Source organism: Coregonus clupeaformis, unplaced genomic scaffold, assembly GCF_020615455.1.
Source record: "Coregonus clupeaformis isolate EN_2021a unplaced genomic scaffold, ASM2061545v1 scaf0832, whole genome shotgun sequence".
Classification (NCBI taxonomy): Eukaryota; Metazoa; Chordata; class Actinopteri; order Salmoniformes; family Salmonidae; genus Coregonus; species Coregonus clupeaformis.
The window spans coordinates 155,620-227,708 of record NW_025534287.1 but is presented as its reverse complement, the minus strand read 5'-3'; the positions used below and the strand labels follow the sequence as shown (position 1 = coordinate 227,708).

The 72,089-nt window shown below is 47.0% G+C and overlaps 1 protein-coding gene across 2 annotated transcripts; it reads left to right on the top strand.

Annotated features, from left to right (window-relative positions):
• Positions 1-16,911: 16,911 nt before the first annotated feature.
• Positions 16,912-60,227, top strand: hdx (highly divergent homeobox). 2 transcript variants are annotated; one of them, XM_041872901.2, is made up of 10 exons: positions 16,912-17,368; positions 19,635-19,781; positions 46,514-47,773; positions 57,993-58,046; positions 58,201-58,347; positions 58,477-58,675; positions 58,769-58,851; positions 59,141-59,233; positions 59,446-59,568; positions 59,763-60,227. In XM_041872901.2, the coding sequence occupies exons 1-10, from the start codon at positions 17,300-17,302 to the stop codon at positions 60,024-60,026; spliced, it is 2,439 nt and encodes an 812-aa protein (XP_041728835.1). In that variant the 5' UTR covers positions 16,912-17,299; the 3' UTR covers positions 60,027-60,227. The 2 variants fall into 2 exon arrangements, with proteins under 2 accessions (XP_041728835.1, XP_041728836.1); XM_041872902.2 differs by lacking the exon at positions 57,993-58,046.
• The last annotated feature ends 11,862 nt before the right edge of the window (positions 60,228-72,089 follow it).

Sequence of the window (72,089 nt, the reverse complement as noted above, 5' to 3'; positions counted from 1 at the left end):
CCCAGATTGTTCATAGTGTTCTATTGTTTCCAGTACTTGCCTTATATTATCTCCAATGTATCGTCCATGTAAAAAACCTGTCTGATTAGAATGAATAATATCCGACAATACCTTTTGAATTCTATGCGCTATACTGTCAGGTGTTGCTGTAGATTGGTGTGGTGTGGAATCAGGCGCAGGACGCAGAAGTTAAGTCCAACAAAGACCTTTAGTAGAGCACACAAAAATACAAGAAAAGCACACACAGGCGTAAACAAACGAGCGCACAAAACATGTGCGAAAATCCTCTCCTAAAAATAAACAAGGAGGAAAGCTACAAATAGCGCACCGAAACGGGTAGCGCAACAACACGACAACGGGAACAATTACACACAACACCTAAACTCACAACAAGGAACTAAATAGGGTGCTTAATGAGACATAACACAAAACAGGTGTGACAAACAGACAAAACCAATCAAACATGAAACATAGAACGGTGGCAGCTAGTACTCCGGAGACGACGACCGCCGAAACCTGCCCGAACAAGGAGGAGGGGCCGCCTCGGCCGAAACCGTGACAGTACCCCCCTTGACGCGCGGCCCAGCCGTGCGCCGCCCCGGCCTCGGGGACGACCAGGAGGACGCGGAGCAGGGCGCGTAGGATGACCACGATGGAATTCGGTCAGAAGGGACGGGTCCAGAATGTCCCTCCTCGGCACCCAGCACCGCTCCTCCGGGCCGTACCCTCCCACTCCACGAGATATTGGAGACCCCCATCTGGCGTCTCGAATCCAGGATGGTCCGAACAGTGTACGCCGGAGCCCCCTCGATGTCCAACGGGGGCGGAGGAGTCTCTTCTATCTCAAAGTCCTGGAGTGGACCAGCTACCACCGGCCTGAGGAGAGACACATGGAACGAGGGGTTAATATTCTTGTAATCAATGGGCAGTTGTAACCGGTAACACACCTCGTTCAATCTCCTCAGGACTTTAAAAGGCCCCACAAACCGCCGACCCAGCTTCCGGCAGGGCAGGCGGAGGGGCAGGTTTCTGGTTGAGAGCCAGACTCGATCTCCAGGTGCGTACACTGGCCCCTCACTGCGGTGGAGGTCGGCGCTCGTCTTCTGTCGACGGATGGCTCGCTGCAGATGGACGTGTGCAGCGTTCCACGTCTCCTCCGAGCGCCGCACCCACTCATCCACAGCAGGGGCCTCGATCTGGCTCTCATGCCAAGGTGCCAGAACCGGCTGGTACCCTAACACACACTGGAAAGGGGTTAGTTTAGTGGAGGAGTGGCGGAGAGAGTTCTGTGCCATCTCGGCCCAGGGCACATATCTCGCCCACTCCTCCGGCCGGCCCTGACAATATGACCTCAGAAACCTACCCACATCCTGGTTGACTCGTTCGACCTGCCCATTACTCTCCGGGTGGTAACCCGAGGTAAGGCTCACCGAAACCCCAACCGTTCCATAAAGGCTCTCCAGACTCTGGAGGTAAACTGGGGGCCTCGATCAGACACTATATCCTCGGGTACCCGTAATGCCGGAAGACGTGAGTAAATAGAGCCTCAGCGGTCTGTAGGGCAGTAGGAAGACCCGGCATGGGAAGGAGACGACAGGCCTTCGAGAACCGATCCACAACGACCAGGATGGTGGTATTCCCTTGTGAGGAGGGAAGGTCGGTAACAAAATCCACCGAGAGGTGAGACCAGGGTCGTTGTGGAACGGGCAGGGGTTGTAATTTACCCCTGGGCAAGTGTCTGGGCGCCTTACACTGGGCACACACTGAGCAGGAGGAGACATACATCCTCACATCCCTGGCTAACGTTGGCCACCAGTACTTTGTACTAAGGCAGTGCACTGTCCGGCCAATACCTGGATGTCCAGAGGAGGGTGACGTGTGAGCCCAATAAATCAGCCGATCCCGGACCTCGAGCGGGACGTACGTCCGACCCACCGGACACTGTGGAGGGCTAGGGTCGGTGCGTAATGCCCGCTCGATCTCCGCATCGACCTCCCATACCACCGGTGCAACCAGACAAGACTCCGGTAGTATGGGAGTGGGTTCCCACGCACCTCTCCTCCGTGTCGTACCGCCGAGACAGGGCATCTGCCTTCCCGTTCTGGGACCCAGGGATGTAAGTGATCTTGAACACAAACCGGGCGAAACATAGTCCATCGAGCCTGGCGAGATTCAGTCTCCTAGCTGCCCGAATGTATTCCAGGTTACGGTGGTCAGTCAGAATGAGGAAAGGGTGTTGAGCCCCCTCAAGCCAATGCCTCCACACCTTTAGGGCCTGTACTACGGCTAACAGCTCCCTGTCCCCTACGTCATAATTCCGCTCCGCGGACTGAGCTTCTTAGAATAAAAAGCACAGGGGCGGAGTTTAGGTGGTGTGCCGGACCGTTGTGAAAGAACTGCCCCGATACCGGCCTCAGACGCGTCTACCTCTACTTGGAAGGGTAAAGTGGGATCCGGGTGCGCCAGCACTGGAGCCGAGGTAAACAGGTCCTTCAGTCTCCCAAAAGCCCTGTCCGCCTCAGCCGACCACCGCAAGCGCACAGGACCCCCTTCAGAAGAGACGTTATGGGAGCTGCCACCTGTCCAAAACCCCGGATAAACCTCCGGTAGTAATTGCAAAACCCAAGAACCGCTGCACCTCTTTAACCGTAGTTGGGGTTTGCCAATTACGCACGGCGACACACGGTCAACCTCTATTCTCACCCCTGACGCAGACAACTGATAACCCAAAAAGGAGACTGACTCCTGAAAGAACAGACATTTCTCGGCTTTGACATACAGGTCATGCTCCAACAATCTCCTCAATACCCTGCGCACCAGGGCTACATGCTCGGCCCGAGTAGAACTGTATACTAGAATATCATCTATGTACACCACTACTCCCTGCGCCTGCATGTCCCGGAAAATCTCATCTACAAAAGATTGGAAGACTGATGGAGCATTCATTAAACCATATGGCATGACGAGATACTCGTAATGGCCGGAGGTAGTACTAAATGCTGTCTTCCACTCATCGCCCTCCCTAATGCGCACTCAAGTTATATGCGCTCCTGAGGTCCAATTTTGTGAAGAACCGTGCCCCGTGTAAGGACTCCGTCATGGTCGCAATCAGCGGGAGTGGATAACTATATTTCACAGTCACCTGATTGAGACCGCGGTAATCAATACACGGGCACAAACCTCCATCCTTTTTCTTCACAAAAAAGAAGCTCGAGGACGCGGGAGAAGTGGAGGGCCGTATGTATCCCTGTCTCAGAGACTCGGCAATGTATGTCTCCATTGCCCCTTTCTCCTCCTGTGACAAAGGATACACACGGCTCCGCGGGAGCGCAGCTCCTGCCTGGAGGTCTATCGCACAATCCCCCTGTCTATGAGGCGGCAACCGTGCCGCTCTAGTCTTGCTAAACACGAGTGCCAAATCCTCATACTCAGGCGGAATGTGCAGTGCTGGCATCTGGTTCGGACTCTCCACCAAAGTCGCCCCTACGGAAACACCCAGACATAGCCCCTAACACTGAGCAGACCACCCTTTAAGAGCCTTCTCTCGCCACGAAATCGTAGGATCATGGGTAATCAACCAGGGAAGCCCCAGTACCACCGGATACGCAGGAGAGTCGATCAGATAGAGTTGAATCGTCTCCTCATGACCCCCCTGCGTCTTCATCCTAAGTGGCGCCGTGACCTCCCTAATCAACCCAGATCCCAACGGACGACTATCTAGGGCATGTACAGGGAAAGGCTTATCAACCGGAAGGAGGGGAATCCCTAACTCAACACAGAATTTACGATCTACAAAATTCCCAGCTGCGCCTGAATCGACTAGCGCCTTATGCTGGGAACGAGGTGCAACCTGTGGAAAACAAACAGGTATAGTTATGTGTACGACAGAAAGCTCTGGGTAAGTAGGGCGCCTACTCACCTGGGAGGACTCCCCAATGTGTGACCTGCCGTTTCCCTCACCAGGGGACCCTCCCCAGCACCTAGCCGCGGTGTGCCCTCCGCGGCCACAGTTGGTGCAGGAGACCGCCCCCCTCGGGCTCCTTCTTCTCCCCCTCTAGCGCCAGCACCTCCGAGCTCCATCGGGCTCGGCTCGAGGCGCTGGAGGGTGGAATGGGCGACCCCCACCTGGGACGTCCGCGGAGTCGCGAGCAGGGTGTCCAGCCGAATGGCCATGTCCACCAACTGGTCAAATGATAGTGTAGTATCCCTGCACGCTAACTCTCTGCGGACGTCCTCCCGAAGGCTGCATCTAAAGTGGTCTATGAGGGCCCGCTCATTCCACCCTGCATCTGCCGCTAGAGTCCGGAACTCCAGCGCAAACTCTTGAGCGCTCCTCATCCCCTGCCGGAGGTAGAATAGACGCTCCCCCGCCGCCTTCCCTTCTGGTGGATGGTCGAAGACCGCACGGAAGCGGCGGGAGAACTCCGCATAGGTGACAGTGGCGGCGTCTATTCTCCTCCATTCGGCGTTGGCCCACTCCAACGCCTTGCCGGTGAGACAGTAGATGAGGTGGAAACGCTCTCGTGTCCCGAGGGCGCCGGGTGTACGGTGGCAAGGTAGAGTTCCACCTGTAACAGGAACCCCTGACACCCGGCAGCGGTGCCGTCGTACGCCCTCGGGAGCGAGAGCCGAATCCCACTGGGTTCCGGTTGTTGGACGGGCGGGCTGACCGATGGTGATGGTGCGGTAGGTGGAGGTGTGGGTACCTCGCTGGTCTCCCATCGATGGAGAATGTTCATCACCCGGTCCAGGGCGTGCCCGATCTGGTTAATCCGATCGTCTTGACCACGGAGACGCTCCTCCATGATGTCGGTGGGTGCTCCTGCTGATTCCATGCGATGGTGTGTAATTCTGTCAGGTGTTGCTGTAGATTGGTGTGGTGTGGAATCAGGCGCAGGACGCAGAAGTTAAGTCCAACAAAGACCTTTAGTAGAGCACACAAAAATACAATCCAAACAGCCCGGAGGCGAGAAAAGCACACACAGGCGTAAACAAACGAGCGCACAAAACATGTGCGAAAATCCTCTCCTAAAAATAAACAAGGAGGAAAGCTACAAATAGCGCACCGAAACGGGTAGCGCAACAACACGACAATGGGAACAATTACACACAACACCTAAACTCACAACAAGGAACTAAATAGGGTGCTTAATGAGACATAACACAAAACAGGTGTGACAAACAGACAAAACCAATCAAACATGAAACATAGAACGGTGGCAGCTAGTACTCCGGAGACGACGACCGCCGAAACCTGCCCGAACAAGGAGGAGGGGCTGCCTCGGCCGAAACCGTGACAACAACACTGAAGTGTAAGGGGCCTCCAAACTTTATATTTCCCACTTGTATCCTGTTTAAGTAATAATGAAATCAGACCTTCTTCTTGAGTGTCTGATAATCTACCATTTATATAGGAGTGGTTAAAACATGCTAATAACGGTCCTCTGAGTATATCAAAAAAGGTTTGGTATACCTCGACTGGTATGCCATCCAACCCTGGAGTTTTCCCGGACTTACGTATTTAATTGCATCAAGAAGTTCCTCCTCTGTAATTTCACCTTCACATGAGTCTTTCTGTATGGCTGTTAATTTTACATTATCAATACAGAAAAATTCCTACAATTAGCTTCAGTTAGAGGAGATGGAGGAGACTGAAACGAAAACATATGCTTAAAGTACTTTGCTTCCTCCTTCAAAATATAATTTGGTGAATCATGGGTGATTCATGAGTGTAACCAGTTTCAGTAAATTATTTTTAATGCATTTTTCCCCATATTCCATCCAGTTTGCTTTATTTGTATAATATATTACACTTGATCTTTCTTGAATAAGTTTCTCCATTTATTTTTTGTTTTTCCTCTAATGTATTCTAAGCCAGTTTTTATTGCTATCTATCTGTTCTGTTAGACCCTCTATTTCCTTTGTTAGTATGGACTCTTTTGACCTAAATTGCTTTTGTTTTAGAGATGAGTACTGAATTGCATGGCCTCTAAAGGCACATTTAAAAGTGTCCCATACAATAAGGGGATTTGCTGTACCTTTGTTATGTCAGAAAAAAATCTGTTATAGATTCCTCTGTCCTAGTTAAAAACAAGTTATCATCCAATAGGCTTTGATTAAATGTCCAATATCCTCGCCCACGTGGAAATTCAGTAAGAGTAATGTATATGCCAATTATATGATGTTCCGACCGCATTCTGTCCCCTATCAACACTTTTTAAACTTTTGGTGCCAATGAGAATGACATAAGAAAGAAGTCAAGACGACTAGCTTGATTGAGTCTCCGCCATGTATATCTCACTAGATCAGGATATTTAAGCCTCCATATATCTACTAGTTCTAATGTATCCATGAAATTCACGACTTCCTTAAGAGCATGAGGGTGATAGTTTGTAGTGTGATTTCCTTTACGGTCCATTGAGCTATTTAAAACAGTATTATAATCTCCCACCATAATAATAGGGTTAGGGTTAGTCTTGTATTGCTTGCAGGGTTGATATTAATTATATATATTGTCAAAGAAGTGTGGATCATCATTATTTGGTCCGTAAAGGTTAATGAGCCATATTTGTTTATGGTCCAATAACATATTTAAAACCATCCATCTACCTTGCGGATCTGTTTGGACTAAATAATTGAAATTATTGTTAATTAATATCATCAACCCTTTTGAGTTTCTTTGCCCATGGGAGAAGTATATTTTGCCCCCCCCCCAGTCCTTTTTCCACACAACTTAATCTAGAATTGTTGAATGAGTTTCCTGTAAACAATAGATATTATATTCCTTCTCTTGGAGCCATGTAAATATTGTTCTTCTTTTGTTATTATCTGTTAAGCCATTACAATTATAACTGGCTATACTTATTTCACCACTTACCATAATGAGATACAGGTTTCAAATCTATTTATCATGATATGTGTTTGTACATTTACCAATAAAAAATACCATAATGATTGAGTGTCCATATAGCTGTACCATGATATTTGCATTGCTACTAAGTAATCCTCCAATTGTTCTCCACTATTCCCCCCGCTAAAGCCCCTCCCCATCCCAAGTTGAGCCGTCATCCCAGTGATAGGCATCCCACCCCCGTCCCTCCGGATCCCTAAGGCCCCGAGAGGCCAGGACCCATCCTTCGAAAATAACACACAGTGCCACCCACAAAACCGAAGCAGGTCAACCGCCATAAGCATTTCCAATGCTATCACCTCAATATATATATATATATACAGTTGAAGTTGGAAGTTTACATACACCTTAGCCAAATACATTTAAACTCAGTTTTTCACAATTCCTGACATTTAATCCTAGTAAAAATTCCCTGTTTTAGGTCAGTTAGGATCACCACTTTATTTTAAGAATGTGAAATGTCAGAATAATAGTAGAGAGAATTATTTACTTAAGCTTTTATTTCTTCATCACATTCCCAGTGGGTCAGACGTTTACATACACTCAATTAGTATGTGGTAGCATTGCCTTTAAATTGTTTAACTTGGATCAAATGTTTCGGGTAGCCTTCCACAAGCTTCCCACAATAAGTTGGGTGAATTTTGGCCCATTCCTCCTGACAGAGCTGGTGTAACTGAGTCAGGTTTGTAGGCCTCCTTGGTCGCACACCCTTTTTCAGTTCTGCCCACACATTTTCTATAGGATTGAGGTCAGGGCTTTGTGATGGCCACTCCAATACCTTGACTTTGTTGTCCTTAAGGCATTTTGCCACAACTTTGGAAGTATGCTTGGGGTTATTGTCCATTTGGAAGACCCATTTGCAACCAAGCTTTAACTTCCTGACTGATGTCTTGAGATGTTGCTTCAATATATCCACATAATTTTCCTTCCTCATGATGCCATCTATTTTGTGAAGTGGACCAGTCCCTCCTGCAGCAAAGCACCCCCACAGCACGATGCTGCCACCCCCGTGCTTCACGGTTGGGATGGTGTTCTTCGGCTTGCAAGCGACCCCCTTTTTCCTCCAAACATAACGATGGTCATTATGGTCAAACAGTTCTATTTTTGTTTCATCAGACCAGAGGACATTTCTCTAAAAAGAATGATATTTGTCCCAATGTGCAGATGCATACTGTAGTCTGGCTTTTTTATGGCGGTTTTGGAGCAGTGGCTTCTTCCTTGCTGAGCGGCCTTTCAGGTTATGTCGATATTTACTGTGGACGTAGATAGTTTTGTACCTGTTTCCCCCAGCATCTTCACAAGGTCCTTTGCTGTTGTTCTGGGATTGATTTGCACTTTTCGCACCAAAGTACGTTCATCTCTAGGGGACAGAACGCTTCTCCTTTCAGAGCGGTATGATGGCTACGTGATCCCATGGTGTTTATACTTGCGTACTATTGTTTGTACAGATGAATGTGGTACCTTCAGACGTTTGGAAATTGCTCCCAAGGATGAACCAGACTTGTGGAGGTCTATAATTTTTTTTCTGAGGTCTTGGCTGATTTCTTTTGATTTTCCCATGATGTCAAGCAAAGAAGCATTGAGTTTGAAGGTAGGCCTCGAAATACATCCACAGGTACACCTCCAATTGACTCAAATTATGTCAATTAGCCTATCAGAAGCTTCTAAAGCCATGACATCATTTTCTGGAATTTTCCAAGCTGTTTAAAGGCCCAGTCAACTTAGTGTAAGTAAACTTCTGACCCACTGGAATTGTGATACAGTGAATTATAAGTTAAATAATTTGTCTGTAAACAATTGTTGGAAAAATGACTTGTGTCATGCACAAAGTAGATGTCCTAACCGACTTGCCAAAACTATAGTTTGTTAACAAGACATTTGTGGAGTGGTTGAAAAACAAGTTTTAATGACTCCAACCTAAGTGTATTTAAACTTCCGACTTCAACTGTAGCTATTAAAAACACATATCTATTAAAATATCTTGCATATCTTAATTTCCATCATTATCAATTAATATGCGTAATAATGTTGGCAGTTCATGCGAAGGATTGTTACCTATAACCCGGATTGCCATTGTATTACATTACATTTTTGTGAAGCAATTCTTATTTTAGCAAACAATTATTGTGGTTCATCCTATATTCTCCCTAACATCCTTACCCCCTTGCAACAGATGTGGGATAAACACACACACACACACACACACACACACACACGCACACACACACACACACACACACACACACACACGCACACACTCTAACACACTCAACACCTTTCCTCCACAATCAACCATAAACTCAGATGCTCAACGGTTGTTACATCCCAGAGCCCAACTCAAGAAAGGACCTGATTTACGAATGCATATACAGTTATAGCTGTTTCAGAAAGCATGCAAGATTGAGCAAAAATTGACAAAAATTGGAGATTTGATTAACCTATGTCAAGTCCTAGGTGATGGAGATCAGATCCACCCTCTTCTCCTGAGACAAACACTCTGGTCCCCCTTTGTAAACATTTTTGCCAAGCATCTCCGAGCAGTCAGACCTTTGATTCTTTTGATATATCTCATCGATCTAGTCTGTGAGTGGCGCAGTGGTCTAAGGTACTGCATCGCAGTGCTAGCTGTGCCACTAGATCCTAGTTCGAATCCAGGCTCTGTCGTAGCCGGCCGCGACCGGGAGGCCCATGAGGCGGCGCTCAATTGGCCCAGCGTCGTCCAGGGTAGGGGAGGGAATGGCCGGCAGGGGATGTAGCTCAGTTGGTAGAGCATGACGTTTGCAACGCCAGGGTTGTGGGTTTGATTCCCACGGGGGGCCAGTATAGAAAAAAAGAATGTATGCACTCACAAACTGTAAGTCGCTCTGGATAAGAGCGTCTGCTAAATGACTAAAAATGTAAATGTCATGGAAGCCTTCTCCCTTAATGTCCGTTTCTATCTTAGTGACCGTCCCTTTTAGCTTTTTTGTATCTTTCTCCATTATCGTCACTCATTTCAAGACTTACCTTCAACTCTTTTACATCTTTACTGACCAACTCAAACTTGTCGTTATGAAAAAGTATAAACACAAAAACGACAGGTTGCATGACATCAGCAGCCTGGTCGTCCAAAATAGCATAACTGGTGTATTTTAACACCAATAAACCCATCCGTTTAATAATAATAATAATATGCCATTTAGCAGACGCTTTTATCCAAAGCGACTTACAGTCATGCGTGCATACATTTATTTTTTTGTGTATGGGTGGTCCCGGGGATTGAACCCACTACCTTGGCGTTACAAGCGCCGTGCTCTACCAGCTGAGCTACAGAGGACCAAAATGGGTTTAGGATATGTCAATCTAGCAGACCAGGCAACTAAAAGCAACTTTCTAAACAATGTTTTGGTTCATTTCTAGCTCGTTAGCTGGCTAGCCAGTTCAAATAATGACCATATCATAGCTGACAACGCCTTAACTTTAGCTAATTTGTATTAATTATTACAGGAAAATAAACTCACAACAAGATAATTATTTACAAGTTAATGGTGAGCTAATTACAGAAAATAGTTTACGGTTGTGAGTGTGATGAAATAAAAGCAGGGCATTCTACTGGAGAATTGTAGAACTTGGACACTGTCTCGTTGACCTAACGTTATATCCTAATTTGACTTTGGTGCAGGTCATGTTGTTCTTCACATTACCGTCTATGGTAAACATACACTATATCAAATAAAATCAAAGTTTATTTGTCACATGCACAGGATACAGATGGTGTAAACGGTACAGTGAAATGATTACTTGCATAGTGGAGTCATTCACGTAACATTAGCTAGCGAGCCAGTCAGCTAACGTTAGCTAGCTGGCTAACAGTACGCTTTAACTTGCAATGAAAACGACTTTGTGACAAAATTTGAAACATACAATATCTGAAAATGTAGCTAGCTTGACTCTCTTACCCGTATACATGGATGAATGCTTCTCTGTCATGGATGCCATGGTTGCCCATAGTTTAGAGATGTAATCCGGAGACAGGTGTTCTCTTTTCGACTCCCTCCGCATAATATTTGCAATCAAACGCCAGAATTTCTCCATCTCCTTAGCTATCATACTCTGCTTCCACCGGGCATTCCAATAATTTTAAAACTCTGTCAACTTCCACGTTGCAGTTCTTCATGATATCTTTCAAAAAAGCCGCGTGAGAAAGGATTAGCTACACATACCGAGCAGCTCTTGTTATAGACAGAAGCATGATGCATGGCAGACCAATCCGAACTCATCTCTCAGCATGTCTAGCCCAGCCATTATCTCAGCCAATCATGGCTAGCGGGAAGGTTCCTGTCTTTTTCCGTGGCTAAACCAACTAGGCTCGTAAAATAATAAAATAATTTGTAATTAGAGATGGCATACAAGTTTGTTATTAAAGCACATGAAAATTCACATGTTCCAGAAGGCATTTCTGCCAAAAAACGCATTTAAAAAAATGTTTTCATTCAAATGCCTCTCCTGTGAAGTAGTGACGTGCGACATACGCCTTGTTTCCTGAAACATTTACGTCATTTAGCAGACGCTCTTATCCAGAGCGACTTACAGTTAGTGCATACATTATTCTTTTTTATTTTCATCCTGGCCCCCCGTGGGAATCAAACCCACAACCCTGGTGTTGCAAATGCCATGCTCTACCAACTGAGCTACCTCCCTGCCGGCCATTCCCTCCCCTACCCTGGACGACGCTGGGCCAATTGTGCGCCGCCCCATTGGTCTCCCGGTTGCGGCCTGCTACAGCAGAGCCTGGATTCGAACCAGGATCTCTAGTGGCACAGCTAGCACTGCGATGCAGTGCCTTAGACCACTGCGCCACTCGGGAGACTAATGGGGCGGTGCACAATTGGCGCACAAACGAGTCACATTTTAGTGACCTTTTATTGTCCCCAGCACAAGGTGCACCTGTGTAATGATCATGCTCTTTAATCAGCTTCTTGATATGCCACACCTGTCAGGTGGATGGATTATTTTGTCAAAGAGGGATTTCCTCACTAACAGGGATGTAAACAAATGTGGTTTATAAAAGATTGATAAATACGTTTTTTGTGGGTATGGAACATTTCTGGGATCTTTTATTTCAGTTCATGAAACATGGGATCAACACTTCATGTTGCGTTTATATTTTTGTTCAGTATAAATGTTTTCTCTCTCTCTCCTCCCCACAAAGTCACCGCTGGGCGGGACATCACTGGGTTGAATGGCACAGCCCTGATTTCGAGATCTAATTGGCTCCTGTTTGCGAATACGTCACGATCATGATTAGAATTGATGATCGGACGTTTTGATTTCATTGTCTGGCTAGGGGACTGCTGAAGAAATCTGATGAATTCGAGCGGTCGTTTGATTTGACGACAAAAACAGGTACATGCCAAACTGATTTCACACTTCACTGTGCCAGATTTCGACGAGGTCCGGCTTCGGTTCGCTGTAGGCAGGGGTCAGAGAGAGTGACCATGTTAGGACGGGAGAAATCAGAGATTTAAAGGAAAAGTTTATTCGGCTGTAGTGGCCTGGTTATGGCTGACACGGCCTGTCTTTCTAGTATGGCGTGCTGTAGGCATTATTGTTGTGTTGCGGCGCTTTCAGCTGGTTGTTGACTGTCTTTAAACTAGCTGTCGGAAAGTTAGATCATTCTGCTTTCTGTGTGAGAATCCTATCTGCTCCTCTCTCTCTGCCCTTGTGGCGGAATGGGTGGATGTGCGTTTTCTACATCAATTCGCTTTGCAATGTTTCCATTTTTTCATTCAGTGGCCATGCGCAGTGAGCTTGGTAAAATGCTGAAACGGGAGGGGGAAGATGGAAGCCCCTAGACTGGCTAGTTAGCGGCATCATCAAGACAAATAGCTTTTCAACAACGCATCTAGACTATTTTCTCTAACTTTGGGACTGCTTAGCTAGCTAACTAGTAGCTATATACATATATATATATATTTGGGATGCTGACACTTAGCTAGCATTAGCTTGTGTTGATTGAGGTGTGCTAACGTTAGCTATAGCTAGCTAATGACTTGCTAGGGCAAATGTTAGCTAGCTAGCAATCTAGCAAGTTGCGTTATTGCAACCTCCAAGTTATAACGCGTTACAGTAGTTGCATGGCTCCACATAGTCGATACGCTGATTTGGTGGTAGTAACCAGACACATCCTTCAGATCTCACATGCTACCAAAGAAGGATTGGACAGGTCCCACTCAGCTAGCTAGCTCTGATCCAGGTCCCATTCAACTAGCTAGCTCTGATCCAGGTCCCATTCAACTAGCTAGCTCTGATCCAGGTCCCATTCAACTAGCTAGCTCTGATCCAGGTCCCACTCAACTAGCTAGCTCTGATCCAGGTCCCACTCAACTAGCTAGCTCTGATCCAGGTCCCACTCAACTAGCTAGCTCTGATCCAGGTCCCACTCAATTAGCTAGCTCTGATCCAGATCCCATTCAATTAGCTAGCTCTGATCCAGATCCCATTCAATTAGCTAGCTCTGATCCAGATCCCATTCAATTAGCTAGCTCTGATCCAGATCCCATTCAATTAGCTAGCTCTGATCCAGATCCCATTCAATTAGCTAGCTCTGATCCAGGTCCCACTCAACTAGCTAGCGCTGATCCAAGTCCCACTCAATTAGCTAGCTCTGATCCAGGTCCCATTCAACTAGCTAGCTCTGATCCAGGTCCCACTCAACTAGCTAGCTCTGATCCAGGTCCCACTCAACTAGCTAGCTCTGATCCAGGTCCCACTCAACTAGCTAGCTCTGATCCAGGTCCCACTCAACTAGCTAGCTCTGATCCAGGTCCCATTCAACTAGCTAGCTCTGATCCAGGTCCCACTCAACTAGCTAGCTCTGATCCAGGTCCCATTCAATTAGCTAGCTCTGATCCAGGTCCCATTCAACTAGCTAGCTCTGATCCAGGTCCCATTCAACTAGCTAGCTCTGATCCAGGTCCCACTCAACTAGCTAGCTCTGATCCAGGTCCCACTCAATTAGCTAGTTCTACTCTACTACTATGGTTTTATAATCTGAGTGTATGAAATGTCCACAGGTGTGTTACCTGTCCAACTATCCAGAGCAATTAGGGTTAAGTGCCTTGCTTAAGGGCACATCGACAGATTTTTCACCTAGTCGGCTCGGGGATTAGAACCAGCGACCTTTCGGTTACTGGCACAACGCTCTTACCCACTAAGCTACCTGCCGCCCCCAATACTTTTACATATTTAGCAGACGCTCTTATCCAGAGCGACTTACAGTTAGTGCATACATAAAAAAATTTCATACCCCCTGTGGGAATCGAACCCACAACCCTGGCGTTGCAAACGCCATGCTCTATCAACTGAGCTACATCCCTGCCGGCCATTCCCTCCCCTACCCTGGACGACGCTGGGCCAATTGCACGCCGCCCCATGGGTCTCCCGGTCGCGGCTGGCTACGACAGAGCCTGGATTCGAACCAGGATCTCTAGTGGCACAGCTAGCACTGCGATGCAGTGCCTTAGACCACTGCGCCACTCGGGAGATCATGTGACAGCTCTCTTCCAGTCTATTATAACCATAGAGATAGATAGAGACCACTAGTGCCCAAAAGCCCATTTAGCATGGGCAGCGCCATTGAGGACTTTCACCATTTTGAAGTAGTCAACTGGGCGGGACTTCCTATTGGTTAAGGAAGGATCACATGATTCCATCCAGGTCATCAGGAGGGATCAGCCAATGAATTATAGTGGTGAGCAAACATTCCATAACTGCAGGTGGCAGTAAATCGCCAACCTTGGCTTTATACCTGTTCAAACAACATACTCTAGGTGGCAGTGTGCACACTTTCAGTTTGTTTACCAATTCATAGAAGTAGTAGGAGCAGAAAATGTACCAAAATGGAGATGACCTTAATGGTGCTGCCCATGCCCTCACAGACGCCACAATGGGACAGAAACAAAGAAGAGTCCTCTATCATTCTCTATGATTAAAACACACCACCATAGAAGAAGTGTGATGTTATAAAAATGATATGACAACTCTAAATATAAACATATAAAGCAGTCAATTATGGAAAAGCTGCAAAGAGATTTACATTAATTCCACTCTAACTGATGACACTCTCTTGTCTTGCAGAACCTCAGAGAGACAAAGACACCACATCATGTCTCAGCTCCTGCACCCCGCAGCCCAGGAGACCGAGCTAGCATGACCAGTACTGCAGCCAGACCACCGTAACCCCCGGACAGAGGGTATCTGCTGCCTGGCCATAGGCCTGTCTGGCCCTACTGCCTAGACCTCACCCCAGCCTGGCACTACTGCCTAGACCTCACCCCAGCCCGGCCCTACTGCCTAGACCTCACCCCAGCCCTACTGCCTAGACCTCACCCCAGCCCGGCCCTACTGCCTAGACCTCACCCCAGCCCGGCCCTACTGCCTAGACCTCACCCCAGCCCTACTGCCTAGACCTAACCCCAGCCTGGCACTACTGCCTAGACCTCACCCCAGCCCGGCCCTACTGCCTAGACCTCACCCCAGCCTGGCCCTACTGCCTAGACCTCACCCCAGCCTGGCCCTACTGCCTAGACCTCACCCCAGCCTGGCACTACTGCCTAGACCTCACCCCAGCCCGGCCCTACTGCCTAGACCTCACCCCAGCCCTACTGCCTAGACCTCACCCCAGCCCTACTGCCTAGACCTCACCCCAGCCCGGCCCTACTGCCTAGACCTCACCCCAGCCCTACTGCCTAGACCTCACCCCACCCCAGCCCTACTGCCTAGACCTCACCCCAGCCTGGCACTACTGCCTAGACCTCACCCCAGCCTGGCACTACTGCCTAGACCTCACCCCAGCCTGGCACTACTGCCTAGACCTCACCCCAGCCTGGCACTACTGCCTAGACCTCACCCCAGCCTGGCACTACTGCCTAGACCTCACCCCAGCCTGGCACTACTGCCTAGACCTCACCCCAGCCTGGCACTACTGCCTAGACCTCACCCCAGCCCGGCCCTACTGCCTAGACCTCACCCCAGCCCTACTGCCTAGACCTAACCCCAGCCCGGCCCTACTGCCTAGACCTCACCCCACCCCATCCCTACTGCCTAGACCTCACCCCAGCCTGGCACTACTGCCTAGACCTCACCCCAGCCTGGCACTACTGCCTAGACCTCACCCCAGCCCTACTGCCTAGACCTAACCCCACCCCATCCCTACTGCCTAGACCTAACCCCACCCCAGCCCTACTGCCTAGACCTAACCCCACCCCATCCCTACTGCCTAGACCTCACCCCAGCCCTACTGCCTAGACCTAACCCCAGCCCGGCCCTACTGCCTAGACCTCACCCCAGCCCTACTGCCTAGACCTAACCCCACCCCATCCCTACTGCCTAGACCTAACCCCACCCCAGCCCTACTGCCTAGACCTAACCCCGGCCTGGCCCTGCTGCCTAGACCTAACCCCGGCCCGGCCCTACTGCCTAGACCTCACCCCACCCCAGCCCTACTGCCTAGACCTCACCCCAGCCCGGCCCTACTGCCTAGACCTCACCCCAGCCCGGCCCTACTGCCTAGACCTCACCCCAGCCCTACTGCCTAGACCTAACCCCACCCCAGCCCTACTGCCTAGACCTAACCCCACCCCACCCCAGCCCTACTGCCTAGACCTAACCCCCGGCCTGGCCCTGCTGCCTAGACCTAACCCCGGCCCGGCCCTACTGCCTAGACCTCACCCCAGCCCTACTGCCTAGACCTAACCCCACCCCAGCCCTACTGCCTAGACCTCGTGGCCCTGCTCCTGGCCCTGCTCGTGGCCCTGCTCGTGGCCCTGCTCCTGGCCCTGCTCGTGGCCCTGCTCGTGGCCCTGCTCGTGGCCCTGCTCCTGGCCCTGCTCGTGGCCCTGCTCGTGGCCCTGCTCGTGGCCCTGCTCCTGGCCCTGCTCGTGGCTCTGCTCCTGGCCCTGCTCGTGGCCCTGCTCCTGGCCCTGCTCGTGGCCCTGCTCGTGGCCCTGCTCCTGGCCCTGCTCCTGGCCCTGCTCGTGGCCCTGCTCCTGGCCCTGCTCCTGGCCCTGCTCCTGGCCCTGCTCCTGGCCCTGCTGCCTAGACCTAACCCCAGCGTGGCCCTGCTCCTGGCCCTGCTCGTGGCCCTGCTCCTGGCTCTGCTGCCTAGACCTAACCCCAGCCTGGCCCTGCTCGTGGCCCTGCTCGTGGCCCTGCTCCTGGCCCTGCTCGTGGCCCTGCTCCTGGCTCTGCTCGTGGCTCTGCTCCTGGCTCTGCTCGTGGCCCTGCTCCTGGCCCTGCTCGTGGCCCTGCTCGTGGCCCTGCTCCTAACCCTAACCCTAACCCTGCTCCTGGCTCTGCTCGTGGCCCTGCTCGTGGCCCTGCTCGTGGCCCTGCTCCTGGCTCTGCTGGATGGCTGATCTGCCCTCCTCCTCCTGCAGCACCATGGAGGAATGGCAGGAGAAACGAGGCCTACAGACGGTAAGTAGAGAAACCAGACCACCTGGACTGAGTTAGCCTTTATATTCTAATATACCACCTGGACTATGAGTTAGCCTTTATATTCTAATATACCTATTATATACTGTATGGTTACATAAAGACTGTGGGTAGAGAAACCAGACCACCTGCACTATGAGTTAGCCTTTATATTCTAATATAAAAATAAAAGATTAAGATGGCCAGTCTGAGATATGGCTTTTTCTTTGCAACTCTGCCTAGAAGGTCAGCATCCCGGATGCACAACGTGCCATTGGAACACAGGACTGATGGTTGCTGATAATGGGCCTCTGTACGCCTATGTAGATATTCCATTAAAAATCAGCCGTTTCCAGCTACAATAGCCATTTACAACATTAACAATGTCTACACTGTATTTCTGATTAATTTGATGTTATTTTAATCGACAAAAAATTTGCTTTTCTTTTGAAAACAAGGACATTTCTAAGTGACTCCAAACTTTTGAATGGTAGTGTAGGTCTACATACAGACTATGTATAGACTAGAAGCATGTTTTGTCCACTGTGTACAGTGAGGGAGAAAAGTATTTTGATCCCCTGCTGATTTTGTACGTTTGCCCACTGAAGAAATGATCAGTCTATAATTTTAATGGTAGGTTTATTTGAACAGTGAGAGACAGAATAACAACAACAAAATCCAGAAAAATGCATGTCAAAAATGTTATAAATTGATTTGCATTTTAATGAGGGAAATACGTATTTGACCCCCTCTTAATCAGAAAGATTTCTGGCTCCCAGGTGTCTTTTATACAGGTAACGAGCTGAGATTAGGAGCACACTCTTAAAGGGAGTGCTCCTAATCTCAGTTTGTTACCTGTATAAAAGACACCTGTCCACAGAAGCAATCAATCAATCAGATTCCAAACTCTCCACCATGGCAAAGACCAAAGAGCTCTCCAAGGATGTCAGGGACAAGATTGTAGACCTACACAAGGCTGGAATGGGCTACAAGACCATCGCTAAGCAGCTTGGTGAAAAGGTGACAACAGTTGGTGCGATTATTCGCAAATGGAAGAAACACAAAATAACTGTCAATCTCCCTCGGTCTGGGGCTCCATGCAAGATCTCACCTCATGGAGTTGCAATGATCATGAGAACGGTGAGGAATCAGCCCAGAACTACACGGGAGGATCTTGTCAATGATCTCAAGGCAGCTGGGACCATAGTCACCAAGAAAACAATTGGTAACACACTACGCCGTGAAGGACTGAAATCCTGCAGCGCCCGCAAGGTCCCCCTACTCAAGAAAGCACATATACATGACCGTCTGAAGTTTGCCAATGAACATCTGAATGATTCAGAGGAGAACTGGGTGAAAGTGTTGTGGTCAGATGAGACCAAAATGGAGCTCTTTGGCATCAACTCAACTCGCCGTGTTTGGAGGAGGAGGAATGCTGCCTATGACCCCAAGAACACCATCCCCACCGTCAAACATGGAGGTGGAAACATTATGCTTTGGGGGTGTTTTTCTGCTAAGGGGACAGGACAACTTCACCCCATCAAAGGGACGATGGACGGGGCCATGTACTGTCAAATCTTGGGTGAGAACCTCCTTCCCTCAGCCAGGGCATTAAAAATGGGTCGTGGATGGGTATTCCAGCATGACAATGACCCAAAACACACGGCCAAGGCAACGAAGGAGTTGCTCAAGAAGAAGAACATTAAGGTCCTGGAGTGGCCTAGCCAGTCTCCAGACCTTAATCCCATAGAAAATCTGTGGAGGGAGCTGAAGGTTTGAGTTGCCAAACGTCAGCCTCGAAACCTTAATGACTTGGAGAAGATCTGCAAAGAGGAGTGGGACAAAATCCCTCCTGAGATGTGTGCAAACCTGGTGGCCAACTACAAGAAACGTCTGACGTCTGTGATTGCCAACAAGGGTTTTGCCACCAAGTACTAAGTCATGTTTTGCAGAGGGGTCAAATACTTATTTCCCTCATTAAAATGCAAATCAATTTATAACATTTTTGACATGCGTTTTTCTGGATTTTCTTGTTGTTATTCTGTCTCTCACTGTTCAAATAATCCTACCATTAAAATTATAGACTGATCATTTCTTTGTCAGTGGCCAAAATCAGCAGGGGATCAAATACTTTTTTCCCTCACTGTAGGTCTACATATAGACTGTGTATAGACTAGAAGCACATTTGTGTTTGAAGGGAAGAGCTAGTGAACTCAATGTTGTCTGTTTTCATTGGCTAGTTTATTGACCAATGCCGTGTCTCCGTCAGATGAACCTGAGGTCTGTGTTCACACTGGAGCAGCAGCGAGTCCTGGAGAGCTACTATGACAACGGGATGACCAATCAGAGCAAGAGCTGCTTCCAGCTGATCCTTCAGTGTGCTCAGGAGACCAAACTGGACTTCAGCGTGGTGCGGGTATGTAGGGACTTCAGCGTGATGCGGGTATGTAGGGACTTCAGCGTGGTACGTAGGGACTTCAGCGTGGTACGTAGGGACTTCAGCGTGGTATGTAGGGACTTCAGCGTGGTATGTAGGGACTTCAGCGTGGTATGTAGGGACTTCAGCGTGGTGCGGGTATGTAGGGACTTCAGCGTGGTGCGGGTATGTAGGGACTTCAGCGTGGTGCGGGTATGTAGGGACTTCAGCGTGGTGCGGGTACGTAGGGACTTCAGCGTGGTGCGGGTACGTAGGGACTTCAGCGTGGTGCGGGTATGTAGGGACTTCAGCGTGGTGCGGGTACGTAGGGACTTCAGCGTGGTGCGGGTATGTAGGGACTTCAGCGTGGTGCGGGTACGTAGGGACTTCAGCGTGGTGCGGGTACGTAGGGACTTCAGCGTGGTGCGGGTAATACAGGGGTTAACCCTCTAATACAGGGGTTAACCCTCTAATACAGGGGTTAACCCTAACCCTCTAATACAGGGGTTAACCCTAACCCTCTAATACAGGGGTTAACCCTCTAATACAGGGGTTAACCCTAACCCTCTAATACAGGGGTTGACCCTAACCCTCTAATACAGGGGTTAACCCTAACCCTCTAATACAGGGGTTAACCCTCTAATACAGGGGTTAACCCTCTAATACAGGGGTTAACCCTAACCCTCTAATACAGGGGCTAACCCTAACCCTCTAATACAGGGGTTAACCCTCTAATACAGGGGTTAACCCTAACCCTCTAATACAGGGGTTAACCATAATACAGGGGTTATCCCTCTAATACAGGGGTTAACCCTAACCCTCTGATAAAGGGGTTGACCCTAACCCTCTAATACAGGGGTTAACCCTAACCCTCTAATACAGGGGTTAACCCTAACCCTCTAATACAGGGGTTAACCCTAACCCTCTAATACAGGGGCTGACCCTAACCCTCTGATACAGGGGCTAACCCTAACCCTCTAATACAGGGGTTAACCCTAACCCTCTAATACAGGGGCTAACCCTAACCCTCTAATACAGGGGCTAACCCTAACCCTCTAATACAGGGGTTGACCCTAACCCTCTGATACAGGGGTTAACCCTAACCCTCTAATACAGGGGTTAACCCTAACCCTCTAATACAGGGGTTAACCCTAACCCTCTAATACAGGGGTTAACCCTAACCCTCTAATACAGGGGCTAACCCTAACCCTCTAATACAGGGGTTAACCCTAACCCTCTAATACAGGGGTTGACCCTAACCCTCTAATACAGGGGTTAACCCTAACCCTCTAATACAGGGGTTAACCCTAACCCTCTAATACAGGGGTTAACCCTAACCCTCTAATACAGGGGCTAACCCTAACCCTCTAATACAGGGGCTAACCCTAACCCTCTAATACAGGGGCTAACCCTAACCCTCTAATACAGGGGTTATCCCTCTAATACAGGGGTTAACCCTAACCCTCTAATACAGGGGTTAACCCTCTAATACAGGGGTTAACCCTCTGATACAGGGGCTAACCCTAACCCTCTAATACAGGGGTTGACCCTAACCCTCTAATACAGGGGTTAACCCTAACCCTCTAATACAGGGGTTAACCCTCTAATACAGGGGTTAACCCTCTGATACAGGGGTTAACCCTAACCCTCTAATACAGGGGTTGACCCTAACCCTCTAATACAGGGGTTAACCCTAACCCTCTAATACAGGGGCTAACCCTAACCCTCTAATACAGGGGTTAACCCTAACCCTCTAATACAGGGGTTAACCCTAACCCTCTAATACAGGGGTTAACCCTAACCCTCTAATACAGGGGCTAACCCTAACCCTCTAATACAGGGGCTAACCCTAACCCTCTGATACAGGGGTTAACCCTAACCCTCTAATACAGGGGTTGACCCTAACCCTCTAATACAGGGGTTAACCCTAACCCTCTAATACAGGGGTTAACCCTAACCCTCTAATACAGGGGCTAACCCTAACCCTCTAATACAGGGGCTAACCCTAACCCTCTGATACAGGGGTTAACCCTAACCCTCTAATATAGGGGTTAACCCTAACCCTATAATACAGGGGTTAACCCTCTAATACAGGGGTTGACCCTAACCCTCTGATACAGGGGTTAACCCTCTAATACAGGGGTTAACCCTAACCCTCTAATACAGGGGTTAACCCTAACCCTCTAATACAGGGGTTAACCCTCTAATACAGGGGTTAACCCTAACCCTCTAATACAGGGGTTAACCCTAACCCTCTAATACAGGGGTTAACCCTAACCCTCTAATACAGGGGTTGACCCTAACCCTCTAATACAGGGGTTAACCCTAACCCTCTAATACAGGGGTTAACCCTAACCCTCTAATACAGGGGCTAACCCTAACCCTCTAATACAGGGGCTAACCCTAACCCTCTAATACAGGGGCTAACCCTAACCCTCTAATACAGGGGCTAACCCTAACCCTCTAATACAGGGGTTAACCCTAACCCTCTAATACAGGGGTTAACCCTAACCCTCTAATACAGGGGCTAACCCTAACTCTCTAATACAGGGGTTAACCCTCTAATACAGGGGTTAACCCTAACCCTCTGATACAGGGGTTAACCCTAACCCTCTAATACAGGGGTTAACCCTAACCCTCTAATACAGGGGTTAACCCTAACCCTCTGATACAGGGGTTAACCCTCTAATACAGGGGTTAACCCTCTAATACAGGGGTTAACCCTCTGATACAGGGGTTAACCCTAACCCTCTGATACAGGGGTTAACCCTAACCCTCTAATCTGGGGTTAACCCTAACCCTCTAATACAGGGGTTAACCCTAACCCTCTGATACAGGGGTTAACCCTCTAATACAGGGGTTATCCCTCTAATACAGGGGTTAACCCTAACCCTCTGATAAAGGGGTTGACCCTAACCCTCTAATACAGGGGTTAACCCTAACCCTCTAATACAGGGGTTAACCCTAACCCTCTAATACAGGGGTTAACCCTAACCCTCTAATACAGGGGCTAACCCTAACCCTCTAATACAGGGGTTGACCCTAACCCTCTGATACAGGGGCTAACCCTAACCCTCTAATACAGGGGTTAACCCTAACCCTCTAATACAGGGGCTAACCCTAACCCTCTAATACAGGGGCTAACCCTAACCCTCTAATACAGGGGTTGACCCTAACCCTCTGATACAGGGGTTAACCCTAACCCTCTAATACAGGGGTTAACCCTAACCCTCTAATACAGGGGTTAACCCTAACCCTCTAATACAGGGGTTAACCCTAACCCTCTAATACAGGGGCTAACCCTAACCCTCTAATACAGGGGTTGACCCTAACCCTCTAATACAGGGGTTAACCCTAACCCTCTAATACAGGGGTTAACCCTAACCCTCTAATACAGGGGCTAACCCTAACCCTCTAATACAGGGGCTAACCCTAACCCTCTAATACAGGGGCTAACCCTAACCCTCTAATACAGGGGCTAACCCTAACCCTCTAATACAGGGGCTAACCCTAACCCTCTAATACAGGGGTTAACCCTAACCCTCTAATACAGGGGTTGACCCTAACCCTCTAATACAGGGGTTAACCCTAACCCTCTAATACAGGGGTTAACCCTAACCCTCTAATACAGGGGCTAACCCTAACCCTCTAATACAGGGGTTAACCCTAACCCTCTAATACAGGGGCTAACCCTAACCCTCTAATACAGGGGCTAACCCTAACCCTCTAATACAGGGGCTAACCCTAACCCTCTAATACAGGGGCTAACCCTAACCCTCTGATACAGGGGTTAACCCTAACCCTCTAATACAGGGGTTGACCCTAACCCTCTAATACAGGGGTTGACCCTAACCCTCTAATACAGGGGTTAACCCTAACCCTCTAATACAGGGGTTAACCCTAACCCTCTAATACAGGGGTTAACCCTAACCCTCTAATACAGGGGTTAACCCTCTAATACAGGGGTTAACCCTAACCCTATAATACAGGGGTTAACCCTCTAATACAGGGGTTGACCCTAACCCTCTGATACAGGGGTTAACCCTCTAATACAGGGGTTAACCCTAACCCTATAATACAGGGGTTAACCCTCTAATACAGGGGTTGACCCTAACCCTCTGATACAGGGGTTAACCCTCTAATACAGGGGTTGACCCTAACCCTCTGATACAGGGGTTAACCCTCTAATACAGGGGTTAACCCTAACCCTCTAATACAGGGGTTAACCCTCTAATACAGGGGTTAACCCTAACCCTCTAATACAGGGGTTAACCCTAACCCTCTAATACAGGGGTTAACCCTAACCCTCTAATACAGGGGTTGACCCTAACCCTCTAATACAGGGGTTAACCCTAACCCTCTAATACAGGGGTTAACCCTAACCCTCTAATACAGGGGCTAACCCTAACCCTCTAATACAGGGGCTAACCCTAACCCTCTAATACAGGGGCTAACCCTAACCCTCTAATACAGGGGCTAACCCTAACCCTCTAATACAGGGGCTAACCCTAACCCTCTAATACAGGGGTTAACCCTAACCCTCTAATACAGGGGCTAACCCTAACCCTCTAATACAGGGGCTAACCCTAACCCTCTAATACAGGGGCTAACCCTAACCCTCTAATACAGGGGCTAACCCTAACCCTCTAATACAGGGGTTAACCCTAACCCTCTAATACAGGGGTTAACCCTAACCCTCTAATACAGGGGCTAACCCTAACTCTCTAATACAGGGGTTAACCCTCTAATACAGGGGTTAACCCTAACCCTCTGATACAGGGGTTAACCCTAACCCTCTAATACAGGGGTTAACCCTAACCCTCTAATACAGGGGTTAACCCTAACCCTCTGATACAGGGGTTAACCCTCTAATACAGGGGTTAACCCTCTAATACAGGGGTTAACCCTAACCCTCTGATACAGGGGTTAACCCTAACCCTCTAATACAGGGGTTAACCCTAACCCTCTGATACAGGGGTTAACCCTCTAATACAGGGGTTAACCCTCTAATACAGGGGCTAACCCTAACCCTCTAATACAGGGGTTAACCCTAACCCTCTAATACAGGGCCTAACCCTAACCCTCTAATACAGGGGTTAACCCTAACCCTCTAATACAGGGGTTAACCCTAACCCTCTAATACAGGGGCTAACCCTAACCCTCTAATACAGGGGTTAACCCTAACCCTCTAATACAGGGCCTAACCCTAACCCTCTAATACAGGGGTTAACCCTAACCCTCTAATACAGGGGTTAACCCTCTGATACAGGGGTTCCCAAACTTTTTTGGCCCATGACCTAATTTTGATATCTGTAAATTATTGCGACCCCAACCATGTAAAAAATTTTTTTTGTAATTAACAGCCAATGTTTACTTTTTTATTTGGGACTATGACAGTCAATAAAAAAACATTCTAACACTATTTATGATTGTCTTCTCAACACACCACTACATACTTTTAATGTAGGTCTATGACAGTCAATTTCAAACTAGTCTGACATAATATTTCTTATCTCACCACCACTAATGAGATTGGTGCTTGATGCATGTCGCATCGGAGCTTCTCAAAGTCAGGGGGCGTGGTCGACAGTGAGCATCACATCCAACCTGGATCGATATTTGGTTTTAATGCAGACGAGAGCACTGAATCTAGCTTCACACAGATATGAGCTGGCAAAAGGTACCATGAGTTTTATGGTGCGTTCAAGACAACTGGGAACTCTGAAGAATACGAGGTCAAATCATGACGTCAGTGATCTTCAGGTCAGAAAGTCAGAGCTCTAGAAAGAGGCCAGAGTTCCCGAGTTGGATTTTCCGAGTTGGATGACCGTTCAAAACGATTTTTCTCAGTCGGCGTTCGTTTTTTTCTAAGTAACCAGTGGTTTTGAACACACTGAAATCGGAAGACAGAGATTTTCGAGTTCCCAGTTCCGAGATACCAGTTGTTTTGAACGCGGCATTAATGCTCAGAGGCAGGGTATTCTGTTTGAGTCAGGAACCAAAACTCCTCAATAGTGACCCATGAATGCATTTGGCCGTCACATGGGCGCTTGATCAGCTGTTTGATTTCCCTTACCAGCATGCCAACTGAGCCAGGATCACAGTCAAACGGATTGGGAAGTAGGTCCCAAAGTGCTCTTCCAAGCGTTGGAGGTGAGCAGTCATCACTCATGTGGGACACTTACTGATGTTGTTTTCTGTTAGAAACATTCACAGCCGAGGAAGGGGGCATAATTCGCTTTTGAAAGACTCTCTCCAATAAGAATTATTTCCTCTGAATCCACTGATTCGGTCACTCATCTGTAGAATGTTTTTGTATTTCCCCTGCATGCTTGCATTCAGTTCGTTCAGTTTCCAAATATGCTACATAGGCAAGGAGACTTATTTTTTTTTCATTACAAAGGAAGTCAAGCAAGTCTGTTTTTTAAACTTACATTGTGACAACAGTTCCTCTCTCAATGCGAAAAATCTTTCTAACACCCCCTCGATAAATAGAACATTGTCATGCTCTGATCCCATTGTCACGAACAGAAGAGGACCCAAGAGCGCAAGTTCAAATTCAGAGTTCTTTATTCAAGGTTACAGGCGGGAAGAGGAGTCCCAGGGGTGTCAGGGGTCTTTCAGGATCCTCCTGTGGGTACCTGTGCTCCGGGGGTCACCAAATGTCCGGGGGTGTCCAGTCCAAGTGCTTAGTGTGTGTGTTCCCCAGTGATGGAGCGGCGTATCGGGCTGAGGGTGGTGAAACGTCTGGGCACGCTCATCTGGTGGTCGGAGACCGGAGGGGCTGAAGATCGGAGAGTAGTCGAGGTCCAGAAGGCAGGTTGGGATAGACGGGGCAGTAGAACAAGGAGGCAGTCAAGAAAGGATCGGTATCACAAACAGGAGTCAGAGCGCAGACAGGCAGGTTACTGGTCCGGGTTTGAAGACGATCTGACAGGGCTTGGCTGAAAACCAGGGCTTGATATACTGGGAGAGGTAGTGGGGAAATGCAGTTCAGCTGGCAGAGTAATTAGAACAGAGTGAGGCAAGGTGAGGATGGTGAGTGGGAAATGCAGTGCAGCTGGCCAGGTAACAAGAGCAGAGCAGGGCAGGTGGAGCTAGTTAGGCTGAGTAGAGAGAGGGAGGTGAGCAGAGTGGAAGATAATTGAATGCAATTAATGTTGCTACCAGGGAGAGAGAGTGCTCATGACAGGACCCCCCCTCCAAGGGACGGCCCCAGAAGTCCCAAGAACAACATCATGCCGGGAGGGTGGAGGGGAGCAGGCGGCGGGTCAGAACTCCTCCGAGCGGTCCGAGTGAATCTCCTCATCCTCAGAAGGAGCTGGAGGGTCACGGTCGGGAGACAGGACAGGCACTGAGACAGGAGCAGGGCGGGCCGGACGGCTAGGAACCCCTCTTGGACGGCCCCTACGGATTGCAGGCTGATCAGGATGTAGTCGGTGGAAGTCAGTGATAAGGGTCCGGTCCACTATCCTCCTGGCCGGGATCCAGGTCCTCTCCTCTGGACCATATCCCTCCCAATCAACGAGGTACTGGAGACCCCTACCCCTTCGCCTAGAGCGGAGCAGCCGCCGGACGGTGAAGACAGGACCGCCATCTACGAGGCGCGGAGGAGGTGGCGCCGGAGCTGCAGGGACCAGGGGACTTTCATGGACCGGCTTGACCTTGGAGACGTGGAAGGTGGGGTGGACCCGCATGGAAGCGGGCAACTGAAGTCGGACCGCCGTTGGACTGATGACTTTCTGCACAGGAAAAGGACCAATGAAGCGAGGGGCCAGCTTTCGTGATACAACCCGCAGCGGCAGATCCCGGGCAGACAGCCAGACCTTCTGACCAACCCGGTAAGTAGGTGCTGGGGTCCTCCGTCGGTTGGCACCGACGGCGTAGCTGGTTCCAGACTTCAGGAGCACAGTGCGAGCCTGGGCCCAGAGTGCGGCGGCAGCGGCGGGCATACGCAAGAGCAGACGGACAGGTGGCATCCGCCTCCTGGCTGGCAAACAGTGGAGGTTGATACCCGTAGACACACTGAAAGGGGGAGAGCCCGGTGGAGGAACTGGTGAGTGAATTATGGGCATATTCCACCCAGAGCAGGTGTTGAGCCCAGGCCCGGGGATTTTGGGAAGCCACACACCTCAGTGCCTTCTCCAGCTCCTGGTTCATGCGTTCAGTCTGGCCGTTTGACTGCGGGTGGAATCCAGACGATAGGCTGGCGGTGGCCCCAAGGAGATGACAGAACTCCTTCCAAAAGGTTGCTGAGAATTGCGGGCCCCGGTCTGACACTATATCCTGGGGTAGGCCATGGATACGAAACACATGTTCCAGGACCACCTGGGAGGTCTCTTTAGCAGAGGGTAGTTTGGGAAGGGGCACGAAGTGGGTCATCTTACTAAAGCGGTCAACAATGGTAAGGATGACTGTGTGTCCGTCAGAGGGCGGAAGGCCCGTAACAAAGTCCAGTGAAACGTGGGACCAGGGCCTCTTGGGTATGAGTAGGGGTTGCAGCAACCCAGCAGGAGGCTGGTTGGGAGTCTTGTTTCGGTTACAAGTGGGACAAGCTCGGATGAATTCTCGGACATCCCGTCTCATCCCCCGCCACCAGAACCGCTGGCGGACCAGATGAAGGGTGCGAGTGATGCCGGGATGACAGGCCAGACGGGATTCGTGCCCCCCACTGAATCACAGGTGACCTGAGATTTGCTGGAACAAACAGACGGTTGGGGGCGCTGGTGCTTGGACCTGGCTGGTCCCGAAGAGCCTCCATGACCTGCTTCTCGATCTCCCAGGTGAGGGCCGCTACGACCAAGTGGCTGGGAAGAATGGGAGCTGTCATGGCGGTGGTCTCGTCCTTCTGAAACATCCGGGAAAGAGCATCAGGTTTGATGTTGCGAGATCCCGGGCGGTAGGAGAGCGTGAAATTGAAGCGCGTAAAGAACAGAGACCACCGCTGTTGACGGGAGTTCAGCCTCCTGGCTGTTTGGATATACTCCAGGTTCTTGTGGTCTGTCCACACTACGAATGGTTCCTTTGACCCCTCTAACCAGTGCCGCCATTCTTCAAGGGGCGAGCTTGACAGCCAACAGCTCGCGGTTCCCAATGTCGTAGTTGCATTCGGCAGGGGTTAGCCGACGGGAGTAGAAGGCACAGGGGTGCATCTTGCCATCCTCAGCTGCTCTTTGAGAAAGCACTGCACCCACTCCCACGTCCGAAGCATCTACCTCCACCACAAACTGCCTTGCTGCATCTGGCATCTGGAGGATGGGAGCAGAAGTGAAACATGTCTTGAGGATATTGAAGGCCTTATCAGCAGCTGATGTCCATTGGTACGGTTGTTTAGTGCTGGTTAGCGCCGTGAGGGGTGCAGCCACTGTGCTATAGTTTCTGATGAATCTCCTATAAAAGTTGGCAAAGCCCAGGAACTGTTGCAACTTCTTCCGAGACTCAGGAACTGGCCAGGAAGTGACAGCCGACACCTTCGTGAGATCCATCTGAATGCTGCCCTCGGTCACCACATACCCCAGGAATGAAACGGTCTTGGCATGGAACTCGCACTTCTCTGCCTTCACGAAAAGAGAGTTCTCCAGCAGGCGGCGCAGGACCAACCGGACGTGGTGCGTGTGTTCTGACAGAGTCTTTGAGAATATTAAAATATCGTCAAGGTACACAAATACGAACGTATTTAGCATGTCCCTGAGGATATCATTCACTAGGGCTTGAAAAACTGCTGGGGCATTGGTGAGGCCGAAGGGCATGACGAGATATTCATAGTGGCCGGTTGGTGTGTTGAACGCTGTCTTCCATTCGTCTCCCTCCCTCATCCGCACCAGATGGTAGGCATTGCGAAGGTCCAGCTTAGTGAATACAGTGGCTCCCTGCAGCAGTTCGAAGGCAGACGAAAGTAAGGGCAGTGGGTAGCGATTCTTAACCGTGATGTCGTTCAGACCCCGGTAATCTATGCATGGACGAAGAGAACCGTCCTTCTTGCCGACAAAGAAGAATCCCGCTCCTGCGGGGGAAGACGACGGTCTAATTATCCCGGAGGCAAGAGAGTCATTAATGTAGTCCTCCATGGCCTTTCTTTCCGGGGGCTGACAGTGAATACAGACGACCCTTGGGAGGTGCTGTGCCAGGCAGGAGATCAATCGCGCAGTCATAGGGTCTGTGTGGGGGTAGAGATGTCGCCTTGGATTTGTTGAACACCTCTTTCAGGCTGTGGTAACAGGCCGGAACATTGGATATGTCGGAGGTAGCGCTAGATCCTTCCCGGTGAACGGGCAGGGTGGCCCCCCTTAAACAGGTCTGGTGACAACTCCTTCCCCACTCACGGACTGTTCCTGTCTCCCAGTCGATGTGGGGGTTGTGCTGACGGAGCCACGGGTATCCAAGAATGAGTGGTTGGCCAGGTGAGTGTAGGAGGTGAAACTGGATGGACTCCTGGTGGTTTCCTGACAGCAGGATTGTCACAGGGGCGGAGATATGAGTGACAGTGCCAAGATGATGCCCATCCAGGGCTCGTGCAGGAATGGGTTGTGTCAGTTGATGATGGTTCACGCCCAGTTGCTGTGCAAGCTCAGGGTCCATGATGTTTGCTTCGGCTCCGGAATCCACAAGGGCGGCCAATGTATGAGTCTTGTCAGAAAGCTGAAGGCGGAGATGAAGCAGGGTCTTTCGGATGGAGGGAGACTGAAGGCTTGTTGAGCTCACCCGGATCTCCCCTACACCTGGTGAGCTGCGGCTTTTGCCGGACAAGTAGCGACACGGTGATTCTCGCCACCACAGTAGAGGCAAAGGTTGGAGCTTAGACGGCGCCGACGCTCCTCGGGAGTCAGAGAGGCACGGCCAATCTCCATGGGCTCAGGCTGATTGAGTTGGCTATGGGACTTGACAGGCAGGGGCTGGACAGAAGCGGTATCGACCCGAGTACGGATGGCAGGTTGACTGAGACGGCCCTTCTCCCTCCTCCCGGGTCTGTATACGGCGGTCAATGCGAACGGCAAGGTCAATGGCGGCATCAAGCGTTGAGGGCGGGTCATGGGAAACAAGCTCGTCCTTGATATAGTCCGCCAGGCTATGGAGGAAGGCTTGCACCAGTGCCTCTGGGTTAAACGAGCTTTGACTGGCCAGGGTACGAAAGTCAATGGAGAAGTCTGCCACTGTCCGATTGCCCTGACGGATGGTGAGCAGAGCTTGTGACGCTTCGGCTGTTGGCGAGCCTAGGTCAAAGACCTTTAACATCTCCTCCTCAAAGGCACTGAAGGAGGCACAGGCTGGGGTTTGCCGGTCGAATTCCGCCGTTCCCCACAACCGAGCTCGACCGGTGAGATGTGTGATGACATACCCCACCTTGGCTCCCTCTGTTGAGAAAGTCCTGGGCTGTAGTGCAAACTGGATTCGGCAGCTGCTCAAGAATGGTCTTACTTGCTTCTGGTTGCCATCAAAACGTTCCGGGTTTCCAATCCTTGGTTCAGGAGCGTGGGGATCTGGTGGCAGCACTGCCGGGCCTGCAGCATGGGGACCTCCAGCGGAGGGATGAAGGAGTATCGGTGGTACAGGAACAAAAGGACCAGGGGGGGGTGCAGGTGGAGTAGCCGGGCTTGAGAGTAGTTGCAGGGCTTGGGCTAGCTGTTGTTGCTGCAGTTGGAACTGTTGTTGCTGCTGGTTGAATAGCTGGAGAAGGGAAGCGATGTCGCCAGCCATCCGATTTATGTCTCCCTCAGAGCGTTCCAGTCGCTGTAGGGCAGTCCTCTCTGGCTCTTCCTCCATCGTGGTCAGGGAGTGCGCTGGGTCCATGATGGTCAGATCGTTCTGTCACGAACAGAAGAGGACCCAAGAGCGCAAGTTCAAATTCAGAGTTCTTTATTCAAGGTTACAGGCGGGAAGAGGAGTCCCAGGGGTGTCAGGGGTCTTTCAGGATCCTCCTGTGGGTACCTGTGCTCGGGGGTCACCAAATGTCCGGGGGTGTCCAGTCCAAGTGCTTAGTGTGTGTGTTCCCCAGTGATGGAGCGGCGTATCGGGCTGAGGGTGGTGAAACGTCTGGGCACGCTCATCTGGTGGTCGGAGACCGGAGGGGCTGAAGATCGGAGAGTAGTCGAGGTCCAGAAGGCAGGTTGGGATAGACGGGGCAGTAGAACAAGGAGGCAGTCAAGAAAGGATCGGTATCACAAACAGGAGTCAGAGCGCAGACAGGCAGGTTACTGGTCCGGGTTTGAAGACGATCTGACAGGGCTTGGCTGAAAACCAGGGCTTGATATACTGGGAGAGGTAGTGGGGAAATGCAGTTCAGCTGGCAGAGTAATTAGAACAGAGTGAGGCAAGGTGAGGATGGTGAGTGGGAAATGCAGTGCAGCTGGCCAGGTAACAAGAGCAGAGCAGGGCAGGTGGAGCTAGTTAGGCTGAGTAGAGAGAGGGAGGTGAGCAGAGTGGAAGATAATTGAATGCAATTAATGTTGCTACCAGGGAGAGAGAGTGCTCATGACACCCATATCTCCGTGTAGTTTTGCCAACAGGCGTATGCGCAGTGGATGTGGTGTGATGTAGTTTACAGTCTAAGTTACCTGCTGCAGTATATCTCCTAGTTCTGTGCTCAGCTTTATCATACTGTCTCTGGTATTAAAGGGTCGTGACATGACTTTCATTATTGTGATGACTATTATTTATCAAATAATTACCTACTATGTTTAATTGTTACTAGATTAAATTAACTAATTAGGAATTTGGGGCACCACAGGAAAAGTTGTTTAACGAGTTACCATTTCCCAAATTAACTCTAAAGATATCTAGATATCTCTTATCATTTAACAGTCATTTATTAATAATGTACCTCATCAGTCTCATTCTGAAAGTCGTAGACTCTTTAAGTCTGCACGAACCCGGGTCTTACTGATCATTTAATTATTTATTAGTAATTAAAAATGATAACACAAGATCCAAACACATAGACTGTATAGGTAGGGATTAGACATTTTACAATGAAAACGGGTCCCTAGCGGACTAACACAATATGACACTTGGAGAGAGGGAGAGAGGGAGAGAAGGAGGGGGAGAGAGGGGGGGAGGGGGGAGAGAGGGGGGAGGGGGGAGAGAGGGGGGAGGGGGAGGGAGAGGGAGGGAGGGAGAGAAGGGGGGAGGGAGGGAGGGTGGGAGAGAGAGAGGGAGGGAGAGAAGGGGGAGGGAGAGAGAGAGGCAGGGAGAGGAGGGGGGAGGGAGAGAAGGAGGGAGGGGGGAGAGAGAGAGAGAGGGGGTGGGAGGGAGGGAGGGGGAGAGAGAGAGGGAGGGAGAGAAGGGGGAGGGAGGGAGGGAGGGAGGGAGAGAAGGAGGGAGAGGGGGAGGGAGAGGGGGAGAGAGCGCTTTTGGTCTTTTTTTTAATGGTACATTAGAGGGAGAGAGGGGGGAGGGAGAGAAGGGGGGAGGGAGGGAGGGAGGGAGGGAGAGAAGGAGGGAGGGAGAGAGGGGGGAGAGAGGAGGGGAGAGAGGGAGAGGGAGGGAGGGAGGGAGGGAGAGAAGGGGGAGGGAGGGAGGGAGAGAAGGAGGGAGAGGGAGGGAGGGAGAGGGAGAGAAGGAGGGAGAGGGGGAGAGAGCGCTTTTGGTCTTTTTTTTTAATGGTACATTAGAGGGAGAGAGGGGGGAGGGAGAGGGAGGAGGGGGGAGGGAGGGAGAGAGGGAGAGAAGGAGGGGGGGAGGGAGAGAGGGGGAGGGAGAGAAGGAGGGAGGGAGGGAGAGGGGGAGAGAGCGCTTTTGGTCTTTTTTTAATGGTACATCCTCATTTCATTAAAACCTCACCCCCCCCACCCCCTAAAATAAAAAATAACCAATATCCCCTGGACTGCATACTCACCTTTCCCTCTACCCCACGATACAAAAACAACACCACACATCACAATAACCCAAACCTCACCACTTCTACAACCGGATATCCAGACCATCTTCCCCAGCTATACAGACAGCCCCCCCAACACACCATATCTCTTGAAACATCTCCACACTTTTTATCATTTTATAGAAACCAAATTCCACCCTAAGGTGCGCAGAGACCATCCCATTAAATAATAAAGGGTCTGTTATCCCCCCACCTTTGACCCTGTTCCTCCTTGTTAGCCAAATAGCCAACTTTGCCTGAGCAAACAGAAAATTCAACAACACACATTTAGCCTTTTCCTTATTTGAATACCTGTACCCCATTATTTTTTTTAAATTGTATTTTAAATTTTATTTCACCTTTTTATTTAACCAGGTAAGCCAGTTGAGAACAAGTTCTCATTTACAACTGCGACCTGGCCAAGATAAAGCAAAGCAGTGCGATAAAAACAACAACACAGAGTTACATATGGGGTAAACAAAACATAGTCAAAAATACAACAGAAAATATATATACAGTGTGTGCAAATGTAGTAAGTTATGGAGGTAAGGCAATAAATAGGCCATAGTGCAAAATAATTACAATTAGTATTAACACTGTAATGATAGATGTGCAAGAGATGATGTGCAAATAGAGATACTGGGGTGCAAATTAGCAAAATAAAGAACAATATAGGGATGAGGTAGTTGGGTGGGCTAATTTCAGATGGGCTGTGTACAGGTACAGTGATCGGTAAGGTGCTCTGACAACTGATGCTTAAAGTTAGTGAGGGAGATAAGTCTCCAGCTTCAGAGGTTTTTGCAATTCGTTCCAGTCATTGGCAGCAGAGAACTGGAAGGAATGGCGGCCAAAGGAGGTGTTGGCTTTGGGGATGACCAGTGAGATATACCTGCTGGAGTGCAGACTACGGGTGGGTGTTGCTATGGTGACCAATGTGCTAAGATAAGGCAGGGATTTGCCTAGCAGTGATTTATAGATGGCCTGGAGCCAGTGGGTTTGGCGACGAATATGTAGTGAGGACCAGCCAACAAGAGCGTACAGGTCACAGTGGTGGGTAGTATATGGGGCTTTGGTGACAAAACGGATGGCACTGTGATAGACTACATCCAATTTGCTGAGTAGAGTGTTGGAGGCTATTTTGTAAATGACATCGCCGAAGGATCGGTAGGATAGTCAGTTTTACGAGGGCATGTTTGGCAGCATGAGTGAAGGAGGCTTTGTTGCGAAATAGGAAGCCGATTTCCTAATTTAACTTTGGATTGGAGATTCTTAATGTGAGTCTGGAAGGAGAGTTTACAGTCTAACCAGACACCTAGGTATTTGTAGTTGTCCACATACTCTAGGTCAGACCCGTCGAGAGTAGTGAGAACCAGGGGCTATATCTGTTCTTAGTTCTGTATTTTTTGAATGGGGCATGTTTATTTAAGATTGAGAGGAAATTACTTTTAAAGAACAACCAGGCATCCTCTACTGACTGAATGAGATCTATATCCATCCAGGATACCTGGGCCAGGTCAATTAGAAAGGCCTGCTCGCTAAAGTGTTTTAGGGAGCATTTGACAGTGATGAGGGGTGGTCGTTTGATCGCGGACCCATTACGGACGCAGGCAATAAGGCAGTGATCGCTGAGATCCTGGTTGAAGACAGCGGAGGTGTATTTAGAGGGTAAGTTAGTCAGGATGATATCAATGAGGGTACCCATGTTTACGGATTTAGGGTTGTACCTGGTAGGTTTGTTGATAATTTGTGTGAGATTGAGGGCATCTAGTTTGGATTGTAGGATGGCCGGGGTGTTAAGCATATCCCAATTTAGGTCACCAAGCAATACGAACTCTGAGGATAGATGGGGGGCAATCAGTTCACATATGGTGTCCAGGGCACAGCTGGGGGCTGAGGGGGGTCTGTAGCAAGCGGCAACAGTGAGAGACTTATTTCTGGAAAGGTGCATTTTTTGAAGTAGAAGCTCACAGACCTGGATAGTTTGATAGAGCTCTGCAGGCTATCTCTACAGTAGATTGCAACTCCACCCCCTTTGGCAGTTCTATCTAGATGGAAAATGTTGTAGTTGGGGATGGACATTTCTGAATTTTAGGTGGCCTTCCTAAGCCAGTATTCAGACACTGCTAGAACATCAGGGTTGGCGGAGTGTGCTAACGCAGTGAATAACTCAAACTTAGGAAGTAGACTTCTGATGTTAACATGCAAGAAACCAAGGCTTTTACGATTACAGAAGTCAACAAATGATAGCGCCTGGGGAGTAGGAGTGATACTGGGGGCTACAGGGCCTGGGTTAGCCTCTACATCACCAGAGGAACAGAGGAGGACTAGAATAAGGATACGGCTAAAGGCTTTAAGAACTGGTCTTCTAGTGCGTTGGGTACAGAGAATAAAGGGGACAGATTTCCGGGCGTTGTAGAAAAGATTCAGGGCATTATGTACAGACAAGGATATGGAAGGATATGAGTACAGTGGAGGTAAACCTAAGCGTTGGGTAACAATGAAAGAGATAGCATTACTGGAGGCACCGATTGAGCTGGTCTCGGCGTGTATGGGGGGTGGAACAAAGGAACTATTTGAGGCAGTTTGAGAGGGACTTGGGGTTCTACAGTGATTGTATAATAAGAACTAACTGGAACAGCAATAGGCAAGGCATATTGACATGGGAGAGAGGCATAAAGCAATCACAGGTGTTATTCGAGAGAGCTAAGACAACAACTGGTAATGGCGATGAAAGTTTGGGCTGAGGCTAAACAGATAAACAGGACAGGGTACCATGTAAAGGAACAGTCCAGCAGACATCAGCTGCGCAGCTGAGTGATCATAAGGTCCAGTGAACAGCAATATGATGCATACCCTTGCATACCCTTGGCTTCACCGCTCTGTCTTTCCAAATCAAAGAAGGAGGAGCTGGGAGCATCCATCTCCTTGAGCATGGAGAACCTAGCTCTTACAAGTGCTCCCTTTGCTTTAACCTGGAAAAAACTGCCCAGGTCACTACGTAGTTCAGCTAAATTAGCCTGGAGGCCTACATTGCCTTGCCCCACCAGCTCTACCTCCATCTCACTGATACTACGCTCGAGTTCCCCCAATACTCTCCTAGCCTCTGAGGATGAGAGAGCTGTATACAGAATTTTGACTTTTCCCACATCCCACCATTGACTCAGAGACTCATACTCCTCTCTTCGCTGCCCCCACCTTTCCCGAAAAGTCTGGAAACCTGAGTAAAAAGTGGCATATTGTCAGAGCTTTACATGAAACTTCCAATAGGATGCCTGCCGAGGCCCTGGTGAAATAGACAGCCGAGCCATGGTTATGTGATGATCTGAAAAACCCACTGGGAGAATGGTAGCGCCCAACAGCCTATTGCTCTGATTCCTAGACATGTACAATCGATCAAGCCGGGCTGCACTCACCCTAGCCCCAAAGACCTTCACCCATGTATACTGTCTTGTGTTGGGATGTCTAGTTCTCCAAACATCCACTAGGTCAAACTGATTAATAATGTCCCTTAACACCCCCACTGAGCTGAATGAGGCTCCTCCCCATTTCTGTATTTCGTAAAATCCATCGTACAGTTCCAGTCCCCGCCGACCATCAGCGTCTCCTCAGGCGATATCTGTGAGAGTTCCTGTCTAAGACACCCAAATAGAAGCCCCCTCTCTCTCCCTGTGTTAGGCGCATACATATTTATAAAGACAAAACCCCTGTTGTTAATTTCTGCTTTTACTACAAGCAGTCTACCCCTACACACCTCTTTTGAGGAGCACATTTTTACAGACAGACCCGGTACAAAAAGGACTGCCACCCCTGCACTAACATTTGTCCCATGGCTCAGCACACTTGCCCCTTTCCACCAGAGCCCCCAATCAACCTCATTCACCACATCACTATGCGTCTCCTGCAGAAACAACACCTTTACTTTTTTTTGTTTTACATATTCACCCAACACACTCCTCTTTCCCGCATCTCTGGCGCCAGTAATATTAAGCGAGCCTACCCAGAGAGTCTCCATAAGAAGTGGGAGAAAAGCCAGCAGAGAAAGAGACCAATAGCAAAGCTCAAAAAGCCCCAGTGCCAGAAAAAGAACTTTCATCTAAACAGTGTCTGAAGGTAGACTTTTACGCACGGTTGTGACCCACTTCCTCAACCTAAACCGTTTCCTGGGTGAGAGGACACCATGCCCCTCATTTTTCATAGTGTGTTGTACTGATCTTACCAAAAAAAGCCTCAAGATTAACTTTTTTCCCCTTAGTCTCATTCAGGAACCTTGACAGTTCCCTCACCGTGTACTTTGACCCCTCTGACTGACTGGCTGTCAGCTCTGGACCCATTGAGGAGGAGTCTGAAAAGAAATCCTCCTCATCGTCTTCCTCCTCAGACTCACCTTCCTCCTCCTCGTCTCCATCTCCCATCCTGACCACCTGCTCTTCCTCTCTAGTCAGGGCCTCCCCCCCAGCACCAGCCTCTCCCCTCCCACCTCATTTCTTCTCCCCCCTTTTCCTCTTCCGCTTGACACCCTCCTCCACCCCCCTAGTCACTTACCCTTCCCCACTATACTCTCCTCATCCACTAGCATAACCTGACTAAGCCCAGCCTCATCTACACCACCATCCATGACATGACTAGACCCAGCCTCATCTACACCACCGTCAATAGCCTGACTAGACCCAGCCTCATCTACACCACCATCTATAACATGACTAGACCCAGCCTCATCTACACCACCATATATAGCATGACTAGACCCAGCCTCATCTAACCCACCATCTGTAGCATGACTAGACCCAGCCTCATCTACACCACCATCTATCGCATGACTAGGCCCAGCCTCATCTACACCACCATCTATAACATGACTAGACCCAGCCTCATCTACACCACCATATATAGCATGACTAGACCCAGCCTCATCTACACCACCATCTATAACATGACTAGACCCAGCCTCATCTACACCACCATCTATAGCATTAGACCCAGCCTCATCTACACCACCATCTATAGCATGACTAGACCCAGCCTCATATACACCACCATCTATAGCATGACTAGACCCAGCCTCATCTACACCACCATCTATAGCATGACTAGACCCAGCCTCATCTACACCACCATCTATAACATGACTAGACCCAGCCTCATCTACACCACCATATATAGCATGACTAGACCCAGCCTCATCTAACCCACCATCTGTAGCATGACTAGACCCAGCCTCATCTACACCACCATCTATAGCATGACTAGACCCAGCCTCATCTACACCACCATCTATCGCATGACTAGGCCCAGCCTCTGCTGCCTGTGTCTCATGGCCTCCTGCACGTTGACCTCTATTTCCCCCACTGGTGCTTAAACCCTCACCTTGTCTACGGCCTTTATGTGGGCACCCAAAGCACTTATGGCCCAAATCCCCACACTCAAAGCACCGTAGACGATCTGTGCTGGCAAACCCTGTGTAGAGCCCCTCCCCATGCCTCACTTTAAAATGCACATTTAACTGTTGCTCATTGTTATTCAGAAACATGAACACTTGCCTCCGGAACTAAACAACATGCTTGACGGCATCTGACTGAAAACCTGCCGACAGTACACGAAAACCACTAGCAAACTTACCAAAACGACTCAACTCCTTCCTGATTTGATCATCCGTAATAAACAGAGGCAAATTTGCAACTACCACCCTAGTCGAAGGGGTAGAAAGAGGAGAAATTGGCACCAACACACCCCTTATAAATATACCACTAGAAATGAGCCTACCCACCAAATTTGCTCTTTTCATAAACACAACCACAGCTTTGTTCATTCTGGATGCGGAATGTATAGATTCAGCTCCTACCTGTTCGCCGACCGCGAGCAGAACCTCCTCCACCTTCATTCCATTCTCAGGAACATTCCTGAATCCATGCCGTAACGACAGCGTCTCCTCCGCACTAGGCTGTGAAGCCATCGCTCACACCACACCGTTCAAAACCCCAGGAAACTAAACCTCTGTCCTCTTCCTCCCTAACTTTGAAAATAAAAACAGTGGGTACCGCTAAACTAACAGTGCATTAACCCTCCACCATAGAAAAGAGAAATTGAAAGGAAAAACCAAGGAAAGAAACAAGAAATATGTTAGGACAAGCCCTCAACACCAAACACTCAAACTCCAAAAAACTCCCAGCATGCACACAGAGAGAGAGAGAGAGAGAGAGAGAGAACAACTTGGATCTAGGCTCACAGTAATTCTAATACTTTGCCCCGAACTGCCGCCCGTTTGGGAAGAAAATGAGAGGGACTTGGGGTTTACATCTTGGAGGTCTTCGTCGTGTATCTCTGTTGGACCCAGGCCTTTGTGGGAATGGGTCGATTGGGCCTTCTCTTTCGGATGGCCTCTTAGATGTAAGACTCAGATTGTCCACAAGAGGTCACAATGTCCTTCTTAGTTGTCTGTTTACTTTCACTCATTCTGGAAGTGGTCTTCTGAGGACGGCTAATCAGCCGTGTCGATGATCCCCTGTGGGGTGATGAGAGCAGTGTAGTAGACGATGGTTTGAAGAGAGTAACAGGATGATCCCACTTAAATTCACCTTCTTAGATACAGTACTTAGAACAGCTCCTCAGCCGTAACGTTGATTGTTAGTGGAGGCAACGTTGTCGTCTTCACCTCGTGTTGATTTTCAGGGTCGGGACCAATATGGACAAAAGCTGCAGCTTGAGTACTCAATCAACATAGTGGAGATAAAAACATAGCAAACAGAAGACATAGAAGGCACAGTATGTGGGTATGTGTGGATGTATTGTGATGGAAGGTGTGGTGTGCGTTTTTGTGTTTGGAAAAGTGTGGCGTTAAGTGAGTGAGAAAGGAAATGGTTGCATATATCAGAACCAACGTGTGTCTGTGAGCAGGGGTTGTGAGATTGAGCTTTCGATTTTGTGCAGATGAGGGATATACATTTTAAAATAAAGTATACATCTAATCTATTTTATTGTCCTATAATGATGGAACGGTCCCCAACCCTATATCCTAGACACCCACCTGAGCGACCCATACACCAAAGAGAAGTCCCCATCTGTTTTATGGCCCTGCTGTAAGTTACCTACAGTGGGGAGAACAAGTATTTGATACACTGCCGATTTTGCAGGTTTTCCTACTTACAAAGCATGTAGAGGTCTGTAATTTTTATCCAGAAAATCAAATTGTATGATTTTAAAGTAATTAATTTGCATTTTATTGCATGACATAAGTATTTGATCACCTACCAACCAGTAAAAATTCTGGCTCTCACAGACCTGTTAGTTTTTTTCTTTAAGAAGCCCTCCTGTTCTCCACTCATTACCTGTATTAACTGCACCTGTTTGAACTCGTTACCTGTATAAAAGACACCTGTCCACACACTCAATCAAACAGACTCCAACCTCTCCACAATGGCCAAGACCAGAGAGCTGTGTAAGGACATCAGGGATAAAATTGTAGACCTGCACAAGGCTGGGATGGGCTACAGGACAATAGGCAAGCAGCTTGGTGAGAAGGCAACAACTGTTGGCGCAATTATTAGAAAATGGAAGAAGTTCAAGATGACGGTCAATCACCCTCGGTCTGGGGGCTCCATGCAAGATCTCACCTCGTGGGGCATCAATGATCATGAGGAAGGTGAGGGATCAGCCCAGAACTACACGGCAGGACCTGGTCAATGACCTGAAGAGAGCTGGGACCACAGTCTCAAAGAAAACCATTAGTAACACACTACGCCGTCATGGATTTAAATCCTGCAGCGCACGCAAGGTCCCCCTGCTCAAGCCAGCGCATGTCCAGGCCCGTCTGAAGTTTGCCAATGACCATCTGGATGATCCAGAGGAGGAATGGGAGAAGGTCATGTGGTCTGATGAGACAAAAATAAAGCTTTTTGGTCTAAACTCCACTCGCCGTGTTTGGAGGAAGAAGAAGGATGAGTACAACCCCAAGAACACCATCCCAACCGTGAAGCATAGAAGTGGAAACATCATTCTTTGGGGATGCTTTTCTGCAAAGGGGACAGGACGACTGCACCGTATTGAGGGGAGGATGGATGGGGCCATGTATCGCGAGATCTTGGCCAACAACCTCCTTCCCTCAGTAAGAGCATTGAAGATGGGTCGTGGCTGGGTCTTCCAGCATGACAACGACCCGAAACACACAGCCAGGGCAACTAAGGAGTGGCTCCGTAAGAAGCATCTCAAGGTCCTGGAGTGGCCTAGCCAGTCTCCAGACCTGAACCCAATAGAAAATCTTTGGAGGGAGCTGAAAGTCCATATTTCCCAGCGACAGCCCCGAAACCTGAAGGATCTGGAGAAGGTCTGTATGGAGGAGTGGGCCAAAATCCCTGCTGCAGTGTGTGCAAACCTGGTCAAGACCTACAGGAAACGTATGATCTCTGTAATTGCAAACAAAGGTTTCTGTACCAAATATTAAGTTCTGCTTTTCTGATGTATCAAATACTTATGTCATGCAATAAAATGCAAATGAATTACTTAAAAATCATACAATGTGATTTTCTGGATTTTTGTTTTAGATTCCGTCTCTCACAGTTGAAGTGTACCTATGATAAAAATTACAGACCTCTACATGCTTTGTAAGTAGGAAAACCTGCAAAATCGGCAGTGTATCAAATACTTGTTCTCCCCACTGTATATGCAGCCAAAACAGAAAGATAAATGCGGTCAGAGACCTACTTGAGCAGCACCGCCCCCTCAAGACTCTGAGCCTGCCGGGCAGGGTTGGTCCTACAAAGCCAGAGCCCCCTGATGGGAGGGCATAATATACAAGGAAATTCTCAAAGCTGCTAATGAGAACCTTGATGACCTTGTACCTAGCCGGTGGGGATTCCGGTGGGGTACCCCCACCCAGGTAGTGGCAGTGCAGGAAATACTAGCTGCAGTAACCCATGGGGAGGGGGTCACACTCGGACAATCAGAGAGGGGGCATATTATTGTGGCCCTGGTGGCACAAAATAATCAAAGGTCTGACTGCTCAGAGATGCTTTGGGAAAATGGTTACAATGGGGGACCAGAGTGATTGTGTCTCAGGGGAAGAGTGTGGATCTGATCTCCATCACCTAGGACTTGACATAGGTTAATAAAATCTCAAATTTTTGTCAATTTTTGCTCAATCTTGCATGCTTTCTCAAACAGCTGTAACTGTATATGCATTCGTAAATCAGGTCCTTTCTTGAGTTGGGTTCTGGGATGTAACAACCGTTGAGCATCTGAGTTTATGGTTGATTGTGGAGGAAAGGGGTTGAGTGTGTTAGAGTGTGTGCGTGTGTGTGTGTGTGTGTGTGTGTGTGTGTGTGTGTGTGTGTGTGTATATACCACATCTGTTGCAAGGAGGTAAGGATGTTAGGGAGAATATAGGATGAACCACAATAATTTTTTGCTAAAATAAGAATTGCTTCACAAAAATGTAATGTAATACAATGGCAATCCGGGTTATACAGTTGAAGTCGGAAGTTTACATACACCTTAGCCAAATACATTTAAACTCAGTTTTTCACAATTCCTGACATTTAATCCTAGTAAAAATTCCTTGTCTTAGGTCAGTTAGGATCACCACTTTATTTTAAGAATGTGAAATGTCAGAATAATAGTAGAGAGAATGATTTATTTCAGCTTTAATTTCTTTCATCACATTCCCAGTGGGTCAGAAGTGTACATACACTCAATTAGTATGTGGTAGCATTGCCTTTACATTTTTTTACTTGGGTCAAATGTTTCGGGTAGCCTTCCACAAGCATCCCACAATAAGTTGGGTGAATTTAGGCCCATTCCTCCTGGCAGAACTGGTGTAACTGAGTCAGGTTTGTAGGCCTCCTTGCTCGCACATGCTTTTTCAGTTCTGCCCACAAATGTTCTATAGGATTGAGGTCAGGGCTTTGTGATGGCCACTCCAATACCTTGACATGGTTGTCCTTAAGCCATTTTGCCACAACTTTGGAAGTATGCTTGGGGTCATTGTCCATTTGGAAGACACATTTGTGACCAAGCTTTAACTTCCTGACTGATGTCTTGAGATGTTGCTTCAATATATCCACATAATTGTCCATCCTCATGATGCCATCTATTTTGTGAAGTGGACCAGTCCCTCCTGCAGCAAAGCACCCCCACAGCATGATGCTGCCACCCCCGTGCTTCACGGTTGGGATGGTGTTCTTCGGCTTGCAAGCAACCTCCTTTTTCCTCCAAACATAACGATGGTCATTATTTACATTTACGTAATTTAGCAGACGCTCTTATCCCGAGCGACTTATAAATTGGTACATTATGGCCAAACAGTTCTATTTTTGTTTCATCAGACCAGAGGACATTTCTCCAAAAAGTACGATCTTTGTCCCCATGTGCAGTTCCAAACCGTAGTCTGGCTTTTTTATGGCAGTTTTGGAGCAGTGGCTTCTTCCTTGCTGAGCGGCCTTTCAGGTTATGTCGATATAGGTCTTGTTTTACTGTGGATATAGATACTTTTGTACCTGTTTCCTCCAGCATCTTCACAAGGTCCTTTGCTGCTGTTCTGAGATTGATTTGCACTTTTCGCACCAAAGTACGTTATCTTTAGGAGACAGAACGCGTCTCCTTCCTGAGCGGTATGACGGCTGCGTGGTCCCATGGTGTTTATACTCGCGTACTATTGTTTGTACAGATGAACGTGGTACCTTCAGGCATTTGGAAATTGCTCCCAAGGATGAACCAGACTTGTGGAGGTCTACAATGTTTTTTGTGGAGGTCTTGACTGATTTCTTTTGATTTTCCCATGATGTCAAGCAAAGAGGCACTGAGTTTGAAGGTAGGCCTTGAAATACATTCACAGGTGCACCTCCAATTGACTCAAATTATGTCAATTAGCCTATCAGAAGCTTCTAAAGCTATGACATCATTTTCTGGAATTTTCCAAGCTGTTTAAAGGCACAGTCAATTTAGTGTAAGTACAATTCTGACCCACTGGAATTGTGATACAGTGAATTATAAGTTAAATAATCTGTCTGTAAACAATTGTTGGAAAAATTACTTGTGTCACGCACAAAGTAGATGTCCTAACCGACTTGCCAAAATTATAGTTTGTTAACAAGAAATTTGTGGAGTGGTTGAAAAACGAGTTTTAATGACTCCAACCTAAGTGTATGTAAACTTCCGACTTCAACTGTAGGTAACAATCCTTCGCATGAACTGCCAACATTATTACGCATATTAATTGATAATGATGGAAATTAAGATATGCAAGATATTTGAATAGATATGTGTTTTTAATAGCTATATATACAGTGAGGGGAAAAAAGTATTTGATACTCTGCTGATTTTGTATGTTTGCCCACTGACAAAGAAATGATCAGTCTATAATTTTAATGGTAGGTTTATTTGAACAGTGAGAGACAGAATAACAACAAAAAAATCCAGAAAAACGCATGTCAAAAATGTTATAAATTGATTTGCATTTTAATGAGGGAAATACGTATTTGACCCCCTCTCAATCAGAAAGATTTCTGGCTCCCAGGTGTCTTTTATACAGGTAACGAGCTGAGATTAGGAGCACACTCTTAAAGGGAGTCCACCTAATCTCAGTTTGTTACCTGTATAAAAGACACCTGTCCACAGAAGCAATCAATCAATCAGATTCCAAACTCTCCACCATGGCCAAGACCAAAGAGCTCTCCAAGGATGTCAGGGACAAGATTGTAGACCTACACAAGGCTGGAATGGGCTACAAGACCATCGCCAAGCAGCTTGGTGAGAAGGTGACAACAGTTGGTGCGATTATTCGCAAATGGAAGAAACACAAAATAACTGTCAATCTCCCTCAGCCTGGGGCTCCATGCAAGATCTCACCTCGTGGAGTTGCAATGATCATGAGAACGGTGAGGAATCAGCCCAGTACTACACGGGAGGATCTTGTCAATGATCTCAAGGCAGCTGGGACCATAGTCACCAAGAAAACAATTGGTAACACACTACGCCGTGAAGGACTGAAATCCTGCAGCGCCCGCAAGGTCCCCCTGCTCAAGAAAGCACATATACATGACCGTCTGAAGTTTGCCAATGAACATCTGAATGATTCAGAGGAGAACTGGGTGAAAGTGTTGTGGTCAGATGAGACCAAAATGGAGCTCTTTGGCATCAACTCAACTCGCCGTGTTTGGAGGAGGAGGAATGCTGCCTATGACCCCAAGAACACCATCCCCACCGTCAAACATGGAGGTGAAAACATTATGTTTTGGGGGTGTTTTTCTGCTAAGGGGACAGGACAACTTCACTGCATCAAAGGGACGATGGACGGGGCCATGTACCGTCAAATCTTGAGTGAGAACCTCCTTCCCTCAGCCAGGGCATTGAAAATGGGTCGTGGATGGGTATTCCAGCATGACAATGACCCAAAACACACGGCCAAGGCAACAAAGGAGTGGCTCAAGAAGAAGTACATTAAGGTCCTGGAGTGGCCTAGCCAGTCTCCAGACCTTAATCCCATAGGAAATCTGTGGAGGGAGCTGAAGGTTCGAGTTGCCAAACGTCAGCCTCGAAACCTTAATGACTTGGAGAAGATCTGCAAAAAGGAGTGGGACAAAATCCCTCCTGATATGTGTGCAAACCTGGTGGCCAACTACAAGAAACGTCTGACCTCTGTGATTGCCAACAAGGATTTTGCCACCAAGTACTAAGTCATGTTTTGCAGAGGGGTCAAATACTTATTTCCCTCACTGTAGTAGTGGTAGTAGTGTTAACTATGTGTCTGTCTGTCTCTCTCCAGACCCGGGGGATTTTAGTAGTAGTAGTAGTAGGTGATGTTTTAGTAGTGTTGTTGTTAACTCTATGTTTTAGTAGTAGTGGGTGATGTTTTAGTAGTGTTGTTGTTAACTCTATGTCTGTCTCTCTCCAGACCTGGGTGGGGAACAAGAGACGGAAGCTGGCCTCGAGGGCCGACCAGAATGCGGGCGTGTCCCACTCCTTATCCTTTTCGAATCACGGCCTGGCTCGGGGAGCTCTGTCCAATCACAGCCTGGCTGGGGGAGCTCTGTCCAATCACAGCGTGGCTGAGGGAGCTCTGTCCAATCACACGCTAGCAGGCGGGGCTTTAGTGGCGGGCGCCATGCTGACAGTGGAGATGGCGGCGGCTCGGAACATCCAGAGAGGCTCCTCCCACCTCCTCCCTCCTTCCTTCTCCTCCTCCTCTTCGTCCTCTCCTCTTAGCTCTGGCAACAACAACGATGTCATCCTGACTGGGATTTACTCTCTAGGATCTGCGTCTAGTTCCCGGCCCACTGTTAAGCCCCTCCCTTCTGACGCTGAGCTGCCTGCACATGTCCATCAAACTCTGCTTAACCAATCACAGCACAGGAGGAACAGTTCTGTGTCCTCTCCTCTCCAGCTCCATTCCAGCTTGGGTTCCTTGTCACTTCCTCGCTGTAAACCCCCCTCCCTCTCCTCTTCCCCCTCCCTCTCCTCACCCCCCTCCTCCTCACCCCCCGGCCCCCCCATCCACAGCCTGTCCAAGAGGGTGGGTTTCCCCACTAGTGGGGCTAGGGCCGGGGGGGCAGTAGGAGTAGGAGGGGCCGGGGCAGGGGGGGCAGTAGGAGGGGGGGTACCTCAGAGTTGGGCTAGACAATATGGTTCTCTCCAGCCTGGCCCCTGGCCCTCTCCCTCCCAGCCCCAGCCCAGGCCTCACTCCAACCACCAGACTCCCCCACCTCACCTCCCCAGGCACCGTCCCTCCCCCCCTCCTCACCCCAACCCTCCCCCTTCAAACCACTCCCCCCGCATTCATCAGGTCTTCAGCGTATCAGAGAGGGGGGAGGGGGAGGCACAAGGACAGCCTTCTGATAGGAGCAGGCAGGAGAGACACAGACAGACTCCCCGCCCCTCGGATGCTATTGGCTGCCTCTCTATCGCCATGGAGACAGGTGGTGAAGAGGATGAGTGGCGGAGGGAGGAAGAGTTATCCAACATGGCTACCACGGCCCATGGGGACCTCCAGAGAGGCCAGTGGGGGACGGACAGCCTCAGCCCCAGCAGGGGAGAGGGATCTGTGGGGAGAGGCCTCACATCCCCCTCCCTGGTCCTCAGCAGCTCCAGGCCTGGTCCATACCCTCGGGGCAGCTACCCAGTTACTACAACACTACAGACCTCACCTAGTATACAGGTAGGGGTTAATACTACTACTACTACTACTACTACTACTACTACTACTACTAACCAGTTACTACAACACTACAGACCTCACCTAGTATACAGGTAGGGGTTAATACTACTACTACTACTACTACTACTACTACTACTACTACTACTACTAACCAGTTACTACAACACTACAGACCTCCACTAGTATACAGGTAGGGGTTAATACTACTACTACTACTACTACTACTAACCAGTTACTACAACACTACAGACCTCCACTAGTATACAGGTAGGGGTTAATACTACTACTACTACTACTACTACTAACCAGTTACTACAACACTACAGACCTCCACTAGTATACAGGTAGGGGTTAATACTACTACTACTACTACTACTATCCAGTTACTACAACACTACAGACCCCCCCTAGTATAAAGGTAGGGGTTAATACTACTACTACTACTACTACTATCCAGTTACTACAACACTACAGACCCCCCCTAGTATAAAGGTAGGGGTTAATACTACTACTACTACTACTACTACTACTACTACTACTACTAACCAGTTACTACAACACTACAGACCTCCACTAGTATACAGGTAGGGGTTAATACTACTACTACTACTACTACTACTAACCAGTTACTACAACACTACAGACCTCCACTAGTATACAGGTAGGGGTTAATACTACTACTACTACTACTACTACTAACCAGTTACTACAACACTACAGACCTCCACTAGTATACAGGTAGGGGTTAATACTACTACTACTACTACTACTACTAACCAGTTACTACAACACTACAGACCTCACCTAGTATACAGGTAGGGGTTAATACTACTACTACTACTACTACTACTACTAACCAGTTACTACAACACTACAGACCTCCACTAGTATACAGGTAGGGGTTAATACTACTACTACTACTACTACTACCCAGTTACTACAACACTACAGACCCCCCCTAGTATAAAGGTAGGGGTTAATACTACTACTACTAATACTACTACTACCCAGTTACTACAACACTACAGACCCCCCCTAGTATAAAGGTAGGGGTTAATACTACTACTATTACTACTACTACTATCCAGTTACTACAACACTACAGACCCCCCCTAGTATAAAGGTAGGGGTTAATACTACTACTACTACTACTACTATTCAGTTACTACAACACTACAGACCTCCACTAGTATAAAGGTAGGGGTTAATACTACTACTACTACTACTACTACCCAGTTACTACAACACTACAGACCTCCACTAGTATAAAGGTAGGGGTTAATACTACTACTACTACTACTACCCAGTTACTACAACACTACAGACCTCCACTAGTATAAAGGTAGGGGTTAATACTACTACTACTACTACCCAGTTACTACAACACTACAGACCTCACCTAGTATACAGGTAGGGGTTAATACTACTACTACTACTACTACTACTACTACTACTACTAACCAGTTACTACAACACTACAGACCTCCACTAGTATACAGGTAGGGGTTAATACTACTACTACTACTACTACTACTAACCAGTTACTACAACACTACAGACCTCCACTAGTATACAGGTAGGGGTTAATACTACTACTACTACTACTAACCAGTTACTACAACACTACAGACCTCCACTAGTATACAGGTAGGGGTTAATACTACTACTACTACTACTACTACTAACCAGTTACTACAACACTACAGACCTCCACTAGTATACAGGTAGGGGTTAATACTACTACTACTACTACTACTCCAGTTACTACAACACTACAGACCCCCTAGTATAAAGGTAGGGGTTAATACTACTACTACTAATACTACTACTACCCAGTTACTACAACACTACAGACCCCCCCTAGTATAAAGGTAGGGGTTAATACTACTACTATTACTACTACTACTATCCAGTTACTACAACACTACAGACCCCCCCTAGTATAAAGGTAGGGGTTAATACTACTACTACTACTATTCAGTTACTACAACACTACAGACCTCCACTAGTATAAAGGTAGGGGTTAATACTACTACTACTACTACTACTACCCAGTTACTACAACACTACAGACCTCCACTAGTATACAGGTAGGGTTTAATACTACTACTACTACTACTACTACTAACCAGTTACTACAACACTACAGACCTCCACTAGTATACAGGTAGGGGTTAATACTACTACTACTACTACTACTATCCAGTTACTACAACACTACAGACCCCCCCTAGTATAAAGGTAGGGGTTAATACTACTACTACTACTACTACTATCCAGTTACTACAACACTACAGACCCCCCCTAGTATAAAGGTAGGGGTTAATACTACTACTACTACTACTACTACTACTACTACTACTACTACTAACCAGTTACTACAACACTACAGACCTCCACTAGTATACAGGTAGGGGTTAATACTACTACTACTACTACTACTACTAACCAGTTACTACAACACTACAGACCTCCACTAGTATACAGGTAGGGGTTAATACTACTACTACTACTACTACTACTAACCAGTTACTACAACACTACAGACCTCCACTAGTATACAGGTAGGGGTTAATACTACTACTACTACTAACCAGTTACTACAACACTACAGACCTCACCTAGTATACAGGTAGGGGTTAATACTACTACTACTACTACTACTACTACTAACCAGTTACTACAACACTACAGACCTCCACTAGTATACAGGTAGGGGTTAATACTACTACTACTACTACTACTACCCAGTTACTACAACACTACAGACCCCCCCTAGTATAAAGGTAGGGGTTAATACTACTACTACTAATACTACTACTACCCAGTTACTACAACACTACAGACCCCCCCTAGTATAAAGGTAGGGGTTAATACTACTACTATTACTACTACTACTATCCAGTTACTACAACACTACAGACCCCCCCTAGTATAAAGGTAGGGGTTAATACTACTACTACTACTACTACTATTCAGTTACTACAACACTACAGACCTCCACTAGTATAAAGGTAGGGGTTAATACTACTACTACTACTACTACTACCCAGTTACTACAACACTACAGACCTCCACTAGTATAAAGGTAGGGGTTAATACTACTACTACTACTACTACCCAGTTACTACAACACTACAGACCTCCACTAGTATAAAGGTAGGGGTTAATACTACTACTACTACCCAGTTACTACAACACTACAGACCTCACCTAGTATACAGGTAGGGGTTAATACTACTACTACTACTACTACTACTACTACTACTACTAACCAGTTACTACAACACTACAGACCTCCACTAGTATACAGGTAGGGGTTAATACTACTACTACTACTACTACTACTAACCAGTTACTACAACACTACAGACCTCCACTAGTATACAGGTAGGGGTTAATACTACTACTACTACTACTACTACTAACCAGTTACTACAACACTACAGACCTCCACTAGTATACAGGTAGGGGTTAATACTACTACTACTACTACTACTACTAACCAGTTACTACAACACTACAGACCTCCACTAGTATACAGGTAGGGGTTAATACTACTACTACTACTACTACTACCCAGTTACTACAACACTACAGACCCCCCCTAGTATAAAGGTAGGGGTTAATACTACTACTACTAATACTACTACTACCCAGTTACTACAACACTACAGACCCCCCCTAGTATAAAGGTAGGGGTTAATACTACTACTATTACTACTACTACTATCCAGTTACTACAACACTACAGACCCCCCCTAGTATAAAGGTAGGGGTTAATACTACTACTACTACTATTCAGTTACTACAACACTACAGACCTCCACTAGTATAAAGGTAGGGGTTAATACTACTACTACTACTACTACTACCCAGTTACTACAACACTACAGACCTCCACTAGTATACAGGTAGGGGTTAATACTACTACTACTACTACTACTACTAACCAGTTACTACAACACTACAGACCTCCACTAGTATACAGGTAGGGGTTAATACTACTACTACTACTACTACTACTAACCAGTTACTACAACACTACAGACCTCCACTAGTATACAGGTAGGGGTTAATACTACTACTACTACTACTACTACCCAGTTACTACAACACTACAGACCCCCCCTAGTATAAAGGTAGGGGTTAATACTACTACTACTAATACTACTACTACCCAGTTACTACAACACCACAGACCCCCTAGTATAAAGGTAGGGGGTTAATACTACTACTATTACTACTACTACTATCCAGTTACTACAACACTACAGACCCCCCCTAGTATAAAGGTAGGGGTTAATACTACTACTACTACTACTACTATTCAGTTACTACAACACTACAGACCTCCACTAGTATAAAGGTAGGGGTTAATACTACTACTACTACTACTACTACCCAGTTACTACAACACTACAGACCTCCACTAGTATAAAGGTAGGGGTTAATACTACTACTACTACTACTACCCAGTTACTACAACACTACAGACCTCCACCAGTATAAAGGTAGGGGTTAATACTACTACTACTACTATCCAGTTACTACAACACTACAGACCCCCCCCTAGTATAAAGGTAGGGGTTAATACTACTACTACTACTACTACTACTACTATCCAGTTACTACAACACTACAGACCCCCCCTAGTATAAAGGTAGGGGTTAATACTACTACTACTACTACTACTACTACTACTACTACTACTACTACTACTACTATCCAGTTACTACAACACTACAGACCCCCCCTAGTTTAAAGGTAGGGGTTAATACTACTACTACTACTACTACCCAGTTACTACAACACTACAGACCCCCCCTAGTATAAAGGTAGGGGTTAATACTACTACTACTACTACCCAGTTACTACAACACTACAGACCCCCCCTAGTATAAAGGTAGGGGTTAATACTACTACTACTACTACCCAGTTACTACAACACTACAGACCCCCCCTAGTTTAAAGGTAGGGGTTAATACTACTACTACTACTACTACCCAGTTACTACAACACTACAGACCCCCCCTAGTATAAAGGTAGGGGTTAATACTACTACTACTACTACTACTACTATCCAGTTAATACAACACTACAGACCCCCCCTAGTATAAAGGTAGGGGTTAATACTACTACTACTAATACTACTACTACCCAGTTACTACAACACTACAGACCCCCCCCTAGTATAAAGGTAGGGGTTAATACTACTACTATTACTACTACTACTATCCAGTTACTACAACACTACAGACCCCCCCTAGTATAAAGGTAGGGGTTAATACTACTACTACTACTACTACTACTACTACTATTCAGTTACTACAACACTACAGACCTCCACTAGTATAAAGGTAGGGGTTAATACTACTACTACTACTACTACTACTACTACCCAGTTACTACAACACTACAGACCTCCACTAGTATAAAGGTAGGGGTTAATACTACTACTACTACTACCCAGTTACTACAACACTACAGACCTCCACTAGTATAAAGGTAGGGGTTAATACTACTACTACTACTACTACCCAGTTACTACAACACTACAGACCCCCCCTAGTATAAAGGTAGGGGTTAATACTACTACTACTACTACTACCCAGTTACTACAACACTACAGACCCCCCCTAGTATAAAGGTAGGGGTTAATACTACTACTACTATCCAGTTACTACAACACTACAGATCCCCCCTAGTATAAAGGTAGGGGTTAATACTACTACTACTACTACTACCCAGTTACTACAACACTACAGACCTCCACTAGTATAAAGGTAGGGGTTAATACTACTACTACTACTACTACCCAGTTACTACAACACTACATACCTCCACTAGTATAAAGGTAGGGGTTAATACTACTACTACTACTACTACTACTACTACTACTACTATCCAGTTACTACAACACTACATACCTCCACTAGTATAAAGGTAGGTGTTAATACTACTACTACTACTACTATCCAGTTACTACAACACTACAGACCCCCCCTAGTATAAAGGTAGGGGTTAATATTACTACTACTACTACTACTACTACTATCCAGTTACTACAACACTACAGACCTCCACTAGTATAAAGGTAGGGGTTAATACTACTACTACTACTACTACTACTACCCAGTTACTACAACACTACAGACCCCCCCTAGTATAAAGGTAGGGGTTAATACTACTACTACTACTACTACTACTACTACCCAGTTACTACAACACTACAGACCCCCCCTAGTATAAAGGTAGGGGTTAATACTACTACTACTACTACTACTACTACTACTACTACTACCCAGTTACTACAACACTACATACCCCCCCTAGTATAAAGGTAGGGGTTAATATTACTACTACTACTACTACTACTACTACTACTACTATCCAGTTACTACAACACTACAGACCTCCACTAGTATAAAGGTAGGGGTTAATACTACTACTACTACTACTACTACTACCCAGATACTACAACACTACAGACCCCCCCTAGTATAAAGGTAGGGGTTAATACTACTACTACTACTACTACTACTACTACTACTATCCAGTTACTACAACACTACAGACCTCCACTAGTATACAGGTAGGGGTTAATACTACTACTACTACTACTACTACTACTACCCAGTTACTACAACACTACAGACCCCCCCTAGTATAAAGGTAGGGGTTAATACTACTACTACTACTACTACTACTACCCAGTTACTACAACACTACAGACCCCCCCTAGTATAAAGGTAGGGGTTAATACTACTACTACTACTACTACTACTACTACTACTACTACTACTACTACTACTATCCAGTTACTACAACACTACAGACCTCCACTAGTATACAGGTAGGGGTTAATACTACTACTACTACTACTACCCAGTTACTACAACACTACAGACCTCCACTAGTATAAAGGTAGGGGTTAATACTACTACTACTACTACTACTACTACTACTACTACTACTACTATCCAGTTACTACAACACTACAGACCTCCACTAGTATACAGGTAGGGGTTAATACTACTACTACTACTACTACCCAGTTACTACAACACTACAGACCTCCCCTAGTATAAAGGTAGGGGTTAATACTACTACTACTACTACTACTACTACTACTACTACTATCCAGTTACTACAACACTACAGACCTCCACTAGTATACAGGTAGGGGTTAATAATACTACTACTACTACTACTACTATCCAGTTACTACAACACTACAGACCTCCCCTAGTATAAAGGTAGGGGTTAATACTACTACTACTACTACTACTACTACTACCCAGTTACTACAACAATACAGACCTCCACTAGTATAAAGGTAGGGGTTAATACTAATACTACTAACCAGTTACTACAACACTACAGACCCCCCCTAGTATAAAGGTAGGGGTTAATACTACTACTACTACTACTACCCAGTTACTACAACACTACAGACCTCCACTAGTATAAAGGTAGGGGTTAATACTACTACTACTACTACTACCCAGTTACTACAACACTACAGACCCCCCCTAGTATAGAGGTAGGGGTTAATACTACTACTACTACTATCCAGTTACTACAACACTACAGACCCCCCCTAGTATAAAGGTAGGGGTTAATACTACTACTACTACTACTACTACTACTACTATCCAGTTACTACAACACTACAGACCCCCCCTAGTATAAAGGTAGGGGTTAATACTACTACTACTACTACTACTACTACTACTATCCAGTTACTACAACACTACAGACCCCCCCTAGTTTAAAGGTAGGGGTTAATACTACTACTACCCAGTTACTACAACACTACAGACCCCCCCCCCTAGTATAAAGGTAGGGGTTAATACTACTACTACTACTTCCCAGTTACTACAACACTACAGACCCCCCCTAGTTTAAAGGTAGGGGTTAATACTACTACTACTACTACTACTACCCAGTTACTACAACACTACAGACCACCCCTAGTATAAAGGTAGGGGTTAATACTACTACTACTACTACTACCCAGTTACTACAACACTACAGACCCCCCCAAGTATAAAGGTAGGGGTTAATACTACTACTACTACTACTACTACTACTACTACCCAGTTACTACAACACTACAGACCCCCCCCTAGTATAAAGGTAGGGGTTAATACTACTACTACTATCCAGTTACTACAACACTACAGATCCCCCCTAGTATAAAGGTAGGGGTTAATACTACTACTACTACTACTACTACTACCCAGTTACTACAACACTACAGACCCCCCTAGTATAAAGGTAGGGGTTAATACTACTACTACTATCCAGTTACTACAACACTACAGATCCCCCCTAGTATAAAGGTAGGGGTTAATACTACTACTACTACTACTACCCAGTTACTACAACACTACAGACCTCCACTAGTATAAAGGTAGGGGTTAATACTACTACTACTACTACTTCCCAGTTACTACAACACTACAGACCTCCACTAGTATAAAGGTAGGGGTTAATACTACTACTACTATCCAGTTACTACAACACTACAGATCCCCCCTAGTATAAAGGTAGGGGTTAATACTACTACTACTACTACTACCCAGTTACTACAACACTACAGACCTCCACTAGTATAAAGGTAGGGGTTAATACTACTACTACTACTACTTCCCAGTTACTACAACACTACAGATCCCCCCTAGTATAAAGGTAGGGGTTAATACTACTACTACTACTACTACCCAGTTACTACAACACTACAGACCTCCACTAGTATAAAGGTAGGGGTTAATACTACTACTACTACTACTACTACCCAGTTACTACAACACTACAGACCCCCCCTAGTATAAAGGTAGGGGTTAATACTACTACTACTACTACTACTACTACTACTACTATCCAGTTACTACAACACTACAGACCCCCCCTAGTATAAAGGTAGGGGTTAATACTACTACTACTACTACTACTACTACTACTACTACTACTATCCAGTTACTACAACACTACAGACCCCCCCTAGTTTAAAGGTAGGGGTTAATACTACTACTACTACTACTACTACTACCCAGTTACTACAACACTACAGACCCCCCCTAGTATAAAGGTAGGGGTTAATTCTACTACTACTACTACTACCCAGTTACTACAACACTACAGACCCCCCCTAGTATAAAGGTAGGGGTTAATACTACTACTACTACTACTACTACTACTACTACTACTACTATCCAGTTACTACAACACTACAGACCCCCCCTAGTTTAAAGGTAGGGGTTAATACTACTACTACTACTACTACCCAGTTACTACAACACTACAGACCCCCCCTAGTATAAAGGTAGGGGTTAATACTACTACTACTACTACTACCCAGTTACTACAACACTACAGACCCCCCCTAGTATAAAGGTAGGGGTTAATACTACTACTACTACTACTACTACTACTACCCAGTTACTACAACACTACAGACCCCCCCCCCTAGTATAAAGGTAGGGGTTAATACTACTACTACTATCCAGTTACTACAACACTACAGATCCCCCCTAGTATAAAGGTAGGGGTTAATACTACTACTACTACTACTACCCAGTTACTACAACACTACAGACCTCCACTAGTATAAAGGTAGGGGTTAATACTACTACTACTACTATCCAGTTACTACAACACTACAGACCCCCCCTAGTATAAAGGTAGGGGTTAATACTACTACTACTACTACTACTACTACTACTACTACCCAGTTACTACAACACTACAGACCCCCCCTAGTATAAAGGTAGGTGTTAATACTACTAACCAGTTACTACAACACTACAGACCTCCCCTAGTATAAAGGTAGGGGTTAATACTAATACAACTACTACATTACTACTATCCAGTTACTACAACTCTACAGACTACTACTACTACTACTACTACTATACTACTACTACACTACAGACCTCCACTTACTGCAGGACTCTGTGTACAGGTAATACTACTGTAGTACTAATATTACTACCCAGTTAGTACAACGCTACAGACTTCACCTACTGCAGGACCCAGCATATAGGTAGGAGATAGGAATAACAGCTCTTTACTGAAACAGTTTTTCTGTTATCTGTCTAGGTTCTAGTCAGCCTTTCAGCTCCGTAGCTCATCAGTAACTCTCCTCCTGTCTCCTCTCTCCTCCTCTCGTCTCCTCTCCTCTCTCCTCTCTTCCCTCCTTCCTCCTCTCTAGGTTCCAGTCAGTCCCTCTGCTCCGTGGCTCCTCAGTAACTCCAGGAAGAGAACTGTATGTCTTCATCTAGCAGTCTGTAGGAGATTAGAGCACTGTCACCATCACACCATCTATACTGTTCCATGATCTTTAATGTGTCTATAATGTTGTGTGTGTGTGTGTGTGTGTGTGTGTGTGTGTGTGTGTGTGTGTGTGTGTGTGTGGGTAGCTACAGGACAGAACCCAGTTCAGTGATGTGGACCTGGTCCAGTTGAAGCGGTACTGGGACCGAGGGATGACCAGTCTGGGTTCTGTCTGCAGAGAGAAGATCAACGCAGCAGCCAATCAGCTCAACGTAGACACTGAGATAGTCAAGGTAGCAACCAATCAGAGGCTTCCTCTCAGCTGTATCAGCTGTAGTTGGGTGTTCTAACAGTATTTGGGTGATTGACAGACGTGGATCTTAACAGTATATTATATGTTGTGCTGTTTGTTTGATTGATAGACGTGGATCGGGAATCGGAGGAGGAAGTACCGTCTGATGGGCATCGAGATCCCGCCCCCTAAAGGTGGGCCGGCCGTGTTCCTGACTTCACAGGAAGGGGAGGAGTCTCCCTCTACGCTGAGTTCCGATGGGGAGGGGCTTAGAACGCCAGAGCTGGGAGACAACCTAAACGATGGAGCGTCCTTCTGTCTGTCCGAGGGTGAGACACGCACACACACACACACACACACACACACACAAACACAACCGCCCCCAGTAGCAGTGTCCAGTGTGACGGTGTTGTTGTATTTAGATGGGACCAGTGATTCGTACCAGAGAGAAGAAGAGGAAGGAGTAGAGGAGGAGAGCAGCAGCGCCCCCATGGCTCACAACGTGGTACTGCAGTATACACTCTGTTATTACACTAGAGATACACTAGTACAATACACTGTTATTACACTAGTACAATACACTGTTATTACACTAGAGATACACTAGTACAATACACTGTTATTACACTAGAGATACACTAGTACAATACACTGTTATTACACTAGAGATACACTAGTACAATACACTGTTATTACACTAGAGATACACTAGTACAATACACTGTCAAAATTGGGATATAATGAAGAGCGTTGAGATTTAGCCACTGATTGTATAGGGTTGTGTTTCCTAACAGAAGATAGAGGTGATTGATGATGATGATGAGGAGGATGGTGTTGAGATGGTCGGATCTGATATGGAAAACATGCAGAACCTCCTGGAGTTTAAGGTGAGGAACACCCCCCACACCCCCACACCCCCACACCCTGATGTGTGTAGCCCAGTGTGCCATGTTTATTTTTTATTTATTTATTTCACCTTTATTTAACCAGGTAAACCAGTTGAGAACAAGTTCTCATTTACAACTGCGACCTGAAGTGTGCCATGTGTGTGTGTGTGTGCGTGTGTGTGTGTGTGTGTGTGTGTGTGTGTGTGTTTCAGCTGGAGGAGGTGCAGTATTTGGAGAGTCAGCTACAGAACCAGAATCAGAGATATAATGAGTTGGAGACCTTCACCAAGAGTCTTCTGACCGCCATACGGACCAACAACCTGGACAGACAACAGGTACACTCACACACTGTCACTTACACACACTTATACACACACACAACACACACAATAATTCTGAAACAGCATAGTGTGTTTCTGACTGTGTGTGTGTGTGTGTGTGTGTGTGTGTGTGTCCTCTACCTACCTGGGTCACCGTGTGTGTGTGTGTGTGTGTGTGTGTGTGTGTGTGTGTGTGTGTGTGTGTATAGGAGCTCCTAGCCAGCCTACCTCAGCCTTCAGATCAGGACTGGGACATGAGTCCAGAGGGAGGAGCCAACTCAATCTCCACAACAACACAATCTGCAGCCAATCACGAGTCCCCGTTGGCTGCCGGGAGCAACGACGAGACACCATTGGTCAACCCCAACAAAGACCTCCCATTGGTCACTATAAACGAAGACGGTTCATTGATTGCTGAGCTCAACGAGTCGTCTGTATCAGAGGAACTAGAGACTGAGACCGGACCAGAGTGACTACTGACACACACAAACACACTCCACACCCCAGGCCTGTGGATGGATCCTAAACTAACCCCGGGCCTGTGGATGGATCCTAAACTAACCCTGGGCCTGTGGATGGATCCTAAACTAACCCCAGGCCTGTGGATGGATCCTAAACTAACCCCGGGCCTGTGGATGGATCCTAAACTAACCCCAGGCCTGTGGATGGATCCTAAACAACCCCGGGCCTGTGGATGGATCCTAAACTAACCCCCGGGCCTGTGGATGGATCCTAAACTAACCCCGGGCCTGTGGATGGATCCTAAACTAACCCTGGGCCTGTGGATGGATCCTAAACTAACCCCGGGCCTGTGGATGGATCCTAAACTAACCCCAGGCCTGTGGATGGATCCTAAACTAACCCCGGGCCTGTGGATGGATCCTAAACTAACCCCGGGCCTGTGGATGGATCCTAAACTAACTGTGCTGGTCTACCAATGCCTTTTCTATTACATATCACTCTGCCTTGTCTGGTCAGGTTCCAGACACAACAATAAACAGACTCCATAATAACTGACCTGACGACTCTGTCTGTTGTTACTCTGCCCAGAATGTCTGTTACTGTCTGTTACCATCCAGAATGTCTGTTACCATCCAGAATGTCTGTTACTCGACTGTCTGTCTGTTCCTCTGCAGGTGTGGATGGTGTTGTTGGGAAGGTCTGTGGTGGGAGAGTTCTATAGGGAGTTATGTGGTGGGAGAGTTCTATAGGGAGTTATGTGGTGGGAGAGTTCTATAGGGAGTTATGTGGTGGGAGAGTTCTATAGGGAGTTATGTGGTGGGAGAGTTCTATAGGAGTTATGTGGTGGGAGAGTTCTATAGGAGTTATGTGGTGGGAGAGTTCTATAGGGAGTTATGTGGTGGGAGAGTTCTATAGGAGTTATGTGGTGGGAGAGTTCTATAGGGAGTTATGTGGTGGGAGAGTTCTATAGGAGTTATGTGGTGGGAGAGTTCTATAGGGAGTTATGTGGTGGGAGAGTTCTATAGGGAGTTATGTGGTGGGAGAGTTCTATAGGGAGTTATGTGGTGGGAGAGTTCTATAGGGAGTTATGTGGTGGGAGAGTTCTATAGGGGAGTTATGTGGTGGGAGAGTTCTATAGGGAGTTATGTGGTGGGAGAGTTCTATAGGGAGTTATGTGGTGGGAGAGTTCTATAGGGAGTTATGTGGTGGGAGAGTTCTATATGGAGTTATGTGGTGGGAGAGATCTATAGGGAGTTATGTGGTGGGAGAGTTCTATAGGGAGTTATGTGGTGGGAGAGTTCTATAGGGAGTTGTGTGGTGGGAGAGTTCTATAGGGAGTTATGTGGTGGGAGAGTTCTATAGGGAGTTATGTGGTGGGAGAGTTCTATAGGGAGTTATGTGGTGGGAGAGTTCTATAGGGAGTTATGTGGTGGGAGAGTTCTATAGGGAGTTATGTGGTGGGAGAGTTCTATAGGGAGTTATGTGGTGGGAGAGTTCTATAGGGAGTTATGTGGTGGGAGAGTTCTATATGGAGTTATGTGGTGGGAGAGTTCTATAGGGGAGTTATGTGGTGGGAGAGTTCTATAGGGAGTTATGTGGTGGGAGAGTTCTATAGGAGTTATGTGGTGGGAGAGTTCTATAGGAGTTATGTGGTGGGAGAGTTCTATAGGGAGTTATGTGGTGGGAGAGTTCTATAGGGAGTTATGTGGTGGGAGAGTTCTATAGGAGTTATGTGGTGGGAGAGTTCTATAGGGAGTTATGTGGTGGGAGAGTTCTATATGGAGTTATGTGGTGGGAGAGATCTATAGGGAGTTATGTGGTGGGAGAGTTCTATAGGGAGTTATGTGGTGGGAGAGTTCTATAGGGAGTTATGTGGTGGGAGAGTTCTATAGGGAGTTATGTGGTGGGAGAGTTCTATAGGGAGTTATGTGGTGGGAGAGTTCTATAGGGAGTTATGTGGTGGGAGAGTTCTATAGGAGTTATGTGGTGGGAGAGTTCTATAGGGAGTTATGTGGTGGGAGAGTTCTATAGGGGAGTTATGTGGTGGGAGAGTTCTATAGGGAGTTATGTGGTGGGAGAGTTCTATAGGGAGTTATGTGGTGGGAGAGTTCTATAGGGAGTTATGTGGTGGGGAGAGTTCTATAGGGAGTTATGTGGTGGGAGAGTTCTATAGGGAGTTATGTGGTGGGAGAGATCTATAGGGAGTTATGTGGTGGGAGAGTTCTATAGGGAGTTATGTGGTGGGAGAGTTCTATAGGGAGTTATGTGGTGGGAGAGTTCTATAGGGAGTTATGTGGTGGGAGAGTTCTATAGGGAGTTATGTGGTGGGAGAGTTCTATAGGGAGTTATGTGGTGGGAGAGTTCTATAGGGAGTTATGTGGTGGGAGAGTTCTATAGGAGTTATGTGGTGGGAGAGTTCTATAGGGAGTTATGTGGTGGGAGAGTTCTATAGGGAGTTATGTGGTGGGAGAGTTCTATATGGAGTTATGTGGTGGGAGAGTTCTATAGGGAGTTATGTGGTGGGAGAGTTCTATAGGGAGTTATGTGGTGGGAGAGTTCTATAGGAGTTATGTGGTGGGAGAGTTCTATAGGAGTTATGTGGTGGGAGAGTTCTATAGGGAGTTATGTGGTGGGAGAGTTCTATAGGGAGTTATGTGGTGGGAGAGTTCTATAGGAGTTATGTGGTGGGAGAGTTCTATAGGGAGTTATGTGGTGGGAGAGTTCTATAGGGAGTTATGTGGTGGGAGAGTTCTATAGGGAGTTATGTGGTGGGAGAGTTCTATAGGGAGTTATGTGGTGGGGAGAGTTCTATAGGAGTTATGTGGTGGGAGAGTTCTATAGGGAGTTATGTGGTGGGAGAGTTCTATAGGGAGTTATGTGGTGGGAGAGTTCTATAGGAGTTATGTGGTGGGAGAGTTCTATAGGAGTTATGTGGTGGGAGAGTTCTATAGGGAGTTATGTGGTGGGAGAGTTCTATAGGGAGTTATGTGGTGGGAGAGTTCTATGGGGAGTTATGTGGTGGGAGAGTTCTATAGGAGTTATGTGGTGGGAGAGTTCTATAGGGAGTTATGTGGTGGGAGAGTTCTATAGGGAGTTATGTGGTGGGAGAGTTCTATAGGGAGTTATGTGGTGGGAGAGTTCTATAGGGAGTTATGTGGTGGGAGAGTTCTATAGGGAGTTATGTGGTGGGAGAGTTCTATAAGGAGTTATGTGGTGGGAGAGTTCTATAGGGAGTTATGTGGTGGGAGAGTTCTATAGGGAGTTATGTGGTGGGAGAGTTCTATAGGGAGTTATGTGGTGGGAGAGTTCTATAGGGAGTTATGTGGTGGAGAGTTCTATAAGGAGTTATGTGGTGGGAGAGTTCTATAGGGAGTTATGTGGTGGGAGAGTTCTATAGGGAGTTATGTGGTGGGAGAGTTCTATAGGGAGTTATGTGGTGGGAGAGTTCTATAGGGAGTTATGTGGTGGGAGAGTTCTATAGGGAGTTATGTGGTGGGAGAGTTCTATAGGGAGTTATGTGGTGGGAGAGTTCTATAGGGAGTTATGTGGTGGGAGAGTTCTATAGGGAGTTATGTGGTGGGAGAGTTCTATAGGGAGTTATGTGGTGGGAGAGTTCTATAGGGAGTTATGTGGTGGGAGAGTTCTATAGGAGTTATGTGGTGGGAGAGTTCTATAGGGAGTTATGTGGTGGGAGAGTTCTATAGGGAGTTATGTGGTGGGAGAGTTCTATAGGGAGTTATGTGGTGGGAGAGTTCTATAGGGAGTTATGTGGTGGAGAGTTCTATAAGGAGTTATGTGGTGGGAGAGTTCTATATGGAGTTATGTGGTGGGAGAGTTCTATAAGGAGTTATGTGGTGGGAGAGTTCTATAGGGAGTTATGTGGTGGGAGAGTTCTATAGGGAGTTATGTGGTGGGAGAGTTCTATAGGGAGTTATGTGGTGGGAGAGTTCTATAGGGAGTTATGTGGTGGAGAGTTCTATAAGGAGTTATGTGGTGGGAGAGTTCTATATGGAGTTATGTGGTGGGGTAGTTCTATAGGAGTTATGTGGTGGGAGAGTTCTATAAGGAGTTATGTGGTGGGAGAGTTCTATAGGGAGTTATGTGGTGGGAGAGTTCTATAGGGAGTTATGTGGTGGGAGAGTTCTATAGGGAGTTATGTGGTGGGAGAGTTCTATATGGAGTTATGTGGTGGGAGAGTTCTATAAGGAGTTATGTGGTGGGAGAGTTCTATAGGGAGTTATGTGGTGGGAGAGTTCTATAGGGAGTTATGTGGTGGGAGAGTTCTATAGGGAGTTATGTGGTGGGAGAGTTCTATAGGAGTTATGTGGTGGAGAGTTCTATAAGGAGTTATGTGGTGGGAGAGTTCTATATGGAGTTATGTGGTGGGGTAGTTCTATAGGAGTTATGTGGTGGGAGAGTTCTATAAGGAGTTATGTGGTGGGAGAGTTCTATAGGGAGTTATGTGGTGGGAGAGTTCTATAGGGAGTTATGTGGTGGGAGAGTTCTATAGGGAGTTATGTGGTGGGAGAGTTCTATAGGGAGTTATGTGGTGGGAGAGTTCTATAGGGAGTTATGTGGTGGGAGAGTTCTATAGGAGTTATGTGGTGGGAGAGTTCTATAGGGAGTTATGTGGTGGGAGAGGTTCTATAGGAGTTATGTGGTGGGAGAGTTCTATAGGGAGTTATGTGGTGGGAGAGTTCTATAGGGAGTTATGTGGTGGGAGAGTTCTATAGGGAGTTATGTGGTGGGAGAGTTCTATGGGAGTTATGTGGTGGGAGAGTTCTATAGGGAGTTATGTGGTGGGAGAGTTCTATAGGGAGTTATGTGGTGGGAGAGTTCTATAGGAGTTATGTGGTGGGAGAGTTCTATAGGAGTTATGTGGTGGGAGAGTTCTATAGGAGTTATGTGGTGGGAGAGTTCTATAGGGAGTTATGTGGTGGGAGAGTTCTATAGGAGTTATGTGGTGGGAGAGTTCTATAGGGAGTTATGTGGTGGGAGAGTTCTATAGGGAGTTATGTGGTGGGAGAGTTCTATAGGGAGTTATGTGGTGGGAGAGTTCTATAAGGAGTTATGTGGTGGGAGAGTTCTATAGGGAGTTATGTGGTGGGAGAGTTCTATAGGGAGTTATGTGGTGGGAGAGTTCTATAGGGAGTTATGTGGTGGGAGAGTTCTATAGGGAGTTATGTGGTGGGAGAGTTCTATAGGGAGTTGTGTGGTGGGAGAGTTCTATAGGGAGTTATGTGGTGGGAGAGTTCTATAGGGAGTTATGTGGTGGGAGAGTTCTATAAGGAGTTATGTGGTGGGAGAGTTCTATAGGGAGTTATGTGGTGGGAGAGTTCTATAGGGAGTTATGTGGTGGGAGAGTTCTATAGGGAGTTATGTGGTGGGAGAGTTCTATAGGGAGTTATGTGGTGGGAGAGTTCTATAGGGAGTTATGTGGTGGGAGAGTTCTATAGGGAGTTATGTGGTGGGAGAGTTCTATAGGGAGTTATGTGGTGGGAGAGTTCTATAGGGGTTATGTGGTGGGAGAGTTCTATAGGGAGTTATGTGGTGGGAGAGTTCTATAGGGAGTTATGTGGTGGGAGAGTTCTATAAGGAGTTATGTGGTGGGAGAGTTCTATAGGGAGTTATGTGGTGGGAGAGTTCTATAGGGAGTTATGTGGTGGGAGAGTTCTATAGGGAGTTATGTGGTGGGAGAGTTCTATAGGAGTTATGTGGTGGGAGAGTTCTATAGGGAGTTATGTGGTGGGTTCTGTGGGAGAGATTTGTGGTGAGAGAGTTCTATAGGAAAGTTCTGTGGTAGGTTGTGTAGGAGAGTTCTATAGGAGAGTGATGTGGGATAGGTCTATTAGGAGAGTTGTGTGGTGGGAGAGTTCTATAGGAGAGTTCTGTGGTGGGAGAATTCTATATGAGTTACAGTACAAGTCAAAAGTTTGGAAAAACTACTCATTCAAGGGTTTTTCTTTATTTTTACTATTTTCTGCATTGTAGAATAATAGTGAAGACATCAAAACTATGAAATAACACATATGGAATCATGTAGGGAGTTAAACAAATCAAAATATATTTTATATTTGAAATTCTTCAAATAGCCACCCTTTGCCTTGATGACAGCTTTGCACACTTGGCATTCTCTCAACCAGCTTCACCTGGAATGCTTTTCCAATAGTCTTGAAGGAGTTCCCACATATGCTGAGCACTTGTTGGCTGCTTTTCCTTCACTCTCAGGGGATTGTGGAGGCCAGGTAATCTGATGTAGCACTCCATCACTCTCCTTCTTGGTAAAATAGCCCTTACACAGCCTGGAAGTGTGTTGGGTCATTGTCCTGTTGAAAAACAAATGATAGTCCCACTAAACGCAAACCAGATGGGATGGCGTATCACTGCAGAATGCTGTGGTAGCCATGCTGGTTAAGTGTGCCTTGAATTCTAAATAAATCACAGACAGTGTCACCAGCAAAGCACCCCCACACCATCACACCTCCTCCTCCATGCTCCATGCTTCACACATGCAGAGATCATCCGTTCACCTACTCTGCGTCTCACAAAGACACGGTGGTTGGAACCAAAAATCTCAAATCTGGACTCATCAGACCAAAGGACAGATTTCCACCGGTCTAATGTCCATTGCTCGTGTTTCCTGGCCCAAGCAAGTCTCTTCTTCTTATTGGTGTCCTTTAGTAGTGGTTTCTTTGCAGCAATTCGACCATGAAGGCCTGATTCACACAGTCTCCTCTGAACAGTTGATGTTGAGATGTGTCTGTTACTTGAACTCTGAAGCATTTATTTGGGCTGCAATTTCTGAGGTGCAGTTAACTCTAATGAACTTATCCTCTGCAGCAGAGGTAACTCTGGGTCTTCCATTCCTGTGGCGGTCCTCATTAGCAGTGGTGGAAAAAGTACTCCATTGTCATACTTTAGTAAAAGTAAAGATACCTTAATGACTCAAGTAAAAGTGAAAGTCACCCAGTGAAATACTACTTGAGTAAAAGTCTAAAAGTATTTGGTTTTAAATATACTTAAGTATCAAAAGTAAATGGAATTGCTCAAATGTACTTAAGTATCAAAAGTAAAAGTATAAACCATTTCAAATTCCTTATATTAAGCAGATCAGGGACAGTAGGGATGACCAGGGATGTTCTCTTGATAAGTGAGTGAATTGGACCATTTTGGACCATTTTCCTGTCAAAATGTAACGAGTACTTTTGGGTGTCAGGGAAAATATATGGAGTAAAAAGTACATAATTTTCTTTAGGAATGTAGTGAAGTAAAAGTTGGCAAAAATATAAATAGTAAAGTACAGATACCCCAAATAACGACTAAAGTGTTTTTCCACCACTGGGTCTGCTGCAATGTCTGAGGCTGGTAACTCTATTGAACTTATCCTCTGCAGCAGAGGTAACTCTGGGTCTTCCTTTCCTGTGGCGGTCCTCATTAGAGCCAGTTTCATCATAGCGCTGGTAACTCTAATGAACTTATCATCTGCAGCAGTGGTAAGTCTGGGTCTTCCATTCCTGTGGCGGTCCTCATTAGAGCCAGTTTCATCATAGCGCTGGTAACTCTAATGAACTTATCCTCTGCAGCAGTGGTAACTCTGGGTCTTCCTTTCCTGTGGCGGTCCTCATTAGAGCCAGTTTCATCATAGCGCTGGTAACTCTAATGAACTTATCCTCTGCAGCAGAGGTAACTCTGGGTCTTCCATTCCTGTGGCGGTCCTCATTAGAGCCAGTTTCATCATAGCGCTGGTAACTCTAATGAACTTATCCTCTGCAGCAGAGGTAACTCTGGGTCTTCCATTCCTGTGGCGGTCCTCATTAGAGCCAGTTTCATCATAGCGCTGGTAACTCTAATGAACTTATCCTCTGCAGCAGAGGTAACTCTGGGTCTTCCTTTCTTGTGGCAGTCCTCATTAGAGCCAGTTTCATCATAGCGCTGGTACAGTGGGGGAAAAAAGTATTTAGTCAGCCACCAATTGTGCATGTTCTCCCACTTAAAAAGATGAGAGAGGCCTGTAATTTTCATCATAGGTACACGTCAACTATGACTGACAAAATGAGAAAAAAAAATCCAGAAAATCACATTGTAGGATTTTTAATGAATTTATTTGCAAATTATGGTGGAAAATAAGTATTTGGTCAATAACAAAAGTTTCTCAATACTTTGTTATATACCCTTTGTTGGCAATGACACAGGTCAAACGTTTTCTGTAAGTCTTCACAAGGTTTTCACACACTGTTGCTGGTATTTTGGCCCATTCCTCCATGCAGATCTCCTCTAGAGCAGTGATGTTTTGGGGCTGTCGCTGGGCAACACGGACTTTCAACTCCCTCCAAAGATTTTCTATGGGGTTGAGACCTGGAGACTGGCTAGGCCACTCCAGGACCTTGAAATGCTTCTTACGAAGCCACTCCTTCGTTTCCCGGGCGGTGTGTTTGGGATCATTGTCATGCTGAAAGACCCAGCCACGTTTCATCTTCAATGCCCTTGCTGATGGAAGGAGGTTTTCACTCAAAATCTCACGATACATGGCCCCATTCATTCGTTCCTTTACACGGATCAGTCGTCCTGGTCCCTTTGCAGAAAAACAGCCCCAAAGCATGATGTTTCCACCCCCATGCTTCACAGTAGGTATGGTGTTCTTTGGATGCAACTCAGCATTCTTTGTCCTCCAAACACAACGAGTTGAGTTTTTACCAAAACGTTCTATTTTGGTTTCATCTGACTATATGACATTCTCCCAATCCTCTTCTGGATCATCCAAATGCACTCTAGCAAACTTCAGACGGGCCTGGACATGTACTGGCTTAAGCAGGGGGACACGTCTGGCACTGCAGGATTTGAGTCCCTGGCGGCGTAGTGTGTTACTGATGGTAGGCTGTGTTACTTTGGTCCCAGCTCTCCTAAGGTCATTCACTAGGTCCCCCCGTGTGGTTCTGGGATTATTGCTCACCGTTCTTGTGATCATTTTGACCCCACGGGGTTAGACGTTGCGTGGAGTCCCAGATCAAGGGAGAATATCAGTGGTCTTGTATGTCTTCCATTTCCTAATAATTGCTCCCACAGTTGATTTCTTCAAACCAAGCTGCTTACCTATTGCAGATTCAGTCTTCCCAGCCTGGTGCAGGTCTACAATTTTGTTTCTGGTGTCCTTTGACAGCTCTTTGGTCTTGGCCATAGTGGAGTTTGGAGTGTGACTGTTTGAGGTTGTGGACAGGTGTCTTTTATACTGATAATAAGTTCAAACGGGTGCCATTAATACAGGTAACGAGTGGAGGACAGAGGAGCCTCTTAAAGAAGAAGTTACAGGTCTGTGAGAGCCAGAAATCTTGCTTGTTTGTAGGTGACCAAATACTTATTTTCTACCATAATTTGCAAATAAATTCATTAAAAATCCTACAATGTGATTTTCTGGGAAAAAAAATCTCAATTTGTCAGTCATAGTTGACGTGTACCTATGATGAAAATTACAGGCCTCTCTCATCTTTTTAAGTGGGAGAACTTGCACAATTGGTGGCTGACTAAATACTTTTTTTCCCCACTGTAACTCTAATGAACTTATCCTCTGCAGCAGAGGTAACTCTGGGTCTTCCATTCCTGTGGCGGTCCTCATTAGAGCCAGTTTCATCATAGCGCTGGTAACTCTAATGATCTTATCCTCTGCAGCAGTGGTAACTCTGGGTCTTCCTTTCCTGTGGCGGTCCTCATTAGAGCCAGTTTCATCATAGCGCTGGTAACTCTAATGAACTTATCCTCTGCAGCAGAGGTAACCCTGGGTCTTCCATTCCTGTGGCGGTCCTCATTAGAGCCAGTTTCATCATAGCGCTGGTAACTCTAATGATCTTATCCTCTGCAGCAGTGGTAACTCTGGGTCTTCCTTTCCTGTGGCGGTCCTCATTAGAGCCAGTTTCATCATAGCGCTGGTAACTCTAATGATCTTATCCTCTGCAGCAGTGGTAACTCTGGGTCTTCCTTTCCTGTGGCGGTCCTCATTAGAGCCAGTTTCATCATAGCGCTGGTAACTCTAATGAACTTATCCTCTGCAGCAGTGGTAACTCTGGGTCTTCCTTTCCTGTGGCAGTCCTCATTAGAGCCAGTTTCATCATAGCGCTGGTAACTCTAATGAACTTATCCTCTGCAGCAGTGGTAACTCTGGGTCTTCCTTTCTTGTGGCGGTCCTCATTAGAGCCAGCTTCATCATAGCACTGGTAACTCTAATGAACTTATCCTCTGCAGCAGAGGTAACTCTGGGTCTTCCTTTCCTGTGGCGGTCCTCATTAGAGCCAGTTTCATCATAGCGCTGGTAACTCTAATGAACTTATCCTCTGCAGCAGAGGTAACTCTGGGTCTTCCTTTCCTGTGGCGGTCCTCATTAGAGCCAGTTTCATCATAGCGCTGGTAACTCTAATGAACTTATCCTCTGCAGAGACGTTTCTTGCAGTTGGCCACCAGGTTTGCACACATCTCAGGAGGGATTTTGTCCCACTCCTCTTTGCAGATCTTCTCCAAGTCATTAAGGTTTCAAGGCTGACGTTTGGCAACTCGAACCTTCAGCTCCCTTCACATATTTTCTATGGGATTAAGGTCTGGAGACTGGCTAGGCCACTCCAGGACCTTAATGTGCTTCTTCTTGAGCCACTCCTTTGTTGCCTTGGCCGTGTGTTTTGGGTCATTGTCATGCTGGAATACCCATCCACGACCCATTTTCAATGCCCTGGCTGAGGGAAGGAGGTTCTCACCCAAGATTTGACGGTACATGGCCCCGTCCATCGTCCCTTTGATGCGGTGAAGTTGTCCTGTCCACTTAGTAGAAAAACACCCCCAAAGCATAATGTTTCCACCTTCATGTTTGACGGTGGGGATGGTGTTCTTGGGGTCATAGGCAGCATTCCTCCTCCTCCAAACACGGCGAGTTGAGTTGATGCCAAAGAGCTCCATTTTGGTCTCATCTGACCACATCACTTTCACCCAGTTCTCCTCTGAATCATTCAGATGTTCATTGGCAAACTTCAGACGGGCCTGTATATGTGCCTTCTTGAGCAGGGGGACCTTGCGGGCGCTGCAGGATTTCAGTCCTTCACGGCGTAGTGTGTTACCAATTGTTTTCTTGGTGACTATGGTCCCAGCTGCCTTGAGACCATTGACAAGATCCTCCCGTGTAGTTCTGGGCTGATTCCTCACCGTTCTCATGATCATTGCAACTCCACGAGGTGAGATCTTGCATGGAGCCCCAGGCCGAGGGAGATTGACAGTTCTTTTGTGTTTCTTCCATTTGCAAATAATCACACCAACTGTTGTCACCTTCTCACCAAGCTGCTTGGCGATGGTCTTGTAGCCCATTCCAGCCTTGTGTAGGTCTACAATCTTGTCCCTGACATCCTTGGAAGCTCTTTGGTCTTGGCCATGGTGGAGAGTTTGGAATCTGATTGATTGATTGCTTCTGTGGACAGGTGTCTTTTATACAGGTAACAAACTGAGATTAGGAGCACTCCCTTTAAGAGTGTGCTCCTAATCTCAGCTCGTTACCTGTATAAAAGACACCTGGGAGCCAGAAATCTTTCTGATTGAGAGGGGTCAAATACTTATTTCCCTCATTAAAATGCAAATCAATTTCTAACATTTTTGTCATGCGTTTTTCTGGATTTTTTTGTTGTTATTCTGTCTCTCACTGTTCAAATAAACCTACCATTAAAATTATAGACTGATAATTTCTTTGTCAGTGGGCAAACATACAAAATCAGCAGGGGATCAAATACTTTTTTCCCTCACTGTATATCCTCTACAATGAACAATCACACACAAAGACAAGGGGGCAGAGGGAACACTTATACAGGTACTGATGAGGGGATATGAACCAGGTGTGTGTAATAAACAAGACAAAACAAATGGAATGATGAGATGAGGAGTGGCAGTGGCTAGAAGGCCAGTGACGACGAACACCGAATCCTGCCCGAACAAGGAGAGGAGGCAGCCTCGGAGGAAGTCGTGACAGTACCCCCCCTTGAAGCGCAGCCCCAGCAGCGCGCCGACACTGGCCTCGGGGACGTCCAGGATGACGCGGAGCAGGGCGAGCCGGA

What these genes read in the sequence shown, in the direction of transcription:
- hdx (XM_041872901.2), top strand. Translation starts at nt 17,300, where the DNA reads ATGGCTGATCTGCCCTCCTCCTCCTGCAGCACCATGGAGGAATGGCAG. An exon ending in GTCCTTCTGTCTGTCCGAGG is followed by an intron (nt 58,676 to 58,768) that starts GTGAGACACGCA and finishes TGTTGTATTTAG; the next exon opens with ATGGGACCAGTGATTCGTAC. An exon ending in AGAACCTCCTGGAGTTTAAG is followed by an intron (nt 59,234 to 59,445) that starts GTGAGGAACACC and finishes TGTGTGTTTCAG; the next exon opens with CTGGAGGAGGTGCAGTATTT.